Source organism: Gastrolobium bilobum, unplaced genomic scaffold (genome assembly GCF_033153095.1).
Source record: "Gastrolobium bilobum isolate Gb01-03AN ecotype WA unplaced genomic scaffold, APGP_CSIRO_Gbil_v1 utg22804, whole genome shotgun sequence".
Lineage (NCBI taxonomy): Eukaryota > Viridiplantae > Streptophyta > Magnoliopsida > Fabales > Fabaceae > Gastrolobium > Gastrolobium bilobum.
In genome coordinates this window covers 12,880-84,968 of record NW_026895239.1, presented here as the reverse complement: position 1 = coordinate 84,968, position 72,089 = coordinate 12,880, and the positions used below count along the sequence as shown (strand labels likewise).

At 39.3% G+C, this 72,089-nt stretch overlaps 3 protein-coding genes and 1 non-coding gene across 4 annotated transcripts; 2 read left to right on the top strand and 2 right to left on the bottom strand.

Moving 5' to 3' along the window:
• Window positions 1-268: 268 nt before the first annotated feature.
• Window positions 269-886, bottom strand: LOC133301546 (putative F-box protein At3g16210). The gene has a single exon (XM_061501194.1). It carries the CDS (start codon window positions 884-886, stop codon window positions 269-271), a length of 618 nt encoding a protein of 205 aa, XP_061357178.1.
• A 5,164-nt stretch (window positions 887-6,050) lies between these two features.
• LOC133301593 (small nucleolar RNA R71) lies at window positions 6,051-6,156 on the top strand. The gene has a single exon (XR_009750221.1). It is a non-coding gene; the product is annotated as a small nucleolar RNA R71 (small nucleolar RNA).
• A 17,835-nt stretch (window positions 6,157-23,991) lies between these two features.
• Window positions 23,992-47,522, top strand: LOC133301515 (protein neprosin-like). The gene is made up of 8 exons (XM_061501150.1): window positions 23,992-24,088; window positions 38,879-38,973; window positions 39,745-39,831; window positions 40,122-40,400; window positions 45,103-45,264; window positions 46,255-46,308; window positions 46,431-46,577; window positions 47,139-47,522. Exons 1-8 carry the CDS (start codon window positions 23,992-23,994, stop codon window positions 47,520-47,522), a joined length of 1,305 nt encoding a protein of 434 aa, XP_061357134.1.
• Window positions 47,523-49,284: 1,762 nt separating this feature from the next.
• Window positions 49,285-51,654, bottom strand: LOC133301509 (serine/threonine-protein phosphatase 7 long form homolog). Its single transcript, XM_061501143.1, has 3 exons — window positions 51,563-51,654; window positions 49,924-50,119; window positions 49,285-49,851 (listed from the first exon to the last, which is right to left on the bottom strand). The coding sequence occupies exons 1-3, from the start codon at window positions 51,652-51,654 to the stop codon at window positions 49,285-49,287; spliced, it is 855 nt and encodes a 284-aa protein (XP_061357127.1).
• Between the last annotated feature and the right edge of the window lie 20,435 nt (window positions 51,655-72,089).

The following is a 72,089-nucleotide window of genomic DNA, read 5'->3' as shown; positions in this document are numbered from 1 at the left end:
TTTTTTTAATAGAGTTTGAAATCACTCCAATTGACCCAATAAAAACAACCACGTGTCTATTCAAAAATCTATCAGTAGTAGAATTCCAAGCTATTGATGTTGAATGGAACACCTCATTGCTCATATCAAAGGACACAAATACCTCTTATGTTCCTTCATTATGTTCTTTCATGCCCACCCAATGGCTTACTCCATTCAAGTACACCTCAAAGCTACTAATTGTAAAAATTGCCTTATCGAAATCAATTTTTCTCCAATAGTTACTTTTCTAGTTATAAATCTGCCAACAAGATTTTGGAATATTCACTTGATTCTCTTGTTCCATGATAGGTTCAAATACATTGGATTTGCAACCAATTACATATCGAATCAACTTATAATCATCACCCAAGTGATCATAACCAAACCCATTAACTATTGTAATAAAATCTATACCGGGACTATGGATAAGACCAGAAGGAATAACCTTGAATTCCTCAATCGTAGGGTTCCACAATATAATATTTTGTGTGAAGTAATTGCCTTGAAGGAGACAAATTGTACCATTAATACAAGGACCAAAAATTGAAATATAGTTGTTGCCCTCTAAGAATGGCATTGGCCAATCTAATTTAACCTTCTTCTCATACCTCTCACCCGAAAGCATGAACAAATTGTTATCATTTACCAAGAGAACTTGATCATCATCTTTAGATATGAAATTCTGGTAATACATTCTCATGAATTGAGGGTTCTCAAGTAAATTTGACCAAGATTTGTGTACACACCTAAATCGATTCAAAGATTTCATAGGCAATTTCAATAGAATACTCAAAGCAAGATCATCAGGTATGTTGTTACTAACCTTCTCATTCGTGGGCGTAACTCTTTTCCCTAGTTTCTCCATCTGGGTTGGTAGATTGTTTCAATAGCGATTTCAAGATAGAGATGGTAAAGTGTAAACCAACTTAACGTATATTTAAGTCCTCCAATATCTTGACTAATCGTATTATTTAATTCAAGTTTAGAAAAATAAATTAATTAAACTCTTAATTATAAGATTTTATTCTTATAAAAATTTGAAAAGGAAAGAAAAATGGGGCGGCGTGGGAATGGGGAAGAAGGGGGGTTGGGAAATAGGGTTACACGCTGCCCAAAACGCAACGTTTGAGTTTGAAACCAACTGGCGCGGAACCGCGCCACTTTTCTGGATCTTGTACTGCGCAGCCGCGCGGGCTCGCGCGAGAATGGCGCTGAGTCGCACCAATTCTCTGATCCTTATACTGAACCCTTTTTTTTAAAATAAATATAAATGAAAAATACTTTGCATTGGGTTGCCTCCCAATAAGCGCGTGTTTAACATCCCGAGCCTGACGGTTATCTCTTTATGTACCAACAGAATTAAGATATTGAGCCACAGTGTTCTGTGACACAAGCCCTCCATGATAGAATTTCAACCTTGAACTATTCACCTTGAAAGGTCTATCTTCATCAAGTGGTGATATTTCTATTGTACCATAAGGAAAAACCTTTTTCACCACATAAGGACCAGACCATCTTGATTTTAACTTACCTGGAAACAACCTCAGGCGAGAGTTATACAGCAAAACCTATTGGCTAGGCTCAAACTCCTTGTGAATGATCCTGCTATCAAGCCACTTCATTGTTTTTTCCTTGTAGATTCTGGCACTCTCATACGCAGAATTTCTGAACTCATCAAGCTCACTTAATTGAATCTGTCTTTTCTCAAGAGCTTTTGTTGGATCAAAATTCAGAAACTTGATAGCCCAGAAAGCTCTATGCTCTAACTCCACAGGTAATACTAATTGATAAGGTGACATACCTATAGGAGTCTTAAAAGCAGTCTGGTATGCCCACAGTGCATCATCCAACCTCTTAGACCAATCTTTCAAAGAATTTCCAACAGTCTTTTCAAGAATTCTCTTCAGTTCTCTGTTAGAAACCTCTACTTGACCACTGGTTTGAGGATGATAAGGTGTAGCCACCTTATGTTTAACACCATATTTAGCCAGTAAATTGTCTAACTGCTTGTTACAAAAATGAGCACCTCCATCACTTATTATGGCTCTAGGTACACCAAACCTTGTGAAGATATTCTTCCTCAGGAAATTCACAACTACCTTGGCATCATTAGTAGGAAGAGCCATAGCCTCCACCCACTTGGACACATAGTCAACAGCTACAAGAATGTACTGATTGGAATAAGATGAGGGAAATGGTCCCATAAAATCTATTCCCCACAAATCAAAGAGCTCAACCTCCATTATGCTATTTAAAGGCATTTCATCTCTACGGGATATGTTACCCGTCTTTTGACATTTTTCACACACTTCTACAAAGTCTTTTGCATCCTTGAAAAGGGTTGGCCAATAGTACCCACTCTGCAACACTTTATGAGCAGTTCTATTTCCTCCAAAATGGCCACCATAATCTGAAGCAAGACAATGCCATAGAATCTGACTCACTTCATATTCAGGAACACATCTTCGCAGGAGACCATCAGAACATTGAAAATACAGAAATGGGTCATCCCATATGTACCTCATGCATCATGAAGAAACTTCTTCAGTTGCTGCTTAGTGAGTTCATCAGGCAATTTCTTGACCACCTTGAAATTAGCAAAATCAGCAAACTAAGGTTCTATAACAATAGCCATCACCTGTTCATAAGGAAAAGAATCCTTGATTTCTTGCTCATGACCATCTTGTAAATCCTTCTCCTGAATCCTTGACAAATGATCTGCCACTTTGTTCTCCATGCCAGATTTATCTTTAATCTTCATATCAAACTCTTGGAAAAAAAGCATCCATCTCAGCAACCGTGGCTTGGCATCCTGCTTAGTCATCAAAAATTTTATGGCAAAATGGTCAGTATAAACAATAACTTTAGAACCAAGGAGATAAGATCGGAATTTATCAAGTGCATAGACCACTGCTAGCATTTCTTTCTCAGTTGTTGCATAATTAACTTGAGCTTCATTCAACACCTTGCTAGCATAATGAATGACATGTAGCATCTTATCCTTCCTCTGACCAAGAACAGCTCCAATGGCATAGTCACTAGCATCACACATAAGCTCAAATGGAAGACTCCAATCAGGAGCTATAAGAATAGGAGCAGTAGTGAGATTTTCTTTCAACAAGTTAAAAGCCTTGAGAATGCATCATCAAAAATAAACTCATGTTCCTTCACCAAAAGTTGGCTCAATGGCTTGGCAATTTTGGAGAAGTCTTTTATAAACCTTCGATAGAAACCTGCATGACCAAGAAAACTTCTAACTCCAGTAACATTAACTGGAGGAGGAAGTTCTTCAATCAACATCAATTTGGCTTTATCAACTTCTATGCCATTCGTAGAAATTCTGTGGCCTAGAACAATTCCCTCTTGTATCATGAAATAACACTTCTCCCAGTTAAGAATAAGATTAGTTTCTTGGCACCTTCTCAAAACTTTAGACAAGTTGTCTAAACATAAATCAAAACAAAAGCCAAAAACAGAGAATTCATCCATGAACACCTCCAAACATTTCTCTACCATGTCAGAGAAGATAGAGAGCACACACCTCTGAAAAGTAGCAGGTGCATTACATAGACCAAAAGGCATCCTTCGATAGGCAAAAATTCCAAAAGGGCACGTGAAAGCTGTTTTCTCTTGGTCTTCAGGAGCTACTGAAATTTGATTGTAGCCACTATAACCATCCAAGAAAAAATAGTATGCATGACTAGCCAATCTTTCCAGCATTTGATCAACAAAAGGAAGAGAAAAGTGATCCTTTCTTGTTTCCGCATTTAGCCTCCTGTAGTCAACACACATTCTCCAACCAATTATAGTCCTGGTAGGAATAAGCTTATTCTTGTCATTTTTAACTACAGTAACACCCCCTTTTTTGGAACAGTTTGTACAGGGCTCACCCAAGCAGCATTAGAAATTGGATAAATCATACCTGCATCAAGGAGTTTTACCACTTTTTTTCTTACTACCTCTTTCATCGTAGGATTGAGCCTTCTTTGAGGTTGCCTCACAGGTTTTATGTCATTCTCCATGAGAATCTTATGAGTGCAAACAGAAGGACTTATACCTTTAAGATCAGAAATGGACCACCCCAACGCAGTTTTGTGCTCTAAGAGAACCTTTTTTAGCTTTCTTTCATCATCAGAAGACAACCCCTTATTGATAATTACAGGGTAAGTCTCCTCATCACCCAAGAAAATATACTTTAAAGTATCAGGTAACTCTTTCAATTCAACTTTTGGAGCACCAACCTCTTTATCATACTCCTTCTTTTCAAGAACCTTAGAGACATCAACAATCTCATCTTCGAAGTGAACATGATCACGGTTTTTCAAGTCCTCTTCAAGCTCTTGAATAGGAGTTTTCTCTTCATGAACCACCTCATCTAAGACATCCAGTCTGAAAAAATCACCATTTTCAATGGTCTTTTCATACAATCAAAAACATTGACAGTAATTGTTTCTTCATTCATTCTCAACACCAGCTTTCCTTGTTATACATCAATCATTGCACGAGCTGTGGCTAAGAAAGGTCTAACCAAAAGAAGAGGCATTTCATTTTCTGCCTCCATATCAAGCACCACAAAATCAGCATGAAAAGATGAACTTATCCACTTTCACAAGAACATCTTCAATTGTACCGCTGGGCTTCCTTAAAGATCTATCAACAAGTTGAAGAGATACCAAAGTAGGCTTCAACTCAGTGATCCCCAAGGATTTACAAACAGAAAAAAGCATCAAATTAATGCTAGCCCCAAGATCGCATTATGCTCTGCCAATTTTAGTTTTACCAATTTCAATAGGAATATTGAAACTTCCAGGATCACGAAGCTTAGGAGGGAATTTCCTTGTAATAATAGCACTGCACTCCTCAATAAGTGTTACAGGTTGGCACTCTTGCAACTTGTGCTTCCTTAACAAGAGATCCTTCATGAATTTAGCATAATTAGGCATACTAGCCAGAGCTTCAGCAAAGGGAATGTTGATATGCAACTTCTTGAAGATATCAAGAAATCTGCCATACTGTTGCTTCTTAAGTTCTGGCTTGAACCTTCCAAGATAAGGTGCCATTTTCTCAAGATATTCATCACTCAGCTCAAATCTCTTCTTTTCAACCACAATGGGTTGCTCTTTTTCTTCACCTTTCTGATGAGGCTTCACAACCTTAGAAGGAATTTTAGCTTCTTTTTCTGGCTCCTCAACCTCATTAAGCTTTTCGCCATTCTTCACATCTATATTTAGCATTTCTGGAGATGCTACTACCATACCACTTCTAGTTGTGATGGCCATACAATCTTCCTTTGGATTAGTAATTGTGTTACTAGGAAAAGTACCTGGAGTTCTATCAGTAATTTGTTTAGCTAGTTGGCCAATTTGATTCTCCGAATTTCTGATAGATGCATTTGTGTTCTTGATATTAGCTCTAGTCTCCTCCATGAAAGCATTAGAGTGTTGAGCCATTTGTCCTACTAGCTTCTCCAAATCAGAAGGCTCCTTGGGTTGGATTGGTGGAGGCTACAAATAGTTGTTAGACTTGAAATCAAGACCAGTTCCCTGAATCCTCCTTTGATAATTATTACCTCCAGCAGAAAAATTCTGACATCTTTGAACATTTTGCTGTTGAGGTCTTTGGTCATACCAAATTCCATTTACCTGCATTTATTGAGGAGAATCAGAAGACATCAAAGTAGGACATTCATTAGACTCATGATTGTCCTGGCAATATTCACACACAACAGCAAAAGCTTTATCTTGAACACCAGAAAGTTGCATCTTATCAAGCATTGAAGTCAAATTTGCCATTGTTGAGATAATAACTTATTTTCAGCCAACACCACATCATTGCCTTCTAGCTGAAGAATACCTTTCTTAGGCTTAGATGACAACCCTTCATTTTCATTAGCAGCCATTCTCTCAATCAGCTCAAGAGTCTCATTTGCTCTCAAGGATTTAATAGTACCACCTGCTGCACCATTCAACACCATCCGAATGTCAGGTTTGCAACCGTTGAAGAAAATTCTCATTTGATAGCCAACAGTCAAGTTATAATGAGGACACCTCCTCATTAAATCCTTGAATCTGTTCCAAGCTCCACACATAGTTTCACTCTCTAACTGAGTGAAATTGGTAATATTATTCACCATCTGGTTATATCTCTCCGTAGAGAAGAACTCAGCAAAATTTTTTTGAGACAAATCATCCCGTGTAGGAATGCTACGTGCAGGCTGTCTTTCCAACCAACTAAGAGCTTTTCCCTTAACAGCAAAAGGGAACAACTGCAACTGGATTGCATCATTGGAAACCTGAGGATGTTTGGTTGAGTCACAGACCATAAGAAATCTGTCTATGAATCTATGATTCTCCCCTCCTCCAAACTGGGCTCTCTCCACCAATTGAATAGTGGAAGACTTAAGCTCCCAATTATTGTCACCCATTACCGGCTGGACAATGCTTGAGTTAAGCCTATTAAAAGCTGGAGTAAGAATAGTATCCATGAGTGGATTTTCTTCATCATTATTTGCTGCCATGATTGGTGATTCAACTGGTGTCTCCTGTGTCTCTTCAGACAGAGTATCAATTGCTTTGAACTGAAGCTTTTTCCGAGTAAGTTTTCTATTTCTCCTTTCAGTTCTTGCAATCTCAGAATCAAACAGAAATTCTTCAGTTTTACCTCGCATACAACTAAGGAAAAAGACTAGTAACACTTTTCAAATAACACCAAAATAATAATAAAATAAAAATATTCACAAAATCCAATCTTAAAGGTCAAGATTATATGATATACGAAACGCCAATCTCTCGCAACGGCGCCAAAAACTTGATGCGTATTGGCAAGTATACCAATTGAAAAAGTAATACAGTGATAAGAAGAGTATCGTTTCCACAGAGATTGTGATCGAATATCAAATAATTGTTCCCTTTAAGACGGAAAGAAATTCAATAGATGGAAAAATGTTGTGGATTTGAGTAAAAATAAGAACTAAAGGTAAAGACGTATTTTTGGATTTTTATTCTGAAAAATAAAACAGAGATGGATTTAAAAAAATATAAGAAAGCATTGTAGCTAGAGTGCACTCACCATATGATCCCGCTTTTTACTCTGGATTGATTTACAATACTCATCTAATTAAATATTCAGATAATTTATCATCTAAAAATATGAAATAGCTAACCCTCAATTCCTTGCAAGGTTAACCCTTTAACCCCAATTGAAACCCAATTCCTTGCAATGTTTCTCATGGAATTAAGCAATGAGCACGATAAATTAAACATCTGCAATAATATATATGTCTATTCGTAGCACGCATACAAATTGTTATCTTACTCCCTTTCAAGATCAAAAACCCCAATATTCCTATATTGGGTTCTTACCCTCAAACTATCATCAACTATTAGATTGATCAATTCTAACAAAGAAGATAGAAATTACGCACAGAGTAGAGATAAATATAAATATATAAAAGAGTAATTATAAATCAATCCGCTGTAACAAGAGTTCACATAGGGTTTATGACCCTAACTACAATAAAGAGTACTAGCCTACCATGGTCATGGATAACATACAAAAATTCAACATAAACTGGAAATAGAAAATGGAAGAACAAAAGAAGATCAAAATTCTCTCTCAAAAACCCTCTCTCTGAAGTCCTGTCGTCTATGATGGTTCAAATTCTCCCTTCTGTCTTTTCAGAATCCTTTTTATATTATTCCTCGCGCTTCTTCCAAAATAGCCCTTCAAAACACGGTAATGTTTTTCCGTAAACTGGCGCGGGATCGCGCCACTATGGCGCAAGATCGCGCCAAAGTTCTGGACAATGGCCTAGTAAACTGGCTCTGGGTCGCGCCACTATGGAGCAGGATCGCGCCAAAACTCTGGAAAATGGCCCAGGGAGACTGGTGCAGCTCAGCACCACCACTTGCACGGATTCGCGCCAACACACTTTTAAATTTCGTGTTCTTCTTCTTTCTCCCTATATAAACATAACAAATAGGTGAGAAATGTTATTGAATTGGAAAAGTCAATATAATAAGAAAATATGTATATACACTGCTCTTTTATGACTTAATCCTTATCATTTTTAGCTTGGAAAACTACATATGCCAGAGGCACATCACAAACCACCCTCAATTCTGATGTAAGCGCATTGCAGATTCCAATGCAAGACAAAAACCCCTCGAGCCAAGATCCATAAGGGTTGCAGAATAAACCCCCACAAGCAACTGAACCTAAAGATCATCTTGCAGCACCGTTTGTATCAAGCTTAATGAACCCAAACATTGAAAATTCCCAACAGACTAAAATATCATCTGGATAAGGAATATCAGATGTAAAAATACCCATTATGTCCATAAATTGACGCTGAATAAAAGCAATAGAATGTGGTTATGGAGTAGCCACCATGAACAACAAAAGCATGAAATACATAACTCATGCAACCCAAATGTTCATGCACCAAGTCTAGCCTATGCCAAATATGGTCCAAAATGCAAAATAGCAATATAACTTCATGCACTCTATATGCTCAACCTGTGGGCCTCTTGCCCAGTGCTCCAGCCCCGCTACACCTACCTGAAACATAATCCATAACACGAGATGAGATATACGAATATATCTCAGTAATCCAAAGGTTCTGGAGGATCACTCCGACCAATGGCTCATTCAGATGTAAAGTATAATAATGAACTATAACAATATAAGGATATAGCAAGGGATTTAGAGATGTAGGGAGATAACAGAGAGAGAGGGATATAGAAAGGGATTTAGAGAAATAAGGAGGTACAAGATACGATGGAGCTGGAATGGTCTAAGCCAAAGCCATACACCCATCTGGCCTATTGGCCTCATACGGGCTCTAAATCCAAGAATGTGTTATCGGAACATCATTCTAGGCGCCCCCAACCATAACTCCTGAGACATTCCTAGAGTGCTCCTCAACGGATAACATCTCCACGGCCCCAGGCCAACTAGAACTCCCTACGAAGACCTATCCAGTCGAAGTCCCCAACGCCATACGACAACTATCTACTGGTCAGAGATACGATACAACTCTATGTACCCAACATTCTCAAATGCATGAACATGTTATAATTACACTACTGCACAAACAACTTCCAACCACTACCCAAATGGGCATGGTAGAGCACACACGGGGATTAACCCCTGTACCATGAGATTACCTTTTTGAAGGTCCCAAGCTAGGTTGCTTCAATCACAAGTTATCCCGTAACTTTCTTTAACAAAGAAATGTCAATATCCTTTTGGTTAAGGACCAAAGGCAATCCACCAAGCTTCAACCCTCAAGAGTCACTTCCGTGGGAGGCAACCTACAATGATAACAACATAGAATCATTAACCAACTTGTTACACAAGTCAAAATGCAAAACAATTACTCCCCTCACACACAACACCATTCGGCCAACATGGCCAATTTTACACGTTTATGTTGTTAATTTGTTTTTAACATCCCTATGGCTTCCTTAGCCTATCACAACACCATTTCAAGTCCACAAATTTTTGTCTAAAATCTACTAAGTTACAAACTTTTTCACAATAAATTTTATGAGCTCAATCACTTTAATTCATCATTCCAAGCAACATTCTTCTAGTGCACAAATTCAATTTGAGGTCTCCAACTACCCAAACTCACCAACACATATTCAAATTTCATACCCATTTTCAAATCATCAACAAAACTCAATGAGATTGGAATACTTACCACAAATGGACTCACAAGCCTCCAAGGAGTTATATGCAAGTACCAATGCAACTCAAATCACCATCAATGACCCAAAAAATCTTCAAAACCTCTCCACCATGTTAAACTAAGGGTAGCAATGTGTTTTTCTCAAGATTTTACACAAGTTTGGCTTTGGAATCGTTTGATTTCATTAAGTATAACTCAAGATATTGTTGATTGAAGTTTTCAAGTTGAATGTCCATGGAGGAAGATGGAAGCTCAATTTTGGTGAGAGAATGAGGGAGGAAGATGAGTGAAAATCTGATTTCACATGTGCTCAAATGCTCACTTAAGTGGGGTGGGTCCCACATGTGAATTTACCAATTTACCCTCACTTAAACTAGTCATTCAACACACCAATCTCCACTTATCCATGACTCATCCATATTAATTCCTAAACTATTTATAAACTCCAAATTTTAACATTCACCAAAGTCCTTTAGTTTCTCTTGAGCAGATGAATTCGGAGTTTTTCGGTCATTTGATGGAATCACAGTTTTAAGCTGATATGTGCACTGTTGGCATGTTTCTCCAAAAGCCCTAATTTTCATCAAATTTCATCAATAATCATAATTCTTAGTCCTATGTACCTTTTCCAACTTATTTTCAAACCTAGAGTTCAAATTTCACTCTGCACGCTTTTCGGTGCAACTGTACCGTTGTATTTTTATCCAGTAAAAAAAAATTATTCATCAAATTTCTAAAAAATTGTCTAATCACTCAATTCTTTGTTCTGAATCCATTTCCAGGGTTAGTTTTCCCATTTGAGACTTTTTACTAACATTTCACTGTTTAGAGTTACGTGTTTGTCAAATCAGCGTTACTCTTTTTACGTATTTTGACCCATAACTCAGAATTTTTACTAATCCTACCTTTAATCCTTGTTTAAACTATAATTACATATTTTAAAACTATGAGGTGTTATAATAAATATAACTGTTAGATCCACATAATCAATCTAACGGTGAAACAAACTGGTAGTGACATTGGTAGTAACACTAATTGGTTGTAACAATATCCTATCCCTATTATTATAGTTGAAATTGGTATTGGGCATCAGACGGATGTGAAACAATTGATTTAGGAGAAATAATGTTTTATGAGTACAAAGGGAAATGGATTTTTCATTGTAGAGTATAGAATTTAAATGAAATAGTTTCGTTGAAGGAAATAACAAATAATGCAAAATTGTTCAATAGAATGTTGTTTCCAAAAGGCCAGAATTACCTGAATTGAGTGGGTTTCTCAATTGTCATTTCCTACACAACTTAAATTGTGTAGACGGTGTTCGGATGACCTTTAATAAGAAGTCAGTTGTGATGGGTCAAGTAACAATGACTAATAATAACCAGTAACTTAAATTGTATTTGACTAAAGAAAGGTTGATTGCTCGGTAGAATGACTCAAAATACGGTATGTATATACGTGCTTGGTGGGAGGAATATATCCTTTTGAGATACACTATATGGATGAAATTTTAGAAATTGGTTTAAGGATGAAATTAGTTCTATGTGATTGAACGATTATGTTTGGAAATTACTAGTGTGATAGGACTTATATGTGAGAAATATGATATAGTATATTGAGATGGACATCCATGATTAAATGTCGATGATAATGAAATTGTGGTATAAATGAGTAAAACATATGTTGAATTTACAATATTGGCATTGAGTGATAAGTAAAAATGGTTAGTTGGTGAAAATCTTAGGCATGAGGCCTTTGATGCGGAAGTGATTGATGAATTTTGTGTTTAGGCCTTGAAATGAATGACATGAGGTATAAACTATGATGAGGGTTGTTATTCCCTGTATCACTAAGAGAAAATATAGTTGTGATTATCTTAGAAGATGTGGAGACATGTGATGAAGTAAAGTAAAGTATATAAATATGGATTTCACTGTGAGTTGGGGTTATAGAGTACTGTAGGGTACCATTGAAGTTAGAAGGTATATGCTTGTGGAAAAGCTAAGGCATCAGTGAAATTGTAAGATTAGTATTATTAGTGGAAAGGATTGGTATCCTGGTGTGTTATTGAAACAGTATTAGCAGCGAGAGGATGGAAGTACTAAAGAAAGTATGAGTTAAAATGTTCAGGAAAATGACAGATAAATATACTTGGAAATTGTTTGAGGTTATTGTGAACGACATTGGGTTAGAGAAATAGATAAAAAGGAAAAATGAAGTAAAGTTAGCCAGACGAACTTGTAACATTGCTATATTATTGCCTATAAAATAGTGAAAGTGCGGTCGAAGGTATGACGTTGGCCGTATGAGAATTTAAAATGTAGTGAGCTAAAAAGCTCTATCACCTGAATTGATAAATGTTTGTGACAGATTGAGAAACGATGGATACTGCCAGACAAGGTTATGCTGGTGATGAAAGTACAATGGTAAAGATGCACAAAGATTGCGATAGAGAAATCTTAAGAAATCCTAGGAGAGTAGGAGGTTAGGGTGGGATTTTAAGAGATACATCCTATTTACATTTCTCACTAAAAAGTCTCACAAAATTTACACCAATATAAAATCATTAAAATTGTTAGATTTTTGAATACCACAATATTGTTTTTCTATTGTTTAAAATCTTAATTGAATACCAATGGATTTGGACGGACTCTAAAATAATCTTTTAAATCCTAATCGAACACCACGTGACTTTTTTTCAATCCTTTAAAATATTAATTGAATACCAATGAATTTTTTTGTCCAAAAATAATCCAATAAAATCCTTTAAAATTCCAATTCAATATATCCCCCTAAGATTAACAAGTCATACTCTCTATCTCTGTCATAGATTTTCGTTTATCTAATGACTGTAATTAATAAAATTATATTTATTAATTAATTATTAATTTTAAATAAACTATAATTGACATATGAACAAAAATCAACTCATGAGTAAGATTTATTAATGTGATATTGGAGTAAAAAAAAATATGCCTCTTAAAAATTATACGAGTTAGGGAGTTACACTTTTCTTTTTTGAAACTTCATTTCTTATTTTAATAATTTTGAAAATCATGAATATTTACATTTGTTATAGACCCATTAAGTGGTAAGCCCAACAAGAGGCAATCTAAGATACTGATTGATATTAACAAAGGAGAGATATCCATCAAGGATACTAATCCTAATACGACAGCATAGCAAACAGGCCTGGGCCCTCACCAGAGGCACCAAAGGGCATCCACATTACCCACAGGTAACCTCTATAAATACAAGGTAAACCCTAAAGGTACGTTACGTTCTCTCTTACTGTTATGTTGTCACTGTGCGCATACACACATCCCATTGGCTAACGCTGTTATAGTATTCTGTGCACAATGATCTGCTTGACTCAAGGGTATCTCATTCATAGATACCTTGGAGAGGACACTAGATCCAAGATAAACGCACCAGCCTATTGGGCTGGACATCTCTGTCTCAAGGACAAAACATTGGCGCGGTCTGTGGGGAACCGTCTTCATTGAATTGGAAGTCCCCACTAACCTGACAAAGGATGGCAATCCAGACAAGGAGTAGTAGCCAGCAGCCACCTCAGAACCAGAATCAGCCGTTGGATTCGATCCTGGAAGAGGAATATCAGCCTCAGAACTAGATCGGAAACAACGTGGACTATGACCATGTCCAGGTTGAGGATGACGTCTTAGACACTGCGTCTACTCCAGCGCATCGAGATAGGGGGGCTGAAGCGATTATGGCTCCAATAAGGAACAACCCTTCCCAGCACCCAGGAGATCTTGCTGCGCGTATTGCCCAATCAGCCGACCTGGATACTCGGTTGGCTAACAACGCATTTGCTGCGATCATGGAGCGAATTGCAGAATTGGAAACTCGTAATAACCTGCAACGGCAGAAGGACTTTCGGGCGATACGGGAGGAAAGTAATAGGGGAATGTGAGACCTGGAATAGCTCTTAACACAGCTGACTGGACCGGGGGCAACATAAACTGAAGGCCAGCCTGCCAATGGCCGAGAAGGAACTCGAAACCTAATCCTGCCAAACCGGGTTCCTGTAGTGGAAAATCAAGAAAGGCCCAACCCGGCAAACGCAGCAAACCAGAATCCAGGGAACCGGGCTGGCGAGGGCCAAAATGCTCGAAACCATCTGGCACAGGCCAATGGCCAGGAGGACTGGAATATGGCTCATCGTGACCAGAATGCTCAGATCGTCCGAGGACGTGTGGAATCCGGCAGATACAGAAGGAAGTACAGTAGGGGGCAGTACAACAACAGCCCTTTTACTGGTGAAATACTGAACGCTCCCTTCCCGGAGGACTTCGACTCGGCACGTCTGCCAAAGTACGATGGCAGTTGATGAACCCTTAGTTCATCAGGTTTTTAAGCATGAATTAATATCAATTTGTGTGATTAAATGGATGGAAAAGAGGTTAATGTCCTGGAAATCTCTCAAATACAAGTTCTGAAGCTTATGTTGAAAATTTACATTGTTTTTGTAGGGAAATGAAGCTCAAGAAGCAAAAGAGAGAAGGAAGAAGATTCTGAAGAATGGGAAAATTCTAAGTGTTGGGCGCTAAAACGCCCAAAACTGAGCGTTTTAGCGCCCTGTTGCACAAAAGATGCTGGTGCTGAACATTAAAACGCCCAAAACTGAGCGTTTTAGCGCCCTGCTGCACAAAAGATGCTGGTGCTGAACATTAAAACGCCCAAAACTGAGCGTTTTAGCGCCCAAGACAGTTAAAAGCAGTTGGGCATCCGTCAAGGTTGAGCGCTAAAACGTCCAGAAATGAGAGTTTTAGCGCCCATGTCAGTTTTCAGTTGTAATTTGTAAATTATAAAAGGACAAGGGGCCTTCACATTCTGATATATTCCAGATATCAGATCCAATCCATCATATCTCATTCTGACTTTTCTCATCACACTAGGAGAAGGGAGATCAGATCAGGTCTTTCATAGATCTGATCTGACTCTTCATTTTCTCTGAATTTCCAAATTCTTAGGATTAGTTCTCGTAATAGTTAGTATTTCCTATGTAATTGCACTTGGAGATTGAAGACTCAACTATCATGTCAATGGAGTTTGATCTTTCTTCTCTTGTTTGTATTTCAATTATGTCTTAGGAGAGTCCTTTGTAGTCTGATTCAATGGAACTCAAGTTTGAATTTATGAATGGTTAATTAGATGTTTTGTTTATCTATTATGTGATTGTATGAAGTTGTCTTGATTAATTCTTCATGTTGAGGAATAGTGTAGAACAGACATGTTTACATTGTTTCTCTATTTTTGACAACTTCATCATCAGTGTTCTAGTAGTCAAGGGATTGATGCTAGGATTCTGATGTGATCTTAAGACCTTAGTAATTAATGCATGTATTAAGAAAGGAATCACCAAGGGATTGGGGTTTCTGATTAATGTGTCTATCAGGGTAGTAAGGGATTACATCTTGAGATGTTAAGAAAAAGGTTGATCAACATCACATAGTAGATAATTCATAATGGAAATTGGTTCATCTATAAATTCATGTTTGAGGGAAATTGACATTTGACTACTTGTTTACATTATAATTTACATTTTATTTATTTATCAAGTTTTAATTCAATTCAGTGTAGTTTCTGGTGACAAGAAATCTATGCAAACAAATATCTTTTGTTTGATTCAACTCAAGTACATATGGTTAGTCAGTGCTTGACACAAATCCTCGTGGGAACAATCTTTACTCATCATTTTATTACTTGTACGACTAGTACACTTGCTAGATCCGCAATAGGAGTCAAGATCCACATGTCCATATAGACGCTTTCGATACGGACATATATATCCGAGGAATTGACGAACCCCTCATATCCCAGATATTCGCCATAACCCTGACTGGGGCAACACAAGCGTGGTTTTCAACTCTTCCTGCTAATTTCATAGGATCATTCGAGGAATTCGGACAGAAATTCCTCTTAAACTTTGCAACCAGCAAAAAGCATCACAAATCCGAGTTCGCTCTCGGAAAGATACGACAGCAATCCGGAGAAACCCTCCAGAAATATCTTAATCGGTTCAAAGACGCTGCATTGCAGGTCCCCGGGTTACAAGAGAATCTACACGCACACCTCATTGTGGCTGCTTTGGATGGTGCTTCCAGGCTAGCCAAGTCGGTCTACAAGGACCCGGTGAGGACGTTGGAGGAATTTAGAACTCGTTCGAAGAAATATCTCGAACTGGAGCAAATGGAGATTGCAAATCCGCAATCTGAAGAGGGCAAAAGAGTTAGCCCGAGAAGGAGGAGCCCGGCCCCAAAGGGAAAAGAACGGGTGGACAATAAGAAAAAAAACCCACGCGCCAGAGTCCCAAACATAAGGGATCGAGTTGGAAGATATGACAAGTATACACCGTTGAATGCGTCGCGCTCTCAAATCTGGAGGGAAGTAGCAATAACGAAAATGAAGAAGGTGGACAGACCCCATCCTATATTTGACAGAGAAGGTTTGGACAAGTCCTAATACTGTACTTTCCATGATGGGCCAGGCCACACAACTGATCAATGCTGGGATCTCCGAGATGCGGTGGAGAAATTTGTGAGAGATGGATGATTGCGTCAATACGTGATCCAAACCCAAGGGTCCAAAAAGAGAGAGGAAGAAGTCGGGAAACAGAAAGAGAAGTAAAAGTCCAGTTCCTGAAAAGAAGAACAAGGATGAAAGGGACCGCAAAGATAATCCTAACTTCGACGAGTTCCCAGAAGCGGAATTTGATTGCAACGTAATCAGTGGAGCCCTTGGAGGAGGGGGTGACACTATAAGCGTAAGTAGAAAGTACTTGAAGGAGGTCCTTTCAATTCGGGACCGTCCTAAATTCAAGGAATACCCAAGCAAACCAGATCCTCCTTTGCTGTATTTTACAAAGGAGGACATGCATGGCGTGTTGCCGGGGCATGTTGACGGATTAGTCATAGCTGGAACCCTGGTAAACTGCCGAGTTAAGAAGATCTTTGTTGATGCAGGGAGTAGTGCCGACATCATACTATGGGACGCTTTCAAAAAGATGAACCTAGATGAGGAGGACCTCAAACCTTGCAAAACAACCTTGATAGCTTTTAATGGAGAGCATACACCTCCTAAAGGCTATATAGGTCTTCGGTTGACCCTAGGAACTAAAGAAGCGTTCAAATCAGAACAGGTGAGATTTATAATGGCCGACTACCCATCAGAATATAACATAATTCTCAGAAGGCCCACTATACACCAGTGGGACATGTTGGTATCCACGAAGCATCAAAAGATAAAAATGTTAAACAGTAAGGGTGAAATAATTACTGTTTGTGGAGATCAAAAAGAGTCCAGAGGATGCTATTTTGACACCGTCAAAGATAATGAGGATGGACATACAGTTCCACCCCAAATTCATGCAGGGGATAAACAAGGCAAGAACACAACCCAGCACCATTCCAGGAAGCCCGTCAATGTGGTTGAACTCGATATGAGAGAAGAAATAACACCGAGACCCGAACCTGATGGAGAGCTAGAAAACCTCACATTGGGAGAAGAACCCGGTCAGTTTACCCGAATTGGTAAGACCATAGATCCCCAAATGAAGGGGGAATTGGCCGATTTCCTCAAGAGCAACACAGATGTGTTTGCTTGGAATTCGTCCGACATCCCGGGCATCGATCCCGCCTTCTGCTGCCACAAGCTGGCAGTTTATCCGGGATCCTCGCCGGTTTCCCAGAAGAAAAGAAAGCTGGGACCAGAAAGGAAGCAAGTTCTACAAGAACACGTTCAAGAGCTTTTGCATGCCGGGTTCATTCGGAAGATACAGTACACGACATAGCTTGCGAATGTAGTAATGGTGAAAAAATCAAATGGAAAATGGAGGGTCTGTACTGACTACACAGACTTAAACAAGGTTTGCCCAAAGGATTCTTATCCTATGCCTAACATAGATCAGCTGGTAGATAACTCGGCTGGATTCCGTTTGCTGTCCTTCATGGATGCCTATTCGGGATACAACCAGATTCCAATGTACCCAGGGGATCAGGAAAAAACAACCTTTATTGCTGAAAAGGCCAATTATTACTACAATGTGATGCCATTCGGACTCAAAAATTCAGGGGCAACCTATCAGCGAATGATGAATAAAGTCTTTGAAGATCAGCTGGGCAAGAATGTAGAAGTATACATTGATGATATGATTGTAAAGTCATTTGATATGACGAATCATGTTCAGGATCTTGAACAGACATTTGAGAAGCTCAGGAAGTACCGTATTCGCCTCAACCCGGTGAAATGTGCATTTGGAGTACCAGTTGGGAAATTTTTGGGTTTCATGCTAACCCATAGAGGAATTGAAGCGAACCCTGACAAATGCAAGGCAGTACTTGATATGAAAGTACCCCAAAACAAAAAGAAGGTTCATGAGTTAACCGGTCGATTAGCTGCACTAACCCGGTTCGTGCCGTAGTCTGCTGAAAATGCCCTCCATTCTTTAAACTATTAAAGAAGGAAGCAATTGAGGGATGGAACCCGACGTGTCAAGTCGCGTTTGAAAAAGTCAATAAATGCTTAGCAACTCCGCCAGTGCTCTCAAAGCCAAACCTAGGAGACATTCTAATCCTGTATCTAGCTATGGGGGAGGAGGCAATAAGTGTTGTTCTGATCAAAGAAACTAATGAAGGCCAAGAGCCGATTTATTTTGTCAGTAGAGCTTTACAAGGTGCAGAGGTCAGATATCAAAAGCTAGAAAATGTGGCCTTTGCTTTACTGGTCACGGCCAGGAGGTTACAGCCATACTTTCAGGGGCATCAAATAATTGTCAGGATCAATCAACCTATACGACAGGTGTTGCATAAGCCGGACCTGACAGGAAGAATGACCAACTGGGCAATTGAACTCAGTGAATACGTCATAGCATATGAAATTCGAAAAGCTATCAAGTCACAAGCCCTGGCCGACTTCATAATAGAACTGACGCCTATAAACCCAGAAGATGAGGAATCCGGTGATGCATGGAAGGTCTATGTGGATGGATCCTCCAACAATAAAGGAAGTGGGGCTGGAATCATATTAGAAAGCCCAGAAGGAGTAACAATTGAACATTCCTTGAACTTGGGATTCCTAACTTCAAATAATCAAGCCGAATATGAAGCTCTGATAGCCGGGTTGATGCAGGCTAAAGAACATGGAGCTAGAAAGGTTCAAATTTTCAGTGACTCGCAGCTGGTAACTTCACAGATAGAAGGAAAGTACCAGGCTAAAGGTCCTTTGCTAATGAAGTACCTAAGTAGAGTGCAAGAAATGATGACCGACTTTGATGAGGTGCAGGTTACACACATCCCTCGAGGGGAGAATAGCCGAGCTGACATCTTGTCAAAGTTAGCAAGTACCAAAAGTCTGGGTAACCACAAAACTGTGGTTCAACAAAGCGTAACGACACCGAGTTGCGTGATGGTGATAACCTCGGCACATGACTGGAGGAAACCCATAGTTGATTACCTGGAGAAATGAATATTGCCAGAAGATAATCTGGAAGCTAGAAAGTTGGTCTGAGATGCGGCGCAATACACAATTGTGAATGACCAGCTATTTAGAAAGGGTTTGCATAACCCCATGCTAAAATACTTGAGCTCGGATGGAGCAGAATATGTCCTCGCCGAGATCCATGAAGGAATCAACGGCAATCACATGAGAGGAAAAACCTTGGCCAGAAAGGCCCTTAGAGCTGGTTACTGCTGGACGACAATGGGGGCAGACTCTAAAGAACACGTCAAGAAATGTGACAGCTGCCAAAAGCATGCCAAGTTAATCCTCTCACCACCTGAAGAGATGAAAGACATCTCTGCTCCATGGCCCTTCTCTAAATGGGGAATGGATTTATTGGGACCCTTCAAAGCTGCTGAGGGGAAACTCAAGTGGTTGATCGTGGCTGTGGATTATTTCACAAAGTGGATAGAAGCAGAACCAGTCACCACAATCACCTCGGCTAGAGTGCAAAGGTTTTTTGAACGGAACATTGTTTCCAGATTCGAAATCCCAGCCGAGGTGATCACTGATAATGGAACACAGTTTGCTGACAAGAGATTCCAGCAGCTAATGAAAGACCTACAAGTCACACATCGATTCACATTTGTGGAACACCCACAATCGAATGGGCAAGCCGAAGAAGCCAACAAAGTGATTGTGAATGGTCTCAAAAAGCGAATGTTTGATGCTGAAGAAAGCTGGGTTCAACAGCTATACTTTGTCCTTTGGGGTTACAGAACAAGTACCCAAACTGCAACAGGGGAAACCCCTTACAGACTAACGTATGGATGTGAGGCCATGATTCCGGTGGAGGTTGGAGAACCCTCTTGGAGAAGACTGAATAGTCTTGAACAAGGAGAACAACAAATCAGTAAAATGCTTACTGAAGAGTTAGATCTTGTGGACGAAGCTAGGGTTACAGCTCACTGCCGGAATACGATGCCTAAACAACAAACAACGGCAAAGTATAATAAGAAAGTGAGACCAAGAATCTTTGAGAAAAATGACTTGGTACTCAGGAGAGCAGATATTGGCAATAAAAATGCCAGAGATGGAAAGCTCGATGCAAACTGGGAAGGCTCGTATCGGGTTAAGGAGAAGCTCAGAAAAATAGCTCACATCCTAGAAACAATAGAAGGCAAAGGAATCAAGAGAACCTGGAATGCGGATAAGCTGAAGATATATTACAGTTAAATCCGGGATCCACCTTCACCCATTTGCAGTACTATTCAGTTATATTTTCCTCTATTAAGGATTTAATTAAAGCCGAATATGCTAGCAAATTCATGTAATTCATAATTTGATATCAATAAATGAGGAATTTTTCTTTTTAAAAGGTCTATCCTTGTCTATTTTTGATGTATCAATATCCAATCCGAGATACAAATACAATTTGCCATAACGACTCTGATCAGGTCAAAATGTTCCCATTTTGGTCACGACACCAAAAAGGACAGATGACATTATTGTTTTTTACCTTAGATAAAATTGATTTATGAAGTTCAAATTCAATTAAATGGTTAAGTCAACAAAGACGAGATCAATTATTTATACAGGCTTACCAGAATGAGTAAGCCAAACGAACATACGTCATCGAGAATGACATAAAGCAGAATCTGTTCAATGCTTTGACCTTGGCCAGGTCATGAATAAAGAATTCGTATGATGCACGGGTTTAGTAAGCTAAATTGGGTTGCATGCTTAACCCAATAAGCGATGTAAAAAAGTCAAGTAAATTCGTTATAAAACTCGTAAAATGCGCGGGTTAAATACATATACTAAATTCGGAATTGAAACTAGTAAACTCGGAGTTCAACTTGGATATGATTTCCTAAATGGCTCAGGGAAAACCGAGTTCGAAAGGGAAGCTAACCGGGTTATGCGATTCGAGTACTACGCTGCAAGGAAACTTGGACAAGGGTTAACGTATATGCCAAAGAGACTAAGTTATAAACTTAGGCAATGCAATAAGGAACTAGCTTTTTGACAAAAGCACAAGCGGCTCAGCAACGACATACCGAGTTGAGAAGACATAAATACCTTGATAAATGCATCTATGGTGAACTCAGAAATAATAAATGCAAAACGGCAAACCATAAAGCAGGATATGGAACGAAATATAAAATGTTTAAAGAGAAAAACCGGAATAAAACCGGCAATATTTCGGGTAAATCAAAAAGGGCCCCAAAGGCCCCAGCAAGTTACAAAATATGACCGGGATCCCGGACCTTCATGCAGCTGGAGCATCACAATGAGTGTTAACCTCTTCACCCGCCTCGAGCATGGTTTCATCCTGGCATTCTGTCTGCGTCACAGAATCGCAAGGGGGAGACTCGGGGGGAGGACCAACGATTGCACCTTAGCTTACATATGCCTTGGGATGTATCCCGGCGGTAGTAAATAATAATTTTGGGTTCACAACCTTCAGCTGACTTAAAGCGTTGTTGAAGGAGCCCACCACAGATTTTTCGAGTTTAGTTCGGTACTTCTGTGAAGAAGATTTGGCCTCCTTAACTCTGCTTCAGCCTTCTCATAGGTGATCTTGAAATCACTCAACGATTTGTGGTTGAATGCATGTAGGGCTCTCAGTTTATTATGCTCACACTACAGGTTGGTGAAATCCTCTTTCATCTTTGCCAACGTCAAAGCTACTCGGTCTTTTTCCTCCTTTACCAGAGACGGGTCAGCAAGGGCCTTAGCCTTTTCACCCTGACACGCTTTCAGTTCATTGAGAGTCTGAAGATAATCGTTCTTCAAAGAAAGCAACGGCCCAACCATGGTCGACATCTTCATGCAGCCGACCTCCATGTCCTCCAACTCCCTTATCTGTTTAGGGGTAAAAGGAGACGAGTTGAAGAAGATCTCGAGAGGACATATAGCATCCCGAAGACCACCAGTAATGCCGGATTTCAACAAAGCATGCTTGGAAACGCCGGACGGTGGTGGGGGCACACTGGACGTCAGCACAACCTGGGATGAGGCCGGGATACCCGTTTTTGGGTTACCCTTGGCCCTATCACCAGGGGTACCTTGGTTCTTCCCAGTGCCGACCGCAGTAGACTTCTTGACTTTGTCTTCGCGAGCCTTTCTGTTCCTGCCCAAAGAATCGTTGGCCGCCCCCTTTGCGCCCCAGTTTAAAACCGACAACCAGCTGGGTTGGTCATCTTTTTGGCCCTGCTGTTTCTCTTGTCGTTGGTCGGCCATATTGGGAACTGCAAAGCAAATCCGAACCCACAGTCATAAAATGCAATGACACAAAGCTACAAATATAAAGGCAAACATACTTAATTCGGCGTCTAGTTCCTCTTGGGATTTGAAAATCAAAGAGGCAACACTAGCAGGTTGGCGTGATTGCAAAAATGAACCAATGGCAATGGCAGTATTGATGTCAGTAGGGTTTAATTCTGACTCATTGAAGCGATAACTTGAAGGAGGAAATTGAAAATGGTGAGATGACCAACACAAGGGAAATCCTCCCTCCACATCTTTGACATTATAGAGAAACCATACCTCTTTGCCGGGATGGGCAGAAACTTTAAAGAACTGGCCTTTAAAATTCTTAAAAGACTCGGTGTAAACCCGGAAGAGTCTACGACCAGGAATGCTACGTACAGTATCCCAACCTTTTCGTTCGGGTGGTTCACGACCCGTTCGACAAGAAACAACTTGAAAATAGTAAAAGAAGACAAGAATGGAAGGGAGAACAGCAAGATAAGCACAAAAACGTTCAAACGCCTTAACAAAACCCCAGCCGTTGGGCTGAAGTTGAGAGGGTGACAAGTGAAGATGGTTAAGAACATCCACTTGAAACTCGGTCAAAGGAAACCGAATACCCAGCAGACTTATGACATCATGGTAAAAGAAAAAGAAGTAAGGACTCTCTTCTGTCCCCCCAGAACAAACCGGCTCATCCTCTTGAGGAGGAATTATATCATAATTCTCTAACCGACCAACGGGAAGACCTGCCACATCATCCGGACTCATCTCAGAGGTGGTATTTAAGACCTCGTAGGTCATCCAAGGAAACTGGGACACAAGGGAAGCAGGAGGGGACTCGAAACAAGACTCGGTAAAACCTGACTCATCTACCGCTTCTTGAGCAAAAGATGCCATAAAATACCTAAAACAAGGAAAAAGTCAAAATCAGGAAGAAATAGAATACCTAAATCAGAAAACATATCAGCAGAATCACTAGATGATGATGACGATGACAAATCGAATATCGAAATAGGATTATCTACTCCTCCTAATGCAGATACGGACTTATCTCCGTGCCGACAAGTAGCCAAAGTGGACTCGGCCAAAGAGTCGTAACCTTGCTCAACAAGCTTTACACTCAAGTAAACGCAGGAGTGACATGGGCCACTCCCCGGGATAGAAGAAGGCGGTGAAGCTTGCGAGTGAGACAGAGATCTCGGATGTACGATAGATGGGTTGGAAGCCTCAACTCCGGGTTGGGAGAACGGAGGTGAAGTACGCCTATTCTCATTATGACGGCTCCTAACCCTGCGAAATGAACCCCTATCTCGGGGATGCCGCAACCCTCTACTCGACATCCCAGAAACACTCCGAGATTTGCCACCATGGCAACCTTGAAGCATAGCTTCCTGCTCTTCCTCTTCAGTCCTAGGAATCCCCCAAAGCCAAAAACGAGCACCAGGGGGAATCTTATTCAAAAAATCAAGATCCTCCTCCCTCTTCCCTTTAAGACACAGAGCTGAAGAAGGAGGGTCTTTCACCCTCATTTGGTCAAGAAACTGAAAAAGGCTAAAATGTCAAATAGCAAAAGGGAGGATAAAGAGGAGGACATGGTGATAACCACCAAAACAACAAAAGAAAACAATGTTCTGAGAAACACAAGTTATGGAAGTTTTTTCGTGGATTCTGGAAAAATACCAGAAAAATCGACGAAGAAAATATGCAACTTCAAATTTACAAAAGAATAATGGCAAAAAAATGTTCAAATGCAAAATAATGCAACAGAAGCAACAAAAAAGCAAAAATGTGTGACATACCTGCTGGAAGGAAGATGAAGAACTGAAACTGAAATGCTGAAGAAAAGACGAAATGAGGATGATGCACAATACTCAGAAGGCACACAGACGAAAACAAGTAGAATGAGCCTGGTGCGCAATGCTCAGAAGCGAAACGAAAGCACGTAAGGGGCAGCAGAAGCTTATATAGCCATGACAACTGCCCACTGGGTCGTGAATAGAAAAGGTCAAGGCTATTTAGGTCTTTCCGCTCCCCAATTCATAACTGCCACAATAGTGGGTGGAAACCGCAATCATCATGCGCGGAAACCACAGCACGGAGAAAGCCAAAGGGCAAGGGCATTACTGCCAATTCACACCAAAAAGTAATGATTAGACAACTAAAACGATGCTGCAATAAATGCGCACGAAACACAACGACGGCATAAAACTGTTGCAGCACGCTAAAGCAAGCGGGATGTACCACGTGGCAGGATGAAATGAGTGCAATTCCAAACCAACAGATAAGACAAGATATATACGCATACAGCTGTCAACCGGGTTAAGCGCTGATGCTTGGGGCAACTCAATAGTCGACTCACGACTACTAAAGCGCATCTACTACCCGGGTACTCCATGAAAGCCTTGATGGGACCATGCACAACCCGTCGACCAAATAAATAGGCATAAAAAAAATAATTCGAGTTAAGGGATAACGCTTGAGGGCAACCCGCCGGTGGAATTCGAACAACTTAAGCGTATTCCTAACCCGGAGTAGGAACATGGTTGATGCTCAACTAGCAAAGCAATGTAATGAGGGAAAATGGCGGTGAACACGGCATAAACCAAGAACACGAAATAAACATATATGCTTACATCAAGGCACAACACGGCTGTAGGAAACTGACAGCTCAGGATTATACCCGGCTCAGAAGGTGGGATACGCAAAATATCTCACCGGGTTGAGCACATAAAGGGGCAAGGGGCATCCCGCGTGAAAAAAATTTGATCACAAGCGGAGTACACATTCAGGGGCAAAAACCTGAAGAGATGCACACGTAAGTTCACTCTGACTACCCGGACGCCCAGGTAGCCGGGGTGAAGGGGCAACTGTTATGGACCCATATAATGGGCCCGTTAAGTGGTAAGCCCAACAAGAGGCAATCTAAGATACTGATTGATATTAACAAAGGATAGATATCCATCAAAGATAATAATCCTAATACGACAGCATAGCAAACAGGCTTGGACCCTCGCCAGAGGCACCAAAGGCGCATCCACGCTACCCACAAGTAACCTCTATAAATACAAGGTAAACTCTAAAGGTACGTTACGCTCTCTCTCTCTTACTGTTATGTTGTCACTGTGCTCACACACACACCCCATTGGCTAACGCTGTTATAGTATTATGTGCACAGTGATCTGCTTGACTCAAGGGTATCTCATTCATAGATACCTTGGAGAGGGCACTTGATCCAAGATAAACGCACTAGCCTATTGGTTTGGACATCTCTGTCTCAAGGACAGAACACTTAGTAAAAAGTTCAAGATCATTGAATGTAGGAATTGGTACAGTTTATTGATGAAAGGAAGGCAACTAAGGATGGCAGGACTGCTGGTAACATAACTTACTAAATCTAGACAGCTTTAGTATAATGGGTACTATAATTTCCATAGACGTCCTCTTTTTATGAAACTTGTTGTAATTGAAAGATAAGGTCCTCCTCTAGTACGCCTTAAAATCTCATAATTTTCAGAGTAACCTATGAATAACCGTCAACCATTGAAGTTAGGAGGAATTTTAGTTAGTTCATTTTCATTTTTGGTCTTAAGAAGATTACTTCTAAAATTCTTAAGTTGGTCTATGGACCTCCAATTTGAGTGATTCCAAAGCTTCCTGAAAGCTTTGTTCCTCTAGTTACTACCTATAAATTTTCAAAGCAATCGGAGCACACACGAATTCTTACAAAAAACCAGAGTCAAGTGTCTTACTTAACCGCTAGTTTTCCTTTGACAGCATCAAAAACGTGGGTCATATCTAAACTTTATAATCACCCAAATTGGCCTTTTTGTGTCAAGACTCTACAAAAATTAAATGATATTAAGCACAACCTCAGGAATTGTATTAAGATGGTGATAACCAAAAATATCCTCATCTAAGGTGCTTAAAGTTCGGTTAGTATATGACCTACATTGTCAGCTCAATGCCGAGTAATAAAAAAAAAAACTCTAATACGATTAATAGTAAAACTCTTGAATGTATACAAGGATTGTTACATTCAGTTTATTTTTGTTATAGTGATACACAATGTAATCATTTATCGTTTAGGTATTTATTATGAAAATCAATAATTATTGAACATTTCCAATATCATGAATTCAAGATTATAAATTTAAAAAGAATTTATTGTTTGTCATGTCATATGAAATAAGGTCATGTAATGTCACCCCAAAACTACGTCGTTGGAAGTTCGAAGAATTAATGGAGGGTGTTTTGGTATTTTTATTTGTTTATTTTCTTATAAATTTTTTAGCAAAACACTCTTCATTAATTCTCCTAATTCTCAAAACGACATAATTTTGAGGTGACATGACATAAATTTATGTCATTTGACATGAGAAACAATTAACAAAATGAGGTAGAATATTCTTACTACCAAATGTTCCTACTACCAATCTAATATAACTATGTACTCCTGGTAGTACATCAAAGACTACTTTTTTTTTTCTTTTTAGAAACTTTTCAGATATTGTCGGCTAAAATGTGGGATCCAATGACTGAAAAGTGGTAGTAAGAATATTCTACCTCTAAAAGAATATGTGATTGTTAACCATATAATTTTCTGCCCATCAAATTAGACTTTTTTTTTTTGGTAAATAAGTTGGACTTAATTTCTCACATTGCATAATTATTATAAATAATTAAGCATGTGTTGTTTATTTTTGTTATATTGATTAATAATGCAATCATTTATCTTTTAGGAACTTATTGTGAAAATTAATATTATTAAATATTTTCAATACTATGAAGGAAATATTGTCCCAAAAAATTTAAGGTATTTTAGCAAATTTTTTTCAGCGTGACTTATAAATATACAAGTTTAGGAATTTAAAAAATATATGATAGTTGATCTAAGTCGCTGCCAATGACCAACAAAGCCCGACACAATTGGTAGATAGCTGGGTCCATTAAGCATGTTGACAGGAGTTCGATTCCTGGCCGTGTGTATTGTAACACCCCGTATATATCCGGTAATGTTATCATACTATCATATTAAGCATCGCTTAATTAAAAATGCGGAATATCTTTTCCTTTTCAATTATGATGTCATTATCATTACCAACTTGCTTATTAATCAATTAATAAAACATCGCCTGTATGTAATTGCAATAAAACAGCTAACTGAAATACCTCATAACATAGATAATAAAAGTGTGTCTCTAGAAATCACAAAACTACCACAAGTAGGCCGGACCAACTAGCAGGTTATACAACTCCAATCTAAAAGTACTAACATAAAGTGTCGTGGACAATCCTCATGCTCACTCAAATAAGGCAACACGCCCAACATCAGTCCCAACAACAACATAATCATAAATAGCGGAAAACATAAACAGCATCCAAATCCAGTCATGGCAGCAATACAACATAATATCATAATCTGCTAAGCTCTGGCCTCTTGCCGCCAGAGGCATCAGTCACCATACTACCTGAACCTGAAATAAGCATTCCCCAAACGTGGGGTGAGATCTCTAAACAAGAAATCTCAGTAAGACAAGGGGTCCTCAAGGATCTTCCACCCCAAGCTCACTTACATGTGCAATATAAGTTTAAAAGCAGTTCATCAATATCATTTCTAAAACAGTGCAATGCAGCAGATAATCATGCCATGTGTGTCAATTCTATTCTACTGGCCAGAGAAATGCAGGATTTATATACGCCAAATACCCACACAAAGTGCAAGACGCCACTTGCATTCACCCCGGATCACCATATCATATGACACCACATACTCAGGCTTACCGTCAAGATGAAACAACACATGCATATTAAAAGCCATTACACATAAAGCTCAACAGCATTTCAAATATTCAAAGCATGTAACACAGCATGCATATAACCATACCCCCATGGGACATGGTGGAACCACAACATGGCTAAACCGAGGACACGAAAGCTTACCTTGCAAGCTAACACCCAAAGCCAAGAGTCCACAGCTCAAAGTCCAGACACAGCAGATTCACAATCTGTTATGGACCAATACTATATCAATAATAATGCACCACAAGCATAAAACTTAAAGACAACGTCTTTTCTTTACGTTTTACGTCTTAAGGCTCTATACCAAGCCATAAGCCCTTAATCATTTGATTCTGGCTTAGTTCATTAATTACAGAAGTTCAACTTCATCAATCTAGGGTCCACAAACCCCCAATAGCCTACTGTACACACAGCACAAATACTGTTCTACGAAATCCCAGAATATCCGGATATTCCACGGGGCAAATCCGGATATGCAATATCCGGATATCTTACTGACCATAACTGGATATACAATATCCGGATATTCAGATTCCCATATCCGGATATCCAATATCCGGATATCCACATCCCATATCCGGATATCACATATCCAGATATTTCTCGGGCATATATCCGGATATTTCACGACAGAATGCAGAAACTGCATTTCGTGAAGATATCATTCCAAGGTTCCATTTTTAACACTTTCAAACGTTAAAGCATGCATCTTTATACTGTTTAATGTCATACCACTGTTGATTACTTGTTTAACTCTTTAAACATGCAAAGACACCTCTTTTATTCAACAAAACACATGATCAAGGTTGGTACAACTCACCAAAGCTCAAAACAGAGGAAGAAAGGCTCTTGGAGCTCTCAAATCTGCCTCTACAGGTCTGACCTTCCAGGCACACGAAAATGACTTCACAAAGGTTGGTTCTTTTTCTCCAAAGGTCACCACTTGGACCTCAAAGTGCCATAACCAAGGCTCATAACACTCAACTCACAAACTCAGAACCTCTCCACCTCACTCACAGTGACAAGAACTCAGAAAAGCCCTCACACTCCCACACCAAGCAAGCTCTCACAAGCCCCAAGGTATTTGGAGAAGAAACCAAGGAGAAAGGAAGCTCCTTGGCTCACCACAATTGAGGAGAAGGTGGCAAAGGGTGGCTGGAGGTGTTTCAGAACATAGAGGCACGTAGAAAATCTGGTCTAGGGTTTTGTGCCCAATGATTAGAGTATATATAGCCACTTTCAATTAAAACACACAATATTAACTTTAATTGCTACACTTAGCATTTTAATCCTAAACTCTGGATTCTTAACCTACTCAATTTTACAAGAATTATCATATTTTTCTTATAATTTTCGGAGCACCTTTCCGGTACGCGCTTTTCAAAGCCAGTACCGGTTTCTAGCACCAGTTCTCATTATTTTGGCTTCAAACTCGTTTTACAAGTCCTACATATTATTTTAGTAATTATCATGCACTTATTATAATTTTCTGGGATACTTTTTCGATACACATTTATACTGACTAGCAGAATCCGTATCTGCACTTTTCTTCCGAAAAGCGACTTTCAGCATTCTTAATCGCTTACTATAATTATTAAAGCCTCATAATAATTATTAGGGTCAATTATGAAATCATTTCCTATTTCTCATAATTTATTAATTAAATTCCTTAATTAACGGAGCGGGTTCTTACATGCACCCCACCTTTTTAGGATTTTGACCTCAAAATCAGAAACATACCTGGTCGAAACTCGGGGTACTGCCGGAGAAGCTCGTCCTCACGCTCCCAAGTGCACTCCTCAGGAGTTCTTCCTGACCATTGCACTTTGACCATCGGAATGATCTTGCTCCTCAGCTGCTTCTCGCCACGATCGAGAATCTTTAGTGGTCCGACGGGAGTCTTTAGGTTCTCTCGAACCTCCACATCATCAGGTTGAACCACATGCGATGAATCTGCAATGTACTTCCGAAGCTAAGACACGTGAAACATGTCGTGGATGTTAGCCAAGTTTGGAGGCAAGGCAAGCCGGTAGGCAACAGGTCCTACTTTACCAAGTATCTGGTATGGCCCAATAAACCGCGGGCTTAGCTTCCTCACTCCGAGTGCCCGTCCAACACCGGTGACAGGTGAAAGTGTCACAAACACGTGCTCACCCTCACTGAACTCCAGTGGACGATGCTTGACATCGTAGTAGCTCTTCTGGCGATTCTGCGCCTGCTTCAGCTTTTCCCTGATCATCTAGATCTGCAGGGTGGTATCTTGGACAAAGTCCAAGCCAAACAACTCACGATCCCCAACCTCAGACCAGCAGGTAGGTGTACGAAACCTCCTACCGTAGAGCGCCTCGTAGGGTGCCATGCCCAGGCTAGCATGGAAACTTTTGTTATACGAAAACTCCACCAATGGAAGGTACCTATCTTATGCCGAGCCCTGCTCCAACATGCAAGCCCGCAACATGTCGTCCAAGGTCTGGATAGTCCGCTCAGTCTGTCCATCAGTCTGAGGGTGATAGGTTGTACTCAGTCTCAACTACGTACCAAAAGCTTCCTGCAGCGCCTCCTAGAACCGAGATGTGAACTTCGGGTCCCTATCACTAATGATACTCTCGGGCACCCCGTGAAGCCTCACAATCTCGCGAACGTAAAGCTTGGCCAACTGCTCTATAGTGAAGCTCACCTTCACTGGAAGAAAATGGGCAGACTTTGTCAATCTGTCCACAATGACCCATATCGAGTCACAGCCAACCTGAGTCTTCGGCAAATCCACAACGAAGTCCATGGAAATGCTCTCCCATTTCCATTCCGGAATCTCTAGAGGTTGAAGTTTACCAGACGGCTTCTGGTGTTCAATCTTCACCTTCTGGCAGATCAAACACTTGGACACATACACAGTTATGTCCTTCTTCATTCCTGGCCACCAGAAATTTCTCTTCAGGTCTTGGTACATCTTCGTAGCACCAGGATGAACAGTAAACTGTCCCTTATGGGCCTCCGCCATAACCTCTTCGGTCAAGGGACCTCGAGGAATCACAATACGCTTCTGAAACAACAGAAGTCCATCCTCATTCCAAGACACACCGTCTTGGTTTTTCACGTAGTCGAGACACTCTCTCTGCACTTGCGCCTCTTGGATCTTCTCCATAAGCTCATTCCTGACTCTCACAGTCTCCATCTCGAGAAGTGAACCCCCAAACAAGGTGGCCACCTTCAGATCTCGAAACTTCTCTATGAGGTCGAAGTCACCCATCGTCAAACTGGATAGACTCACAGATTTCCAACTCAAAGCATCAGCTACCACATTGGCCTTGCCAGGATGGTACTTCAACTCAAAGTCGTAGTTCTTCAGAAACTCCATCTATCTTCTCTGCCTCATGTTCAGCTTTTTTTGATCAAACAGATACTTCAAGCTCTTGTGATCACTGAACACCGCAAACTGCATGCCAAACAGGTAATGCCTCCAAATCTTGAAAGCAAACACAATCGCAGCCAACTCCAAATCATGAGTCGGGTAGTTCTTCTCATAAGGCTTCAACTGCCTCCAAGCAAAAGCAACAGCTCTACCAGACTGCATCAACAAACAGCCCAACCCCTTTCCAGAAGCATCACAATAAAGCTCAAACTGCTCCTCAGGATCAGGAAGGATCAACACAGGTGAAGAAGTCAATCTCTCCTTCAACTCCTGAAAGCACGCCTCACACTCGTGAGTCCACACAAATGGAGTCTCCTTTCGGGTAAGGTGAGTCAAAGGGAGAACCATCATGGAGAAACCCTTGATGAACCTCCGATAGTAACCTGCCAAACCTAAGAAGCTCCTCACCTCCGTAACTGTCTTGGGCCTTTCCCAATCCAGTACGGCCTCAATCTTGTTAGGATCCACTGCAACTCCATCTGCTGAAATCACATGCCCTAGAAACTTGACTGATTTGAGCCAAAACTCACACTTAGAAGGCTTAGCATAAAGCTTTTTTTCTCCTTCAGCACTTGCAGAACAATCCTCAAATGCTCTGCATGCCCCTCCTCAGTCTAGGAGTAAATCAGAATGTCATCAATGAAGACGATCACAAACTGATCCAGATACGGCTGGAAAATTTTGTTCATGTAATCCATGAACACTGTCGGCGCATTGGTGAGTCCGAACGGGATCACCAAATACTCAAAGTGACCGTATCTCGAACAAAACGCGGTCTTAGGGACATCCTCCATCTTCACCCGAATCTGATGGTATCCGGACCGGAGATCAATCTTGGAATACACACAAGCGCCCCTTAGTTGATCCAACAGATCATCAATCCGAGGAAGGGGATACTTGTTCTTGATCGTCACCTTGTTCAACTGCCTGTAGTCGGTGCACAATCGCATTGTCCCGTCCTTCTTTTTCACAAAGATGACCGGTGCTCACCAAGGAGACACACTCGGCCGGATGAAATCTTTCGCTTAAAGATCCTCAATATGCTTCTTCAGCTCAGCCAACTCCGGTGGTGACATTCGATATGGAGCTAATGAAATCGGCTTCACACCAGGCAACAAGTCAATGGAGAACTCTATCTCCCGCTGTGACGGAAACTCAGGAATCTCCTCAGGAAACACCTCGAGGAACTCCCCCACCATAGGAATGCCAGTGATATCCTCCTGCGTCCCAGTCACCAAACCTCCCAACATGACATAACCAAATGCCCCTGCTCTCAAGGCCTTCCTAGCCTGCAGCAATGAAATATATGGCGAGGAACTAGCTGTGGAATCACACGGAGACATCACCACGCGCTTTGCACAACAATCAATCAGTGCAAAGTTTCTAGACAACCAATTCTTGCCCAGAATAATCTCCAAGTTGGCCGTCGACAATCCTATCAGATCCACCGAGAACTCACGGCCATCCCACTGAAACGCTACATCACGATATACAGTGGTAGAATCACATATTTCTCCGGTGGCGGTAGTCACCCGCAACGGTGGAGAAAGCAGAGACATGGGCAACTCAAGCCCCAAAGAAATCGGGGTAGCAACAAACGAATGCGTAGCCCCGGAGTCAAACAATGCATCAACAGCAATACCACCAATAGACACAGTACCTCTAACAAGGTTCGGAGCGCGGTGCGACTGCTGCCTATCCAAGGTGTACACACGCCCAACAGAAGGTGGCACTGCAGGTGCCGAAGTAGAAGCCATCGGAAACATCTGCAAGGGAACTGCCTGAACAGCTGCAGCTCTCGCCGTCGACGACGGACATTCTCTAGAGAAATGGCCCTCCTTGCCACACTAGAAACAGATCAACTGACCCGAAGCACAACGGCCAACATGCTCCTTTCCGTACCCTGCACATCTCGGAGTGGAAGGAGGCCTAGCAAAACTCCCCTGCTGTGAAGCAGTCCTCTTGAACTGACCAGGCGCCTGCCTAGTCGCCAACTATTTACCCTTGCCCTTCCCAGCAAACTTCCTATCCTTCCAAGAAGTAGAAACAGGAGTGGAACTAACAGTCCCCATGGTCTCGTCGACCTTGGCCCTCTTGGCCTTACTCGCTAAGCAGACATCCTCAATGTCCTTACACTGCTGAACCAGTGTACCAAAGTCCCTCGAAGCAGCACCAGCAATATGCTCAGCAATCACCTCACTAAGTCCTCTGCGGAACTTAGCAGCCAGAAACATCAGAGTAGGAGGAACCATCCGGAAGTGCGCAAACTTCACCATCTCATTGAACTTGGCCACGTACTCATCAACAGTCATCGAGCCCTGAACCAATCCATCAAACTCCCCCTGCTTCCTCTCCTGCGCATCGTAGGGAAAGTATCTTCCCAAAAAGCACTCCTCAAAGAATGGCCACGTCAAAACACGACCCTGTATCTCATAAGCACGAGAGGTGTTCGTCCACCACTCATGGGCATCGCCCTCCAGCATGTAAGTCGAGAACATCAGCTTCTATGGGTCTGTACACTGCCTGACCCGAAATATCTTGTCCAGCGACTCCAGCCATCTCGCCGCAGCAATAGGATCCAAAGACCCTCCAAACACAGGTGGCTTATGCTTCCTGAAAGCATTCAGCCGGCGATCTATCACATCACGATCCTCAGCAGGCTCTACAAGAGTCTCCCTCGTCTCAGCGACATGAGCAGCACTGCCAATGTGACTCAGGCTCTTATCCTGAACACTAGGTGGAGGCGGCGGCGGCGGTGGCGGTGGTGCCTAGCCTACAGCAGGACCAGCCCTCATCTCCTCCAACATGACTCTCATCATCGTCATGTTCGCCATCCTGTTCGCCTCCAGGACATCCTCAGTGGCCCTCCGGTTCGCTTCACGAACCTCTTCTGCGGCTATCCGGTTCGCCTCGCGAACAACATCTATCATTGCCACGTTGGCCAATCTAGTGGCCTCCTGATCGGCTAACCTAGCCGCCTGCATCTCAGCCAATGCAGTCAGGATAAGATCGGGTTGATCCTCAGAAGTCTCTCATGTTCTCCCAGACCTTGCCATGACTCTGCACAAGTTACACAAATTATGAGTTGATCAGGCCCACGCAATGCAACTACATATGCATTATCATAATAAAATTCGAAGGAGTAAACACACAAGACAGACACAACCAAACATCCTAACTATTGCAATACATACAGGCTTTGTCCTCGAACGATTTCTCTGATACCATAAATGTAACACCCTGTATATATCCGGTAATGTTATCATACTATCGTATTAAGCAGCGCTTAATTAAAAATCTGGAATATCTTTTCCTTTTCAATTATGATGTCATTATCATTACCAACTTGCTTATTAATCAATTAATAAAACATCGCCTGTATGTAATTGATATAAAACAGCTAACTGAAATACCTCATAACATAGATAATAAAAGTCTGTCTCTAGAAATCACGGAACTACCACAAGTAGGCCGGACCAACTAGAAGGTTATACAACTCCAATCTAAAAGTACTAACATAAAGTGTCATGGACAATCCCCATGCTCACTCAAATAAGGCAACACGCCCAACATCAGTCTCAACAACAACATAATCATAAATAGCGGAAAACATAAACAGCATCCAAATCCAGTCATGGCAGCAATACAACATAATATCATAATCAGCTAAGCTCTGGCCTCCTGCCGCCAGAGGCATCAGTCACCATACTACCTGAACCTGAAATAAGCATTCCCCAAACGTGGGGTGAGATCTCGAAACAAGAAATCTCAGTAAGACAAGGGGTCCTCAAGGATCTTCCACCCCAAGCTCACTTACATGTGCAATATTAAGTTTAAAAGCAGTTCATCAATATCATTTCTAAAACAGTGCAATGCAGCAGATAATCATGCCATGTGTGTCAATTCTATTCTACTGGCCAGAGAAATGCAGGATTTATATACGCCAAATACCCACACATAGTGCAAGACGCCACTTGTATTCACCCCGGATCACCATATCGTATGACGCCACATACTCAGGCTTATCGTTAAGATGAAACAACACATGCATATTAAAAGCCATTACACATAAAGCTCAACAGCATTTCAAATATTCAAAGCATGCAACACATCTTGCATATAACCACACCCCCATGAGACATGGTGGAACCACAACATGGCTAAACCGAGGACACGAAAGCTTACCTTGCAAGCTAACACCCAAAGCCAAAAGTCCACAGCTCAAAGTCCAAACACAGCAGATTCACAATCTGTTATGGACCAATACTATATCAATAATAATGCACCACAAGCATAAAACTTAAAGACAACGCCTTTCCTTTACATTTTACGTCTTAAGGCTCCATACCAAGCCATAAGCCATTAATCACTTGATTCTGACTTAGTTCATTAATTACAGAAGTTCAACTTCATAAATTTAGGGTCCACAAACCCCCAATAGCCTACTGTACACACAACACAGCTACTGTTCTACGAAATCCCAGAATATCCGGATATTCCACGGGACATATCCGGATATGCAATATCCGGATATCTCACTGACCATATCCGGATATTCAGATTCCCATATCCGGATATCCAAATCCCATATCCGGATATCACATATCCGGATATTTCTCGGGCACATATCCGGATATTTCACGACAAAATGCAGAAACTGCATTTCGTGAAGATATCCTTCCAAGGTTCCATTTTTAACACTTTCAAACGTTAAAGCATGCATCTTTATACTGTTTAAGGGTCATACCACTGTTGGTTACTAGTTTAACTCTTTAAACATGCAAAGACACCTCTTTTATTCAACAAAACACATGATCAAGGTTGGTACAACTCACCAAAGCTCAAAACAGAGGAAGAAAGGCTCTTGGAGCTCTCAAATCTGCCTCTACAGGTCTGACCTTCAAGGCACACGAAAATGACTTCACAAAGGTTGGTTCTTTCTCACCAAAGGTCACCACTTGGACCTCAAAGTGCCATAACCAAGGCTCACAACACTCAACTCACAAACTCAGAACCTCTCTACCTCACTCACAGTGACAAGAACTCAGAAAAGCCCTCACACTCCCACACCAAGCAAGCTCTCACAAGCCCCAAGGTATTTGGAGAAGAAACAAAGGAGAAATGAAGCTCCTTGGCTCACCATAATGGAGGAGAAGGTGGAAAAGGGTGGCTGGAGGTGTTTCAGAACATGGAGGCACGTAAGAAATTTGGTCTAGGGTTTTGTGCCCAATGATTAGAGTATATATAGCCACTTTCAATTAAAACACACAGTATTAACTTTAATTGTTACGCTTAGCGTTTTAATCCCAAACTCTGGATTCTTAACCTACTCAATTTTACAAGAATTATCATAGTTTTCTTATAATTTTTGGAGCACCTTTCCGGTACGCGCTTTTCAAAGCCAGTACCGGTTTCTAGCACCAGTTCTCATTATTTGGACTTGAAACTCGGTTTACAAGTCCTACATATTATTCTAGTAATTATTATGCACTTATTATAATTTTTCGGTACACATTTATACCGACTAGTAGAACCGGTATCTGCACTTTTCTTCCGAAAAGCGACTTTCAACATTCTTAATCACTTACTATAATTATTAAAGTCTCATAATAATTATTAGGGTCAATTATGGAATTATTTCCTATTTCTCATAATTTATTAATTAAATTCCTTAATTAACGGTGCAGGTTCTTACATGTATAGAAAAGACTTTGTTGGGAGAGGCTGTACCCACACTCGCGTGATCTCTCTGCCTCGAGGGGATTAGTTCTTGACTTTCGGCTGAGGGATACCCTTGGAACAATTTCCAAAAAAAAAAGTCGCTGCCAATCAAATTAGGTTTAATTTCTCATTCTTCATAATTAATATAAAAAGTAAGCTTGTGTTTTTAATTTGGTTATATTGATTAACAATGTAATCACTTATCTTTGATATATTTATTGTGAAAATCAATAATTATTAAACACCTTCAAAATTATGGAGTAAATAATATTCCAGGCAAATACAAATATTTTATCAATTTCCTTTTCATCTTAATTTATATATCAAAATCAACAATAGATAAATATTTAATAAAATTTGTGCCAGTAATAATTATATGGATTTCTATAAACTTCGGTTTATGAATTTAAAAAAGGATTCGCTTTCTGCAGTTACTGCAGATAAGTTATTTGCAGTAAGCCCAATATGATGTCGTTTTGGAACGAAAATCATGGTGTTTTCGTAATTTTAATTTATTTCAGGATTATTATAGTCTTTATAATTATAATTTTCTAATCTTTTAATCTCAAAACGACGTCATTTTGAAACTAATTCAGAAATATTTTTCTGTTTAAAAAAATATGTGATTGTTGACCATATAAGCCGCTGCCCATCAAATTAGGCTTTTATCATATTGCTTAATTAATATAGAAAATTAAGCACGTGTTGTTTATTTTTGTTATATTGATTAATAATGTAATCACTTATCTTTTAGGTATTTATTATGAAAATCAATAATTATTAAACATTTTCAATATCGTGAAGTAACTAATCTCCAAGAAAAATGATATATTTTATCAATTTCCACTTCATCTTGACTTGTATACCATAATTCACAATTGATAATTATTTAATAAAATTTACGTCACTAATAATTACATGGATCACTATAATTTCCCATTGATGAATTTTAAAAAATATTCGTTTGTTTTTTCTTGTAAGTCTCTGCCCATGAAATTAGGCTTCCAATGTTTTGAAAATAAAAAAATTATTGATTGCAATGTTTTGAAATTTAAAATATTGTAATTATTTTTGCTAGTGGGGTCAACGAGACCATGTTACCACATGGCAACACCAAGAAAGTATCACTAAGATGGTGAGACTGCCAAAATGTTGTCACATAACACAATCTTGACTATTCCCGAATTTCACTCTATTTTTCATTCTTATCATGTATATTAATTAGTATTTAATAATTAAAATTGAAAATGTTATCATTTTTGAAATTCTCATTTCTCTGAGAAATTAAAATTTTGATATTATTGATATTTGGTGAGTAATATTTTAACGACACCGATTAATTTTGATACGTTTTCTCCACGCAAATGTCTTGTATATATATCGGTCAGTTGTCCACTTTGTTTGTCACCGTTTTATCGAGAGAGAGATCAGGCAAAGATATCAAAGTGAGATGGAGAAAAGTAGTGTCGTAATGTTGTTGTTTTGTGTAATATTTACCTCGTATATCATATTAGACTTGCAAGTTGAAGCAAGAGCATCATCAACTTTGGAAATAGAAATCGAAGCAAAATTGAATCAATTCAACAAGCCTGCCGTTAAAAGCATTAAGGTCTGTAATTCCGTCACACCTATTTTCAATTGCAGTTGTTAATTTTTTATTTACAAATTATATATATTATGTACTTTTCCGGAAATACACTAGGTTACACTATGTACTTTCAGGAATATATAATATAATTTGTAAAAATTTATTAAAAAAATTTGTAAATGAATATTTCCCTTTACTTTTATGTTAGATGTTGTAAAGAACCTTGGGATACATCACCCCAAAAGCTAGCTCAAAGGGTGAGAGTGCCCAAGGCCTTATAAAGGCCACATTAGTTGCACATACAACTAATGTGAGACTATATATCTCAACACGCCCCTCACACGAGAGCCCATTGGGCTTGAAGAGTGGACAATGCAACAGTTCCAGTCTACCTGTGCTAAGAAACGCCACAAGAGAAAGTGGGGGGCGAGGGGCGGCAAGGCTCTGATAAACAACCTTGGGATACACCACCCCAAAAGCTAGCTAAAAGGTGAGAGTGTCCAAAGCCTTATAAAGACCACATTAGTTGCACATACAACTAATGTGAGACTATATATCTCAACAAATGTTTTGGAATTAACTCATCAATCATTCACCAATAAAATGAATTGAGTTTTCGAAATAAAAGCATAAGAACATTTTGATTTTTTTCATTCGTATAAATGGCTCAACGAATGACTTCTTATGATTTTTCAAAGAGTTTAGTTTAAGTTTTTTAATAAGACTTAAAGGATTTACAATCGTTATATTTGACATAAAGTTTACGACTTAATTTTTTTTTTTTTTTTGCAGAGTGGAGATGGGGATATGATTGACTGTGTGGACATCTACAAACAACCTGGTTTTGACCATCCTTCCTTAAAAAACCACAAAATTCAGGTACATTTACTATTATTATTTATTATTTATTATTATTATTACGTATATTTTAGCGTGCCATCCAATAGAGTCGGCCAAGTGGATTTTTGGTGAAAAGTTGAATAATATTTTATAAATTAAATTTATATTCTGAAAGGGTTTGTAAATTTTATTTTATCCCATAACTAAAAAATTAAAATAATCCAGATAAATTATCGATTATAGATTGACCCACCTAATTAATATTATTTTATTTCCTCTAATCCCTTTCAAACTAATACTATTGCATCTTTGGTGAATGAACTACGCAGATGATACCTGACTCTTTGCTAAAACATCAGATTTCAAACACAATTGATGCTTCCCAATCAAACTCTGAAAATGTATTTCAGACATGGCAGAGAAGTGGAACTTGTCCAAAAGGAACCATTCCTATTCGTAGAATTCTAAAGGAGGACTTTCTCAGAGCTGCTTCGTTCGATCGCTTCGGGATGAAACCCCCAGCAATTTTTAAGAATTCAACAAATCCCTACAACCTTTTTTCCCCTAACCTCAAAACCTCCAATGTAATTGTTCCGGAAAATCGTTCGGTAAGTATCACGACTAATATACATTTAAACTCAAATAAACACACATATATATATATATATATATAGTGATGATTTTGATTTTATCTAGTTTATTTATTGCAAAATAAATATATAAGACAAAATTATCTTGTCCATATAAAAAGTGGATGGAATTCACTTTTTTTTTTTCTCTCTCTTTTCCTTAACGAGTGTCACTCGCTCTTTTATGTGTTACATAGTGAAGAGGAGATTATTTACAGTGAGCCGAGACCACCATTTTTTAGGTGGTCCCTTAGTGTAAATAGGAGGGTAAAATCGGAAAAGAGGAAAAATAACGGGGATAAAAAAGGAAAGAAAAAATTAATGATGTGAGAGAGAGTACCAAAAGATTCAGTGGTCCTGGACCATATTAAATATTTCCCTAGTGAAGGAGCTGGCAACAGCAACCACACCTTTCAAGTTTTTGAATAAATCTTTGGTACTACTGCTGTACCAAAGATTCAGTGCATCCTACCAATAAAAATATTACATTTTTTTCTCTCTCTTCTGATGTGTACTGCTATCATTGATGGGATGCACTGAATCTAGGTACAACAGTAGTACCAAAAATTTATTCCAAGTTTTTTTCCTTTATAGTTGACCATTTCAAGTTTTTTGCCTTTATAGTTGACCATTATTTATGATATTTTAGTCATGTAATTAGTGATTATTGTTGGAAATCGACAATCACACAGAATCGAGAAAACAGAAAAAGAGATAAGAGTAGAGAGATTGACACGATGATTTACCCTGATTCACCCAATATAGGCTACGTCCAGCTTGTCTGTACTATATTCACCTCACCGCCACTCGTTACAAGTCTCTCGGTTTACAAGGCAAATATAAATAGGATTACAAAAAACCCTAACAGCAGCTATTCATGGGCCCAAGCCCAAACTGCTAAGAAAATTACAATAGAAACAGAGGCCTAAACATTACCTAGCCTCTACGGGCCTGGGGGCGCTGCCCCCCGGACCCCCGCCCGCTCACCTGGGAGCGAGACCCCAGTTGCCTTTCTGCTGACCCCGACAATTAGGGCCAACATCATCATGTGAAGTATGAGCCATACCCAACATTCTCCCACTTGGTGAATGCTTCACATGTTTCTTCAATCCCAATGCATCTGTACACCATTCAAACTTCTCCGAAGTCACTGCCTTGGTCAGAAAATCAGCATTGTTGACCTTTGTGTCAACCTTCTCCAGCAATACAACCTTGTCTTCAATCTTCTCTCTGATGAAGTGGTACTGTATGCCGATATGCTTGGTCCTCGCATGGAAACCTGGGTTCTTAGCCAAGAAAATGGCGCTCTGACTGTCACACCCAACGATCATCTCTCCTTGTGCAAAGCCAAGCTCTTTGCACAACCTCTGTAACCAAATAGCTTCCTTAACAGCATGTGTCAAAGCCATGTACTCAGCCTCTGTAGAAGATAAAGCAACAGTGCTCTGCCTCTTACTCATCCAACTGATAGCTCCGCCAAATGAAGAAACAACATATCCACTTGTAGATCTTCTACTATCAATGTCACCTCCCCAATCAGCATCCACAAAGCATCTCAGCTCTAACAATGTCTGTCCCCTTGAGCCCTTCACGCCTTCATAGCATAACCCAAGGTCAGACGTACCACGAAGATAGCGGAACACACGCTTCACAGCCGTCCAATGCTCATTTCCTGGCTTGGACATATACCTGCTCAATACTCCCACTGCTTGAGCAATATCAGGTCGAGTACAAATCATGGCATACATCAGACTCCCTACTGCACTAGCATAAGGAACTGACGCCATCTCTTCTTTTTCTTCTTCAGTCTTGGGACACTGGTCAGCCGATAACTTAGAACCAGTAGACATGGGAGTCAACACAGGCTTGCAGTCAGTCATCTTGAATTTCTTCAGAACATCTTCTATGTACTTCTGCTGACTTAACCATAATCTTCGTTTGTCACGCTCCCTCTTAATCTGCATACCCAAGATCACATTTGCAGCGCCTAGATCTTTCATTTCAAACTGCTTTGCTAGCAGTCCTTTAACAGTGCTGATCATTTTCAAACTGTTTCCAACGAGTAACATGTCGTCAACATACAAAGTTAGAATAACAAAGTCACCTTCTAACCTTTTCACATAAACACATTGATCAGCATCACAACGATCAAAGCCAAGCTTCAGCACATAAGTGTCGAACTTCATGTACCACATCCTTGGGGACTGCTTCAGGCCATACAGAGATTTATTCAGCTTGCAGACTAGCTCCTCTTTGCCTCTTGCAATGAACCCCTCTGGTTGCTTCATGAAAATAACCTCCTCCAAATCACCATGAAGAAAAGCTGTCTTCACATCCAGCTGCTCCACCTCTAGGTCATATGCAGCTGCTACAGACAAAACCAGTCTTATGGAATTTAACTTTGCAACAGGTGAAAATACCTCACCATAATCAACCTCTTCTGTCTGTGAATATCCCTTTGCAACCAATCGAGCCTTGTAGCGTTCAATCTCCCCATTGGCACCAACCTTCTTCTTGAACACCCACTTGCAACCAATTGCTTCCCTTGCAGGCAATGCTCGCAAAATCCAAACCTCATAGAGCAGCTCGGAATTTCATCCACCAACTTCTTTGATGTTAGAGTCTCCAGACCTTTTCCTCCAATATGCCCCAGCCTCCTATGCCATAACATAGCAGTGTCCTCCTCCGCCTGTTCTAAAACATAGCTTTCACCACTGAATACTGTGCTACCCAGGAGTTTCCACAATTTACCATGACGCTCTCCTCTTGCAATAACCAAAGCTCCTCGAGTCAGCTTGCAAGAATACTTGTCACTGCTAAAATTAATACCAGCATCTGCCATACTACCAACGGAGATCAGATTTCTGGTAAGCCCCGGAATATGCATCACACCCGGCAGATTATTGAATGTCCCGTCACTCATCTTCAGCTTTACCTTCCCACGCCCCACAATTGCATGAGTCGTGTCATCTCCCATTCTAACTGTACTGCCAGAATACGATTCATAGGTGCAGAACCACTCCCTATGAGGTGTCATATGAAACGATGCTCCAGTGTCAATAATCCAATCATTACAGTCATTATGACTGTCAAACGCCATGTACAGGTCCCATGTACTATCATCATCATCCTTCTTTGTACCCGAAGCAGACGGTTGTGAATCATCCCGCTTCTCAGGACCTACACTTTTACTTCTGCAATTCCTTCTCAGATGTCCAACCTTTTTGCACCTCCAGCACCTCATTTCAGATTTATCAGATTTATCAGATTTATCACGGAACTTTGATCGTCCCCTCGATCTTCCTCTGTGACCAGACTTTGATTTGTCATCACTCATCCCTCTAGCAACCAGAGCCTCATTGTTGGTACCTTCAGAACCTACCTTTCTCATCTCCTCAGACAATAAGGCAGCAACAACCGTCTCAAACGACAGTTTATTAACACTAGTACCAATTGACACAATGATGTGCTCCCAAGAGTTGGGCAGTGAACACAACAAGGTGCAAGCTTTGTCTTCCTCGTCCAGGTTAATGTCTATAGACGAAAGTTGTGCACAAATAGTATTAAATTCATTTAAATGAGCAGAGAAAGAATCACCTTCGCTCATCCGCAGATTATACAGCCTCCTTCGCAGGAACAACTTGTTCACGAGTGACTTGCTCTGATAGAGACTTCCCAGCTTCGTCCAGAGATCCTTCGCGGTCTTCTCAGAAGTTACGTTCACCAGAACGTTATCAGCCAGGCATAACCAGATCAGGCTTCGCGCCTTTCGATCGTCTCTGGTCCACGCCTTCAACTCCTTCGACTCGCCATCACCTGACGTTTCTTCACCGACAGGTTTTGTTGGTACGGACGGCTTATCATCTTCGATCACGTACCACACGTCCCTGTCAACGAGCAGAGCCTCCGTCTTCAGCTTCCATAATTCGAACCCTTTTCCTCCGAACTTTTCAACCTCGACCCGTGATTGGCCAGTCGACATCCTCTCCAGATCAATTTCGCAGTTTTATCTATGCCAAGAAAAAACCCTAAATCGCGAAACCCCAATCTGTCACAGGAACCCTGGTCGCAGAACCAAAGCTCTGATACCAATTGTTGGAAATCGACAATCACACAGAATCGAGAAAACAGAAAAAGAGATAAGAGTAGAGAGATTGACACGATGATTTACCCTGGTTCACCCAATATAGGCTACGTCCAGCTTGTCTGTCCTACGCGTAGAAGAAAAAGGGAGAGACATAAATGGACGTGTAGTAGGAGACTTCTACACAGTTGGTGAGACAGAGACATTTTGTGTTTAGGTATAATTTAGGCTACGTCCAGCTTGTCTGTCCTACGCGTAGAAGAAAAAGGGAGAGACATAAATGGACGTGTAGTAGGAGACTTCTACACAGTTGGTGAGACAGAAACATTTTGTGTTTAGGTATAATTTTATATTTTACATTAGTTGTCTTTCTGCTGACCCCGACAATTAGGGCCAACATCATCATGTGAAGTATGAGTCATACCCAACAGTTATCCTCCTTCAAAATTTATAAAAAAATTTAATGGTGAATAGTATATCTATTTGTTATCATATAAATGATTATAATTTCGAAAAAAAAAATATATTATACATTGCAGTTCCATTCTTCTCATAAAATATTTTGGCTCCGCCGTTGACGGTGATGTGATCATACAGGCAGCATATCTTGTGACAATGGGATACAATTATATTGGTGCAGAAGCAGATATTAACGTTTGGAATCCAAATGTTGACCTGCCAGATGATTTCACCACTGCTCAAATCTGGCTTAAGGCTGGAAGTGATGTTGGATTTGAAAGTGTCGAAGCAGGCTGGATGGTTAGTTTACTTGCCAACACTCGCTGATTTAAATTCCAAATCAAACCTTACACACCTTTCTTCCTAGTTGTTTCTTAATTGTATTAATCAATTAATGTGCGATATCATATATACATGCTATGCTTTAGTAAGGGGTGTTCGCGGTCTGGATTGGATCGGTTTTGGAAGCAAAACTCATCCGATCCAATTCATTCGGTTTGATCATGTAATCATCCATTCGGTTTAGATTTTTTTTCAAATCCGATCTGATCCAATCCAATTTTTTTCGGTTTGGATTGGATCGGTTTTCGGTTTTTTGAATATCCTAAAATTAGTTTCATGATTATTATGTAAATAACATCTTTTGTATATATTGGCTTTATAAAAAAAAAAATTGAAATACAAAAATATCAGTAAACAATACTTTAGTTGATGAGACGTGACTAAGTTTTTTTTTGGTTTAGTTGATGAGTTAATGAGTCTTAAGTTTAGAAAATTTTGGGCTATAATTGGAGAAAGGACAAGTAGGTAGAGGATAATTAATATATTGGATCAGTTTGGATTGGATCGGTTTTCATCAACCCATCCAAAAACCGATCCAATCTAATTAAAATTTGCGGTTTTCTTTCGGTTTTCGCTTTTTCGGTTTTCGGTTTATTCGGTTATCGGTTTTTTGGTTCGGTTTTCGCGGTTTGAATCGGTTTGGATCGGTTGATGAACACCCCTAGCTTTAGTTTATTTCTAAATATGCAAGGGTAAGGGTAGCTAATAGTGGTGGTTTTGTGATTTATGTTATGGGAAAAATGTTTATACTTTTGTTATTGAATTTTTTTTTTGCCATACCACATAACAGTGAGTGAATTCCATTATAACGGTAAAAGAAAGAAAAGATAACGAGACCCAAACATTTTTATATGAATGTGACAGAAAAATTTTCTTCTGTGGTAAAAACAGAAATATTAAACCCTTTATTATATACATATATGACTAATACTCTTTGCTATGGTTTAGGTGAATCCAAAGTTATACGGTGACAAAGCCACCCGGTTGTTTGCCTCTTGGACCGTAAGTAACTAATTATTAGTTGTTTTGTTTGCTGGTATTCTTAAAATCTTATTTGTTTTGTAACCTCAAATTCAAAGGGGAAATCAAACATTGATTTTTGGTTTCTTGATTTTGTGATGCAGAAGGATTCATATGTGTCAACAGGTTGCTTTGATCTTACTTGCCCTGGGTTTATTCAAGTAAACCCCGATGTAGCGCTTGGTGCTGCCTTAGAACCTGTGTCATCCCAATCTGGCGATCAGTATGACATCAACGTTGGAATGTTTTGGGTAATGATCACATGTTTATTTATATTCATTCGCTATTGGATAATCTCAAACACTCATAAAACATTTCGTGACCACAATGTTTCAATGAAAGCAATACAAATTAACTTCTAGCAAGTCACTATATATTTTTAAAGATAATCGATCTATTTCTATCATCCGAACAAAAAATGGAAAAAATATTTCTACAACCATTTTAGATAAGATTATCTACAGCTATCCTAAAAACTACGTCATTTTGATTAATGAAGGGTGTTTTTGTATTTTTAGGTGAATTAATGAAGGATGTTTCAGTAAAATGCATATGATAAAAACATAAACAAAATTACAGAAACACCCTTCATTAATTTACCTAAAATTGTAGAAACACTATTCATTAATCAAAACGATGTATTTTTAGGTAGTTGTAAATAACCTCATCTAAAGTGACTGTAGAAATATTTACTCAAAAAAATACGCTTTTCATAACTGTAATAATCTTATCACAAAGAAAATGACTGCATTGTAATGTTAACTAATGTACTAATTTTTTGTTTTTTTTTTATTGGGTGGGTTTTGGTTTAGGATGCTGATGGGAATTGGTGGCTTTTACTGAAGCATGATATAGTGGTGGGTTATTGGCCCTCCAAAGTGTTGGGTTCTTTAAGACACAGTGCCATATTGGTTGAATGGGGTGGACAAGTTTTCAGTTCAAATTTACTAAAAACAACCCCTCACACGCGAACAGCTATGGGAAGTGGAGAACACGCGTCGAGTCAACTTGGGGTTTCATGCTATATGGGCCGTGTGAGGATTAAGGATTATTCACGTACTCTCAAGTACCCTGAATTTGTATATCCAATTGCTGAAGAACCTTACTGCTACAACGCCTTAAATGACGTTAAATATGGAGTGGAACCTGTCTTCTATTTTGGAGGGCCCGGACAAAGTCCTCCTTATTGCCCTTGAATTTCTATTGTGAACTAGGAGCATATTTTCAAATGGGATTCAAATGTCGATAGAATAAGAGGAAATAGATGAGTCATTTTTTTCCAACTTGAATAAATAATGTATTACATCTTCCGTTTCCTGAAAATATTTTCGTAAACTATTGCATAATAAAAATGTGGATGCTGAAATGTTATTGGCAAATGGCAAATAACAAAAATGCATAAATGTGTTAATTAATCTGGACATTTTGGACCTGTAATTGTTTCCCATCAGTCATTGGACCTAAATGTCCAACCCAGCAAATTATGAATGTTTCTAAATGCATAGATCATGGAGAAATCTTTAGATATTAGAATGCGGTATTACAATCTTTATTGAATTCGAGTGAAAGTGACAATCATTAGGCACAAAAGATCACTTGAATAATTATAGTTTTTTAACCACACAAATGTATTCGTATAAATCAGAGAAAAAGTTGGAAGATTTAATATTTAATAAAATTTGTCATTATTATTTATACTGAATTTTATAATTAATTCCTATTTACAAATTTTAAAAATGTGATTGGTTTCCTTATGTATCTGGGCAAAAAAATTTATTTATTGCAATTTAATAAAATAATTACACATATATGACAGTTTTTGGAATTTTTACGGATCTAATGCACAATGTGACGCCACATTTGGGCGTCACATGTGACGCCACATTTGGGCGTCTCTCATCACCTAGGGTAAGACGCCCAATTGGGGCGTCACATGTGACGCCCAAATGTGGTGTCACATTGTACAGCCTATTTAATCCCCCCACCCCTCCATTCACTCTTCACACCTCTTCTCTCTCTTCACACCTCTTCTTCTCTCACTCTTCATATCTATTCCCTTTGTATTTGAATTTTATTTCTACTATTTAAGAATAAGCTTACGTACTGATTCTGTTCGTGTTGTGTTATATTACAATGGTAAGAAGGTAGAAGGTCGACGAGGTGTCATCTTTGAAGGTGAAAAAAGGCCGACACGTATCGAACGCAATGCAACCATTGGCGAACTGCATCAGAAAATTCGGCAGAAGCTAAGTCTTCAAGGAAACCAATGTATCACTCAGATCACGACAAGATTATGGCAATGTGATAAATACATTAGTTTGCAAGTGGTTGACGATGAAGACCTAGAGATGACAATGGAAGAATTTTTCAACCAGTCAAGGACAGATTTTCTGGAGTTGTATGTCGACATTGCCGCAACCGAGAATGTTCCCTTACCGGTGAGGTCAGTTGATTTAAATTCTGCCTGTTTTCCATCTTTGTCTGCCGCTCATGCGTCTCCAGTTGGTAACTATTCTGAGGGAGATGAAAATGATCGGACTTGGGAAATGCACGACGACGACGACGACGATGATGATGAAAATATCGCAATGGAAGAACGTCTTGTGGCGGAGGATGCTAGTGCTTCCGAAGGAGATGAAGGTGCCGAAATGGGTGCGTCTCAAATCCCAATATTCCATCAACCAGTGGTCGTGCAAATGATGCAGTTGCATGACGTTGTGTCTGCCCCATTAGGGATTCATCATGAAGGTAATTGAAATAATGTGTATATAGTTGAGTACATACCTGATTTAATACCTGAATTAGGAAGTTTGTATTAATAAGTTACAATCCGCAGTTGCAGGTGACGAAGCTGTTAATGTGTATATAGTTGAGTACATACCTAATTTAATACCTGAATTAGGAAGTTTGAATTAGGAAGTTTGTATTAATGTGTATATAGTTGAGTACATACCTGATTTAATACCTGGGTGGGAATCGTATCCATGCCCAGATTTGAAGGAGAATATGACAACCACCCATGTCAGATCGATCGGCATCTGTCAATTCACACAAATTCTTGAAAAGGTGTAACAGAACCGCAGATCCCCAGCTGTATCGGCCAATATCATCAAATCTTCCCCCAAGCAACGGGACTAGCCGACAACCGAAATTGCTGCCTCCAGACTTGTCCGCTAGCAACCAAGAACCAAGCATCCTGGCAATGTGCGCCTTTGTGAAGTAGATCTCGGCAGCACGATCTCTTTCATGATCAGTCCACCTGGTATATAACCGATCTAAGTATGAGATACGCACGTCGCCTGAATGATGGAACTCATTTGGCTGTGGAACCGCGCCAAATACAGCCCCACAAACAGCGGGCCAATCCTCAGAGGTGGATCTCGTGACGACATCCCCGTCAGTAGGCAACCCCAATATGCCTACCATATCTTGCAATGTGATAGTCATCTCACCTTGGGTCATGTGGAAAGTATGTGTCTCTGGTCTCCACCTCTCGACCAGAGCACTAATTAAAGGGGCATCGATCTGTGATAAAATATACAATCAGAGCGTGTTAACAAATAATAACATAAATACAAAACAACGTAAATTGCATACCTGAATATGTCGCATTCGGGCAACATGTATGAATCCGGCCTGTGTCAGGTAGTCTGCGACAACCTCTAGGATAACGCCTATAGGTGGCCCCCTAGATGGCTTCCCACCTCTAGTCTTTATTTTCCTTACATGCTCTGTATTCCATACTCGCTGTGAAATATGAGCTTTCTGCGTCCTCTTACGAAGGACCTCCCATCTGTACAACCCAGGTATGATGTATATGCTGAGATCGGTAGGCTCTACATCTGATGCAGAACCCTATGATGTATATGCTGGGATCGGTAGGCTCTACATCTGATGCAGAACCCTATGAAGATGATGACTCAGCCATTACCCTCAACTATATAATATAAAACAACATTTACATTAATCACATGTAATGCCCCATTTTATTTACAAATTAATTAAGTAATGACATAATTTATTGAGTAAACACCCTTTTTAGTCCCTGACAATATCTACGAAGTCCTTTTCAGTCCCTGGCAATAAAAAAGGACCAAATTGGTCCCTGAAAGTACAAGAAAAGGGCCACTCTACATATTTGGGAGTTGACATAAGGACTAACATGGCCCTTTTGTTGTAATTTCAGGGACCAATTTGGTCCTTTTTTATTGTCAGGGACTAAAAAAGGCTTCGTAGATATTGACAGGGACTAAAAAGGGTGTTTACTCTAATTTATTATCAAAAAATTTAAGCATATGCGTCATTTTCATTACTACAATCAAAATTAATGAAATAATGTTAATACATAGTACAGTATTTTATTTGTAATTAAATAATAAAAATACATTGGACAAAAGTAATATAATACTTACAGAATACTTAACCTTAGGTCTTAATATCCGAAAAAAAATTTGTATGTCTTAATGATATTATATCTATATATATATATATATATATATATATATATATATATATATATATATATTGATAATATAATGAATTATCAAATATATATTATTAATAATATAGTTAATAAGCTTTAGATGTTTATCATGAAAATCAAGAATCAATAAATATAGTAAATAGCAGGACGAAGTGAATATCGTCCCATAAAATACAGAAATTGTAGCAATTATCTTTTCATCTTGACTTATATACTATAATCATTAACCATCATATGTTTAATAAAATTATTGCCATTTGTAACGCCCGGACGCTTCAAGAATCAATGACTATCCCCACTATAACACCTCGTAAATCTAAATATGAAATTATATGCTATAATATGGGTTAAAAGGGGAGGATTAGTGAAAATCCAAAAATTAAGGCCAAACTGTGTGAAAAGGGCAAAATGGTAAATTACCAAACACGCATCCCTAGGCATGAAAAATTGAGTAGAAGACCTCAAATGATAAAAATAATGCCGGAAATGGATTCAGGACGAAAAATCGAGTGGATAGGCAAGTTTCGAAATTTTTTGATGAATAGTGATTTTTCCGGTGTAAAAATACTGCGGTATAATTGTACCGATAAGTGTGAAATTTTTATCTGTATTTTTAAGAAACAAAAATATGGCGCGAACAAGGAAAATATGTAGATTATGAATTTGTGGTTTAAATTAGGTGATTAATTAAAGTTAAATTGCGTGTGGGACCCACTAATGGTTTAAGTGACTTAAAAGTCACAATTACATGACATTCTCTCTCCATTTTTCTTCTCCTCTCCCGTGAGTTTCTCATTTTCCATAGCCATGACCTTGAATCCTTCTTCCTCTTGCAACTTCTTCATTTCTTGACCAATTCAAGTGATTCTTGGCTTGAAATTTGTTGGAAACAACCTTCCAAATCCATTGGTAGTAGTATTAAGCCATGAAAACCACCACATCTTGTGAAAACCCCCATTTTCAGCGGCGATTTTGGATGATTTTGGAGAAATTTTGTGGGTCTTTCGGTTGAATCATTGCTTGGAGATCAATCCCTAGGATCATTGGAAGCTATTGGTGGTAAGGTTTCTCACCCTCACTTTGTTTTAAATGAGATCATATAATGGTTAGGGTTTTGATGATGTAAGTTGGGTTAAGGTAGTAAGGAGCATTAAATGGTATGTCTCCTTTGTAATTAAATACTTAAAATGATAAATGATGATGATTGATGCAATAAAAATTATGGTGAATTGTAAATTTATAACTTAGGCAATTTTGTGATGAGTTTCAAGACTTTATGAAATTGGTATGTGTTGTAATTGAACAATTGAATCATGAACCATTGGTATATGTAAATAATAGGAGTATATGATGAGTATGTGTTACGAAGAGGAGGATTGGAGCACCAAGTTGGGTGAAAGACTTTATTGTTGATATTCATTAGGAACATAGTGTTTAGATATAATACACTTGTATAAGGGTAGTTACAGAAATAGTTTACTGATATAGTCATTGTGTTGTTAATATAGTCATTTGTAAATTGCACACGTGCACATGTGACGTGGCAATCAGTTACTTCATTTCATTAGTTGCTGTCATGGTATAAAAACGACAATTGTTGTAATTGCAACATTCATTCAGAAAATTAAACAGAATTGTTCTTTGTTCCTTCTTTCGTTCGTTCTTCCTCTGATTGTTCTTCTCCATTGATCTTGTTCTTCCTTGAGATTCCTTTGTAGGATCCGCATTCCTAACATTGGTGCTTTCATCTTGTTGAATTCATTTTCGTTCATCAAGATGCAGGATGCATTTAGGGCTTCTCATCCCCATTTTTCAGCTTCACCTTCCATTGCAACGCTTGTGGATAATCTTGCTGTCGCCATTACAAACCTTGCACGATGTAGCACAGAGATGTATGCTGACTTTGCAAGTTTTAGGAACGAGATGTGCGCCGACTTCGCCAAGATTAAAGCTGATTTCGCAAAGGTTAGTACACTAACTTCTACAATGAGTTTTGATGGCAGTGTCCCAGTTTCGAAAGATGCTATTAGTGTTGTTGTTTCCGGTCCGGGAGTCAATCAAGAAATTAGTGTTGCTGTGGCGCATCAGTGCATTGCACAAAGTCCAATTTTCATTGATGTGGAAGCTATGTCCGTTGATTCCTTCTTGGTTGGGTGTGAGGTGCAAACTGGTGCCCCTCATTGGCTTGACGATCTAAGTTTGATGGCTATGTACTGTGTCTCTGATGATATGGTAGTTGCAAGACACATGTTTGATGAAATGTCTGACCTAAGTACAAGGTCTTGGTACATGATGATATCTGACCTTTTTCTTTATTGGGATCCTGGAGGATTTCTTTTCATTCACAATGCAAATAATATCAAGGATATTTTCTCTTTCATATGGTCTTTTGCCTCTCTGTTTCTTCCTTTTCTTTGTGTTGTTGAAGTCCTAGTTACCTTGTATCCAAAATCAGTTTATGGTCCCACAGAATCCAACACCACCGTCATCACCATGGTTGATTCCAAGATCATCACTGGAGTTGCTGGCTATGTCCTTGAAGATGTTCCTCACCTATCTGACTACATTCCCAATCTCCCTACATATCCTAATCCATTGCAAGACAATCCTTCCCATTCAGTTGTTCAGCAGTATTTTGTTAACGTGGATGATATCGTTGCACAACAGATAGTGATACATAAGAATAGCCCAAGAGGGACCCATTTTAGCCGTGCTGGGCCTCGTCAAAAAGTATATTTTGAGTCAGAAGATGTATATGCTTGTATTGTCACATGTGGGGGTCTATGTCTTGGTGTAAATACATTGATCAGAGAACTAGTTTGCTGCTTATACTATATGTATGGGGTGCACAAAGTCCTTGGAATAGAGGGCGGATATAGAGGTTTTTATTTTCGAAATACAATCCCATTAACACCAAAGGTTGCCAGTGACATCCATAAACGTGGTGGAACCATCCTTGGAACATCAAGAAGCGGCTATGACACCTCAAAGATTGTTGATAGCATTCAAGATCGGGAAATTAATCAGGTTTACAAAGTTGGAGGAGATGGAACTCAGAGCAGGGCTTCTGTGATTTTTGAGGAAATTAGAAGACGTGACTTGAAGGTTTCAGTGGTGGGAATTCCAAAAGCTGTTGAGAATGATACCCCAGTTTCAAAGTTTCCAACATGGTCTCTAATTGCTGTAAATTCCATGCATAGCTGGGGATTTTTTAATGTTCTTTCTTGGATGCCCATATACTTCAACTCAGTGTATCATTTGGATCTCAGGCATACAGCATGGTCTGTGATGGCTATCATGAAGTACCTGGCTTGCTTGTGGTCAGATATGATGATACAAACCAATGGACTGCCAATGTCTTCGTTGGATCAAAGATCAATGCAGGTTTCTCTTCAAGATTCAGTCACCAGATTTCAGCCTAGGAGACTCAAAATGCTGCATCCGCTAAGCAAGGTTATGGATATGGAATATGAGCCTCGAGCATTGAGGGCTCAACTTGCAGAGAAGTCTAGACATTATCTTCGACTACAAAAGGAGTTGGCAAGGACAAAGAAAGGAGAGTGGTATCGCGTATCATCTGGAGGTGCCAAAAAGGAACTTATTTCAGGAGCTTCCAGATCAGTTTATGTCCCTGATCCTTTTGATGTTGGACGCCCATTACAAGTTGATATTATTTCAGAATCTCTGCAAATCACAATGTCAACCACTGGTCCAATTGATCCAGCTGCTGGGTTGGGGACCTATGTAGAGGCACTTGTGCGAAAACATGACACTGAATTTAATGTTGTTGTAACTCAGATAAATGGCTCACACCATCCAAACAAATCTATTTATTTCCTTCATGTTGGAAAAATGAGGATGAAGCTCTGTAAAGGAAAGACAACAATTGCCAAAGAATATTATTCAGGTTCAATGCAGCCTTGTGGAGTTCGAGGGGGTGGCAATGCTGCAGCACAGGCACTATTTTGGCAACCAAAGCAAGGGTTTTCTTTTGTATTAGCCTTTGCATCAGAGCGAGCAAGAAATGCAGCCATCTTGCTTGCAAGGAGTTTTCGTTCCAGAAAACAAATCATATCCATGGAAATTTTGTTTGCTCTATTAAGCCATGCAAGGACAGTTTCAGTTGGTCCTCTACGGTTGAATTTTTTTTCATTCCTTGGACCTTGAGGACAAGGTCCATTTTTAAGGGGATGACAATGTTACGAAGAGGAGGACTGGAGCACCAAGTTGGGTGAAAGACTTTATTGTTGATATTCATTAGGAACATAGTGTTTAGATATAATACACTTGTATAAGGGTAGTTACAGAAATAGTTTACTGATATAGTCATTGTGTTGTTAATATAGTCATTTGTAAATTGCACACGTGCACATGTGACGTGGCAATCAGTTACTTCATTTCATTAGTTGCTGTCATGGTATAAAAACGACAATTGTTGTAATTGCAACATTCATTCAGAAAATTAAACAGAATTGTTCTTTGTTCCTTCTTTCGTTCGTTCTTCCTCTGATTGTTCTTCTCCATTGATCTTGTTCTTCCTTGAGATTCCTTTGTAGGATCCGCGTTCCTAACAGTATGAGTGTGGAATCGGATTGAATACCCCTAGGTTGATGGGGATGTGAAATTCGACCTATTGAGGTCATTGGTGGGGTGATGGTGTAAAAATGATATAGTTGATGTTATATGATCATGATTGGTGTTTAAATGAATGGTAGGTTGGTTTGATGTAGTGAAATTGAAAGGAGGAATGTTGGATGTGTATTTTGTGTGAGATTTCAACCATATCGAAGGAAATAAGGAGAATGATGTGAAAATGTGGTATAATCAATGAGTGATGCCTTAGCGCATAAGTGGTGATTTAGTTTAATGACTAAAATGGTTGAAGTAAGTGGATTAAATGTAGTTGGCCATTAGGCCTAAGTTGTTTTGTTGAGAATTATTGTATTTGAAAGTGAATTGGTTGTCTTGAAATTGATAGATGATCATGTTGATTGATCATTATAGGTTTCCTCTCTCGGACTCAATAGAGGAGAATTAAGCTCGGAGCGTACGTTGGGAGCCTTGCGTTTGGGGACATCATTTCAGGTTCTGCTGAGCATGGTGGATCTCCGGGCAAGAGGCCCTCTTAGTGGAAGAGTAGAGCGTGAGGATCATTTGGAGGGCATGACATACTGAAAGATTCCATTTGATGTACATAACATTGTATTTAATATTTGGAGTTAGGTCATGAACTTGTTGCATGTGGATATTGCCATGCTCTTGTATATTTATGACTATATGTTAAGTCCTTTAAAATTGATGTATAGTTATGCCTCTTGTTATTCTTGTATTTTGAGGGAGCATGGGACTTGTCCATGTCCACAAAATAGTATTTTGAAGCATTGGAAGACTTGAGTTGTAAATAGACCATTGGTTGTGTAAAATGGCTATGATATTGCAAATGGTTGTAATGGATGCATTCATAATAAATATGCATGATGGAAGGGCCTAGAGCCTACATCAGGACATGTGTAAAATGTATATGAAGTAGCAATGTGTTACGAGTAAGTTAGACCACTCATTTTGGGTCTTAAAAGCTGTCATCTGTCATTTTTGCTGCATAGTAATCGATTACTTTTCACTGGTAATCGATTACCTGCAACAGGGAACGAAAAATTGAGCTTCTGTCTACAGAGTAATCGATTACCATAGCATTGGTAATCGATTACCTAGTTCAGTAATCGATTACCAATCCTTGGTAATCGATTACCAGAAAACAGGGGAGCCCAAATTGAGGTTCTGACTTCTACAGTAACCTTTGGTAATCGATTACCTCAAGGTGGTAATCGATTACCACAGTGTAAATTTTGAAAATGTGTTTTTCTAAACTCTAAAATAAATGGTATTGCTTAGAGAGATTATATTTGGTATGTTTTATGCTTCCGCGAGCTTGGCATTTACAATTATGGCGTTGTTTTAATTGATTACGGAAATGGTTAATGTTTAAAGCAAAGAATGTAAGAAAGGAAAAAGTTTACCCATAATTTAATTAACTCGATTACTGTGATTGTAAATGCGCTTAATACCACATGCAATGATAACATTACCGGTACGTAACGGGCTGTTACATTTTATGGTATCAGAGCAGTTTCTTAGGGAACTCTGATTGTGGTTGCAGTGTTGATTGCTCCACAGATATAGGTTGTGGTTGCAGTGTTGATTGCTCCACAGATATAGATGTTGTAAGTGAATTTGATGTAATTGAGGACTTAGTTAGAATGATTGGAGGTGCGTCTAATCATTTTGGTAGAATGCTACCATAGTTTAAATTGTGGACTTATGGTTGGTAAGTATGATTGAAATGAGTTGATATTGTGATAATGATGTTAGTGAATCTTTCCTATATGTAGGGAGTGGTTAAAACAATTGGATATACATGGGATTAGTGGTATGACTATAACATGGTGAGTGTCTTGGAATCCAAATGGATTTATGAAAGTTCGAATATAGATGCTTATGTGTAAGCTTAGCCAAATTATGTTGTAAGTCCCTGTGGAGGGCACACACTATGATAAACTAAGATGTTTGAATGTAGAAAGAGTTTGAATATTTTATATTCGATTAGAAGTTATAAGTCCCTGATAGGTGGTGTAGGCTTGAATAAATTGGGGTGGTTAATGTAGAGAAACAAATGGAATATTTGATGTCTAATCCTAAGGGATTTGACCACTTGAAATTATTGTGCTGGTGAATTGTTAATTTGTGAGTACCTTAAGATGACTATGATAATGACGTATTAGGTGTTCAATGTCGAAATATGGGATTTTATTCCATGATGAATTAATGTTGATTGAACATAAGTGAATAGATCATAAGGTTGATAGAGTACAATGTATTAAGTTGAGAGAATTGCCACTGATGGCATTGAACGAAACTTATTGAGGTTGTGATTGTCCAAAATGGAAGAATGGTTTGACTTGACAAATGTGTCAGGAAAAGAGATAATTGTGATATGAGAGAATATGACTAAATGTGTGTACATTGGTGAATAGAACTTGACTTGACGAATGTGTCATAAAGGAAACAAATGTGATATGAGAAAGTATGACTAAATGTTGTGTACTAATGGTATTAGTATGCTTTATAAGGTCGAGTTGTTGTGATTTGTTTATGATGTGATCTGATTGTATGTGTGCATTAATATGTGGGATTTTAATCGGAATGGTTCCTTGATAGAGGTTCAGGTGGTATAATGCATGAGAAAATTGTCCCATAAGAGATGTTTCTTGGAAATTCCAAGGGGTGATTGTTGTATTTTGAAAAGGAATAATTGTTAAAGGATGTTTGTAAGGGGTAGTAAATAATACGTAACAGCCGGATGGCCTGTCTAATTACACTGATGAATAGATGGATGATACTCCTGTGATGGCCTAAGTGCCAGTATATATATATACCCTTTGTGAAGGCCGGAGTGCCTATATATGTATATCTGTGTTGTATTGAATTCTTAGTAAAAGAACTATGATGATAAATGAAATCCCTATGAGGGGAAGTATTTGAAGAGATTGTCTCTTTGGAGTGTCATTGGACGCTCAATTTGTTATGGGATTCATGATGGAGTCCCGGTGTACAAGTTACACAATAGTAAATATGTTGGTAATAATGTGACAATTAAGTTGTCCTGGGTTTCCCTTGTGGATTGAATCCTAAGAGGTGTTGCTCTTGGAAGTCCCAGGCGAGCACCACTCGAAGTTGAGACTTACCTTGCGGTCTTTGATCGCTGACTGCGTGAACTAGTAATTGTTGGCACTCCGTGTGTCGTAGAGAAGTATTGAGAGAAAAGTGATGGTGTTTCAATGAAATAGAAATTCTACAGCCACATAGAGGAATGATTATTAAGAAGGTTTATGGATTACTCTACGGTGTTGAGCATAGTTGCTATGAGTCACGTTAGACAATGGATTAGAACTGTAACCGAGTACGGGTACTGTTAAGAGTTGTGAAATATGTGCCGATGTATGAGAAAGATAATAGAATCGTGTGGTAATGATTATGTTATGGACTAGGACTGATGATTAGCCAAGTGAAATAAATAGGCAAACTGAAGAATCATATTGAATGATGAATGAGTAGGATGATGTGTGGGTAACCTCTTGTGTTTATACAAAACACAGTGTGCCATTAAATACGGATGTGGTATAAATTTTGTTATCTCTGCGCGGCTTATATGCCCGGAGTGTGTGTCTATCTCCGTATGGATTATGTTCCCGGAGACTAGTATTATCTTGTATAAGTAATGTGATAGGAAAAGTAGGCTGTGTCAGTGGGACTGTAGTACCGCTGATAGTGTGTTACCTCTTCTTGCGTGAATTATAAGGACATATTCTCTGATCGGTGGGTAATTGCACCTGGGGCCATGAGGACAGCATGAGCTCGAGAGGTTAAACTCAGGATGTTTTTACCAACAACATTGGAGGATTGCATCGTATGAGGAACGCAAGAGGTGGATTAGGATAATCCTAAGTGTATAATGGTGTGTTAAATGGAATACAATATGTGAGTTTCCATGAGATGGTATTTTGAAGTATGATGTTTGATTACTTGGAGATGTGTAGGTGAGTATACCAAGTGTGGGAATATGAAACTTGAGAAATAAATTGTAGAAGCCTCGCCCTATGTGAAGGGAATAGAGAATTGTGTAATACTGATGGATTGAGTCAAGGTCTTCTGGGAAGGCTTGTGATGAAGAGATGTTAAGTTGGTGGCCTGATGGCCTTTCATAAGAGGTAAACGTGATGGAGTCAAGTATCAATGTGTGACCACCACTGGTCAACAAAATTTGTGTTAAAGGAAATAAAAGTGTGTTGTCTCTGCCTTGGTGGTAGAGTTACTAAAGAAAAGAAAGCAAGGTGGAAATTGTTCCTTCAATTCTCTACACATAGGTCTTGATTCAAGTTTGGCAAAGTATTGATACATCAACTAAGTCTTATGATTCTTAGTTGATGCTCTCAAGTGGGTCAAGCCAACAAGGAAGTTCTTCAACACACACACTCAATACGCCAGAAGCAAGAAGCCAAGAGAAGTTAAGCTAACAAAGAGTCCCAAGGTTGAAGTGTAAACCAAGATTGAAAGGCAACTCTCACGTATACATTACTATTGGAATGCTACTTCAGAACTGCAATTATGCTGCCAAATTTATGCAGACCAATTAATTATTTTCTTCTTTGTTACTTGAGGACGAGCAACATTTTGAGTTTGGAGTGTGATAACTCTCCTAAATGAGAGTTAATTTAGTATTTTTATGATGAATTTGTTGCATAAATTCCATATAAGTTGACCTCTTTGCATGATAATTGAGCTAAATATTGTATATTTATGATTAAGTGCTTTGAGATGACTAAGTATGGAAAATAAGACAATATCCCTTGATTTTGTGTAAAAAGAGATGACTTGTTGAGTGTTTGTCTTTACAGGAAAAATTGACGTAGGAATGCTGTAGCAGAGAAGCTGACGAAGTAATGATATAGCAAGCGCTACAGCATGACAGCGTGGACAAAGGAACAATCAAACTTTTGAAATTCAAAAGTTAGTTAAATCCCCACAAATGAATAAGACACCAGCAAGAACAAGGGACGTTTCTGAAGATTTAATCTTATCCCAAAATCACAAAGATCAAGGACAATATTCAAAGATTGAGTCTTATCCTAAATCCCAAAGAACAAGAACAACAACCTTTTGTTCGGTCAACAACATTGGCACAAGAATTCTAAGAAGATCAAGATCTTATCCAAGCAAGTGCCAACAAAGCCCAAAATCCCAAAGAACAAGGACAACAAACTCACACTCACCTTTGGTCAACAACAACATTGGCAAAAAAAATTCAAGAAGATCAAGATCTTATCCAAGCAAGTGCCAACAGCCCAAGAATCTAGGGACACGATAAAGCTGCAGCAAAAAGATTCATGGATTTTCACTCTTAAACCTAAAGCCCAATTTCCCAACCATTTTTCCTATTTAAAGAAGAGTTCCCCCACGAGTTAAAAAACAGTTTGGAACACAGTTTGGAGGAGAGTTCAGAGAGGTTGAAGGTTCGAGAAGTCAGAAGCAAGTGGGAACATTTTAGAGAGAGAAAGTGAGGTTCTTGGAGAGGGAAGAGCTGCTGGAGTAGTGCTGGAGCAAGGCAGTGACGACGTCTTCCTACAACATTCGTTTTCATCTTCTTTTCTGTTTTCCAATGAGTTCTTTTTTTCTTTTCTCTGTTTTATTTAATTCCGTTATGAGCTAATTTGCTCTATAGGTTAGGTGATAAAGTATCTATGTTGTAACACTGAGATGTATGCCTAAACTTTGTTTATGTTAATGTTTAATTAGTTATTCAATGAGCTTGCTTAATCTTATTCATATGTGCATGTCAAGATATACATGTGTGATATTGAGGAGGATGGGGCCGAGAGGTTTCCTAATCCATACCCTTGTTGAATTGTGTGGATTAATTAGGTTAAAGTTAACGTAATTAAGTTGTGAGTAGAGAGATCATTCACACCAAATAGCCTAGAACTTGATCTTGAACAATTCAGTGATTAGTTTGGCCATAGAGATGTGGGAATTAGTTATTGGGTACATATGTTAGGTTGGCCAAAAGCTCCAGCATACCTTAGTGTTCGATTACTAGTTAAACATTGATATAGCATTGTTAAAGCATCGTTTCAGTATTGCTGTATCAGGGAAATTGAATATGACCTATATCTCATCCATCATCTTAATACCTATTATTTTAGTTTACTGTTTTCTTAATTTTAATTGTCTTTTATTTTACAAATCCAATCATCACAATTAATCATTTTACCTACTTTCTTCACATAAATAATCATCACTTGACACTTATCTCCATGGGAACGATACTTGGACTCACACATCCCTTTATTACTTGTGACATGTGCACTTGCGTATTTGTGTGGAAGATTTAATTGATTACAAATTGCACAATAGTGTTCCACCATGCCCGTTGAGGGTAATGGTTGGAAATGTATGTAAATAATATGGGTTAACGTGTTCATGCATATTGTATGTGTGTTGGTACATAGGATGTACCGTGTCTCTGGTCAGTAGACTATTTGCCTTCGGGCGTTACGGACTTCCACTGGATAGGTCTCCATGAGGGAGTTTCAGTTGACTCGGGGTCGTGGTGTGTGATCCGGATAGGAGCACACTAGGAAGTCTTGGGTGGATATGGAAGGAGGGTGCCTTGGTTTGATGTTCTGGGAACACGCCTTGGTTTGAAACTCGTAGGCTTATATGCCGAGCCAATAGGCTGAACGTTGCGTGGTTTTGGCATTGACCATTCCAGCTTCGTCGTATTTTGTATCCCTATGCTCCCCTATTTCACTAAATCCCTTGTTTTATCCCGTTTTCAGATGTTATGTTGTATTATTTATATGTATCGAAGTGAGCCATTGGACGGAGTATTCTCCGGAACCTTTGGGTTACTGAGATATATTCGTATATCTCACCCCGTCTTGGGAGCTTTATTTCAGGAGGTAGCAGTGGAGTTGGAGCGGCGGGCAAGAAGACCGTATGATATTTTGGACGTAGGACTACCTATTTTGCATTTTGTTGGCCATTGTGCCTAGGCTAGACTTAGGTCATGAACAATGCATATGATTAGGATATGATTATCATTTTGTTCATGATGTATTTTGTCTAAGCTTAGCCTTGATTTATCATGTTTATTTTGGAGTATTTATTATGTCATTTGGAAGATTTGTAAATTGTACATGAAGACTTGGTGTAAGATGGAACTATGTAATATGATGAAAGGGCAATAGGCCTATTCTAGGATTGATTTATGTTTTATGATGTAAAGAATGCATGCAATCGGAGTTTGTGATTGAAATAAGTTAAATTGAGAAAGTAAGCACGAATGATGTATAATGATTAAATTGGATATAAACTGTGTGGGTTGTAAGAGCACTAAGGTATTGCTAGTCCTTGTGTGCCACCCAATGATTATTAGGTACAAATTGAGGTCATAGAACACTTTAGCAAACTTGGGGATTATTGGAAAAAAAAAGGAAACTCTCGCGAATTTCTTAGAAATTGGCAGAATTTAAGCGAAATTCAGGAGAGCATATCTCCCTCCACAGAAGTTCGATAGAGACGTGCCATAAACAGTTTTGAAGCATGAGATGTCCTCTATATTGTGGTAAAAATTTGGATTTTTCTTGGTTGGCCGTCGGCTTGTATAAGGCAGAGAACACAAACTGCTCATGTGGTCCCTGCACATGTGGCAGATCTGGTGCGAGATTGGGAAAATTATTCCCGTTTCGTTTCTTGGTCAAATTAGGTGTATGATATATAAAATTGAATCTTGGGGTGTATAGTTTGTTGTATAAACATTTGAGATCAATTGATTGGGTGGATTTTCCAGAATAATCGATTGAGTGAAGGATGTTTGGAGTTGTTTTGGGGTTAGCTGACAGATTTGCTTGTCCAACTTCAAACGGCGATATCTGGAACAAACGAGAACTTTATGACTCGTGTGATAGCTTTCCAGAAAGGTAATTAAGTCTATAATAAGTTACTAAAATATGGGAGGCTTGTATTATGCGGTTTGTCTGCAGAAATTCAGAGACCGAACCACGTTCGGATGGGTAGAAAACGTAAAAGTGAGATTTATGCTAAGTTGGTTTATGGGAACCCCTTAGTGACTTGAGAGATGTAATATATGATAGAAAAGTAGTTTAAATAATTATTGCACAAAGAGTTTACAGTTATGGTCACAACTTTTATTTATTACGCTTTTTATTATTTTAAATACTCGCGTAATAAACGGAAAAAATTTACTCGCATTTTTATAAATGAATTGCTGTGATTGTAACTGCTCTTAATATCATAATTAATGTTAACAATACGGGTGCACAACAGACTATTACATCTGATGTCGGGCATTACAGATAACATGTTCATGCATATTGTATGTGTGTTGGTACATAGGATGTACCGTGTCTCTGACCAGTAGACTGTTTGCCTTTGGGCGTTACGGACTTCCACTGGATAGGTCTCCATGAGGGAGGGAGTTCCAGTTGACCTGGGGTCGTGGTGCGTGATCTCAATAGGAGCACACTAGGAAGTCTAAGGTGGATACGGACGGAGGGTGCCTTGGTTTGATGTTCTAGGAACACGCCTTCGTTTGACACCCGTAGGCTTAAATGCCGAGCCAATAGGCTGGACGATGCGTGGTTTTGGGATTGACCATTCCAACTTCGTCGTATTTTGTTTCCCTATGCTCCCCTATTTCACTAAATTCCTTACTTTATCCCGTTTTCAGATGTTATGTTGAATTATTTATATGCATCGAAGTGAGCCATTGGACGGAGTATTCTCCAGAACCTCTGGGTTACTGAGATATATTCGTATATCTCACCCCGTCTTGGGAGCTTTATTTCAGGAGGTAGCAGTGGAGTTGGAACGGCGGGCAAGAAGACCGTATGATGATTTGGACGTAGGACTACCTATTTTGCATTTTGTTGGTCTTTGTGCCTAGGCTAGACTTAGGTCATGAATAATGCATATGATTAGGATATGATTATCATTTTGTTCATGATGTATTTTGTCTAAGCTTAGCCTTGATTTATCATGTTTATTTTGGAGTATTTATTATGTCATTTGGAAGATTTGTAAATTGTACATGAAGACTTGGTGTAACATGGAACTATGTAATATGATGAAAGGGCAATAGGCCTATTCTAGTTTTGATTTATGTTTTATGATGTAAAGAATGCATGCAATCGGAGTTTGTGATTGAAATAAGTTAAATTGAGAAAGTAAGCACGAATGATGTATAATGATTAAATTGGATATAAACTGTGTGGGTTGTAAGAGCACTAAGGTATTGCTGGTCCTTGTGTGGCACCCAATGATTATTAGGTGCAAATTGAGGTCATAGAACACTTTAGCAAACTTGGGGATTATTGGAAAAAATAGGAATCTCTGGCGAATTTCTTAGAAATTGGCAGAATTTAATGGAAATTCAGGAGAGCATATCTCCCTCCACAAAACTCCGATAGGGACGTGCCATACACAGTTTTGTAGCTTGAGATGTTCTCTATCTTGTGGTAAATATTTGGATTTTCTGTGTTGGACGTCGGCCTGTAGAAGGCAGAGAACACAGACTGCTCATGTGGTCCCTGCACATGTGGCAGATCTGGCGCGAGATTGGGAAAATTATTCCCGCTGCGGTTCTTGGTCAAATTAGGTGTATGATATATAAAATTGAAGCTTGAGGTGTATAGTTTGTTGTATAAAAATTAAAGATCAATTGATTGAGTGGATTTTCCAGAATAATCGATTGAGTGAAGGATGTTTGGAGCTGTTTTGGGGTTAGCTGACAGATTTGCTTGTCCAACTTCAAACGGCGATATCTGGAACAAACGAGAACTTTATGACTCGTGTGATAGCTTTCTAGAAAGGTAATTAAGTCTATAATAATTTACTAAAATATGGGAGGCTTGTCTTATGCGGTTTGTCCGCAGAAATTCAGAAACCGAACCACGTTCGGATGGGTAGAAAACGTAAAAGTGAGATTTATGCTAAGTTGGTTTATGGGAACCCCTTAGTGACTTGAGAGATGTAATATATGATAGAAAAGTAGTTTAAATAATTATTGCACAAAGAGTTTACAGTTATGGTCACAGCTTTTATTTATTACGCTTTTTATTGTTTTAAATACTCGCGTAATAAACGGAAAAAATTTACTCGCATTTTTATAAATGAATTGCTGTGATTGTAACTGCGCTTAATATCATAATTAATGTTAACAATAACGATGTACAATAGACTATTACATCTGAGGTCGAGCATTACAGATAACATGTTCATGCATATTGTATGTGTGTTGGTACATAGTATGTACCGTGTCTCTGACCAGTAGACTGTTTGCCTTTGGGCGTTACGGACTTCCACTGGGTAAGTCTCTGTGAGGGAGGGAGTTCCAGTTGACCTGGGGTCTTGGTGTGTGATCTAAATAGCAGCACACTAGGAAGTCTCAGGTGGATATGGATGGAGGGTGCCTTGGTTTGATGTTCTAGGAACACGCCTTCGTTTGACACCTGTAGGCTTATATGCCGAGCCAATAGGCTGGACGATGCGTGGTTTTGGCATCGACCATTCCAACTTCGTCGTATTTTGTATCCCTATGCTCCCCTATTTCCCTAAATCCCTTACTTTATCCCGTTTTCAGATGTTATGTTGTATTATTTATATGCATCGAAGTGAGCCATTGGACGGAGTATTCTCCAGAACCTCTGGGTTACTGAGATATATTCGTATATCTCACCCCGTCTTGGGAGCTTTATTTCAGGAGGTAGCAGTGGAGTTGGAACGGCGGGCAAGAAGACCGTATGATGTTTTGGACGTAGGACTACCTATTTTGTATTTTTTTGGCCTTTGTGCCTAGGCTAGACTTAGGTCATGAACAATGCATATGATTAGGATATGATTATCATTTTGTTCATGATGTATTTTGTCTAAGCTTAGCCTTGATTTATCATGTTTATTTTGGAGTATTTATTATGTCATTTGGAAGATTTGTATATTGTACATGAAGACTTGGTGTAATATGGAACTACGTAATATGATGAAAGGGCAATAGACCTATTCTAGGATTGATTTATGTTTTATGATGTAAAGAATACATGCAATCGGAGTTTGTGATTGAAATAAGTTAAATTGAGAAAGTAAGCACGAATGATGTATAATGATTAAATTGGATATAAACTGTGTGGGTTGTAAGAGCACTAAGGTATTGCTGGTCCTTGTGTGCCACCGAATGATTATTAGGTGCAAATTGAGGTCATAGAACACTTTAGAAAACTTGGGGATTATTGGAAAAAAAAAAAGGAAACTCTAGCGAATTTCTTAGAAATTGGCAGAATTTAATGGAAATTCAGGAGAGCATATCTCGTTCCACAGAACTCCGATAGGGACGTGCCATACACAGTTTTGTAGCTTGAGATGTCCTCTATCTTTTGGTAAAAATTTGGATTTTTCTTGGTTGGACGTCGGCCTGTAGAAGGCAGAGAACACGGACTGCTCATGTGGTCCCTGCACATGTGGCAGATCTGGCGCGAGATTGGGAAAATTATTCCCGCTTCGTTTCTTGGAAAAATTAGGTGTATGATATATAAAATTGAAGCTTGAGGTGTATAGTTTGTTATATAAACATTTGAGATCAATTGATTGAGTGGATTTTCCAGAATAATCGATTGAGTGAAGGATGTTTGGAGTTGTTTTGGGGTTAGCTGACAGATTTGCTTGTCCAACTTCAAACGGCGATATCTGGAACAAACGAGAACTTTATGACTCGTGTGATAGCTTTCTAGAAAGGTAATTAAGTCTATAATAAGTTACTAAAATATGGGAGGCTTGTCTTATGCGGTTTGTCCGCAGAAATTCAGAGACCGAACCACGTTCGGATGGGTAGAAAACGTAAAAGTGAGATTTATGCTAAGTTGGTTTATGGGAACCCCTTAGTGACTTGAGAGATGTAATATATGATAGAAAAGTAGTTTAAATAATTATTGCACAAAGAGTTTACAGTTATGGTCACAGCTTTTATTTATTACGCTTTTTATTGTTTTAAATACTCGCGTAATAAACGGAAAAAATTTACTCGCATTTTTATAAATGAATTGCTGTGATTGTAACTGCGCTTAATATCATAATTAATGTTAACAATACCGGTGTACAACAGACTGTTACATCTGAGGTCGGGCATTACAGATAACATGTTCATGCATATTGTATGTGTGTTGGTACATAGGATGTACCGTGTCTCTGACCAGTAGACTGTTTGCCTTTGGGCGTTACGGACTTCCACTGGATAGGTCTCCGTGAGGGAGGGAGTTCCAGTTGACCTGGGGTCGTGGTGTGTGATCTGAATAGGAGCACACTAGGAAGTCTGAGGTGGATATGGATGGAGGGTGCCTTGGTTTGATGTTCTAGGAACACGCCTTCATTTGACACCCGTAGGCTTATATGCCGAGCCAATAGGCTGGACGATGCGTGGTTTTGGCATTGACCATTCCAACTTCGTCGTATTTTGTATCCCTATGCTCCCCTATTTCACTAAATCCCTTGCTTTATCCCGTTTTCAGATGATATGTTGTATTATTTATATGCATCGAAGTGAGCCATTGGACGGAGTATTCTCCAGAACCTCTGGGTTACTGAGATATATTCGTATATCTCACCCCGTCTTGGGAGCTTTATTTCAGGAGGTAGCAGTGGAGTTGGAGCGGCGGGCAAGAAGACCGTATGATGTTTTGGACGTAGGACTACCTATTTTGCATTTTGTTGGCCTTTGTGCCTAGGCTAGACTTAGGTCATGAACAATGCATATGATTAGGATATGATTATCATTTTGTTCATGATGTATTTTGTCTAAGCTTAGCGTTGAGTTATCATGTTTATTTTGGAGTATTTATTATGTCATTTGGAAGATTTATAAATTGTACATGAAGACTTGGTGTAATATGGAACTATGTAATATGATGAAAGGGCAATAGGCCTATTCTAGGATTGATTTCTGTTTTATGATGTAAAGAATGCATGCAATCGGAGTTTGTGATTAAAATAAGTTAAATTGAGAAAGTAAGCACGAATGATGTATAATGATTAAATTGGATATAAACTGTGTGGGTTGTAAGAGCACTAAGGTATTGCTAGTCCTTGTGTGCCACCCAATGATTATTAGGTGCAAATTGAGGTCATAAAACACTTTAGCAAACTTGGGGATTATTGGGAAAAAAAGGAAACTCTGGCGAATTTCTAGGAAATTGGCAGAATTTAAGCAAAATTCAGGAGAGCATATATCCCTCCACAGAAGTCCGATAGGGACGTGCCATACACATTTTTGAAGCTTGAGATGTCCGCTATCTTGTGGTAGAAATTTGGATTTTTCTGGGTTTGACGTCGGCCTGTAGAAGGCATAGAACACGGACTGCTCATGTGGTCCCTGCACATGTGGCAGATCTGGCGCGAGATTGGGAAAATTATTCCCGCTTCGTTGCATGGTCAAATTAGGTGTATGGTATATAAAATTGAAGCTTGAGGTGTATAGTTTGTTGTATAAACATTTGAGATCAATTGGTTGAGTGGATTTTCCAGAATAATCAATTGAGTGAAGGATGTTTGGAGCTGTTTTGGGGTTAGCTGACAGAATTGCTTGTCCAACTTCAAACGACGATATCTAGAACAAACGAGAGCTTTATGACTCGTGTGATAGCTTTCTAGAAAGGTAATTAAGTCTATAATAAGTTACTAAAATATGGGAGGCTTGTCTTATGCGGTTTGTCCGCAGAAATTCAGAGACCGAACTACGTTCGGATGGGTAGAAAACGTAAAAGTGAGATTTATGCTAAGTTGGTTTATGGGAACCCCTTAGTGACTTGAGAGATGTAATATATGATAGAAAAGTAGTTTAAATAATGATTGCACAAAGAGTTTACAGTTATGGTCACAGCTTTTATTTATTACGCTTTTTATTGTTTTAAATACTCGCGTAATAAACGGAAAAAATTTACTCGCATTTTTATAAATGAATTGCTGTGATTGTAACAGCGCTTAATATCATAATTAATGTTAACAATAACGGTGTACAATGGACTGTTACATCTGAGGTCGGGCATTACAGATAACATGTTCATGCATATTGTATGTGTGTTGGTACATAGGATGTACCGTGTCTCTGACCAGTAGACTGATTGCCTTTGGGCGTTACAGACTTCCATTGGATAGGTCTCCGTGAGGGAGGGAGTTCCAGTTGACCTGGGGTCGTGGTGTGTGATCTGAATAGGAGCACACTATGAAGTCTCAGGTGGATATGGATGGAGGGTGTCTTGGTTTGATGTTCTAGGAACACGCCTTGGTTTGACACCCGTAGGCTTATATGTCGAGCCAATAGGCTGGACGATGCGTGGTTTTGGCATTGACCATTCCAACTTCGTCGTATTTTGTATCCGTATGCTCCCCTATTTCACTAAATCCCTTGCTTTATCCCATTTTCAGATGTTATGTTGTATTATTTATATGCATCGATGTGATCCATTGGACGGAGTATTCTCCAGAACCTTTGGGTTACTGAGATATATTCGTATATCTCACCCCGTCTTGGGAGCTTTATTTCAGGAGGTAGCAGTGGAGTTGGAGCGGCGGGCAAGAAGACCGTATGATGTTTTGGACGTAGGACTACCTATTTTTCATTTTGTTGGCCATTGTGCCTAGGCTAGACTTAGGTCATGAACAATGCATATGATTAGGATATGATTATCATTTTGTTCATGATGTATTTTGTCTAAGCTTAGCCTTGATTTATCATGTTCATTTTGGAGTATTTATTATGTCAATTGGAAGATTTGTAAATTGTACATGAAGAATTGGTGTAATATCGAACTATGTAATATGATGAAAGGGCAATAGGCCTATTATAGGATTGATTTATGTTTTATGATGTAAAGAATTCATGCAATCGGACTTTGTGATTGAAATAATTTAAATTGAGAAAGTAAGCACGAATGATGTATAATGATTAAATTGGAAATAAACTATGTGGGTTGTAAGAGCACTAAGGGATTGCTGGTCCTTGTGTGCCACCCAATGATTATTAGGTGCAAATTGAGGTCATAGAACACTTTAGCAAACTTGGGGATTATTGGAAAAAAAAATGAAACTCTGGCGAATTTCTTAGAAATTGACAGAATTTAAGCGAAATTCAGGAGAGCATATCTCTCTCCACAGAAGTCCGATAGGGACGTGCCATACACATTTTTGAAGCTTGAGATGTCCTCTATCTTGTGGTAAAAATTTGGATTTTTCTGGGTTGGACGTCGGCCTGTAGAAGGCAGAGAACACGGACTGCTTATGTGGTCCCTGCACATGTGGCAGATCTGGCTCGAGATTGGGAAAATTATTCCTGCTTCGTTTCTTGGTCAAATTAGGTGTATGATATATCAAATTGAAACTTGAGGTGTATAGTTTGTTGTATAAACATTTGAGATCAATTGGTTGAGTGGATTTTCCAGAATAATCGATTGAGTGAAGGATGTTTGGAGCTGTTTTGGGATTAGCTGATAGATTTGCTTGTCCAACTTCAAACGGCGATATCTGGAACAAACGAGAACTTTATGACTCGTGTGATAGCTTTCTAGAAGCTAATTAAGTCTATAATAAGTTACTAAAATATGGGAGGCTTGTCTTATGCGGTTTGTCCGCAGAAATTCAGAGACCGAACCACGTTCGGATGGGTAGAAAACGTAAAAGTGAGATTTATGCTAAGTTGGTTTATGGGAACCCCTTAGTGACTTGAGAGATGTAATATATGAAAGAAAAGTAGTTTAAATATTTATTGCACAAAGAGTTTACAGTTATGGTCACAACTTTTATTTATTACACTTTTTATTGTTTTAAATACTCGCGTAATAAACGGAAAAAATTTACTCGCATTTTTATAAATGAATTGCTGTGATTGTAACTGCGCTTAATATCATAATTAATGTTAACAATACCGGTGTACAACGGACTGTTACATCTAAGGGCGAGCATTACAGATAACATGTTCATGCATATTATATGTGTGTTGGTACATAGGATGTACCGTGTCTCTGACCAGTAGACTGTTTGCCTTTGGGCGTTACGGACTTCCACTGGATAGGTCTCCGTGAGGGAGGGAGTTCCAGTTGACCTGGGGTCGTGGTGTGTGATCTGAATAGGAGCACACTAGGAAGTCTCAGGTGGATATGGATGGAGGGTGCCTTGGTTTGATGTTCTAGGAACACTCCTTGGTTTGACACTCGTAGGCTTATATGTCGAGCCAACAGGCTGCACGTTGCGTGGTTTTGGCATTGACCATTCCAACTTAAGGGATTAAGGGCTTATGGCTTTGTGAGGAGCCTAAAGACATGAAACGTAAGAGGAAGGCGTTGAGGACTCTTGTTTGGATAGTTAGCTTAAGAGGTAAGCTTTTGTGTCCTCGGTTTAGCCGTTGTTGGTTCCACCATACCCCATGGGGGAATAGTTTTATGGATGATGTGCTTTCATGTTTGATGGTTGAAATGATTATGAACTGTTAAGTGCAAGGGCCTTATAATATGCATGTGTTGTTCCATCTAGACGGTAAACCTGAGTATGTGGCGTCATACAATATGGTGATTCTGTGGGTGGGTGCAAGTGGCATCTTGCACCGATGAGGGTAATAGACTTATATAAATCTTGCATTTCTCTGCCAGTAGAATAGTTAACACACATG

Bases quoted from the DNA above. Each gene is read 5' to 3' on its own strand.
- LOC133301546 (XM_061501194.1), bottom strand. From the start codon at position 886: ATGGAGAAACTAGGGAAAAGAGTTACGCCCACGAATGAGAAGGTTAGT.
- LOC133301515 (XM_061501150.1), top strand. From the start codon at position 23,992: ATGTCAAATAGCAAAAGGGAGGATAAAGAGGAGGACATGGTGATAACC. The intron at 46,309-46,430 runs GTAAGTAACTAA...TTTGTGATGCAG, and splicing joins GGTTGTTTGCCTCTTGGACC to AAGGATTCATATGTGTCAAC. The intron at 46,578-47,138 runs GTAATGATCACA...GTTTTGGTTTAG, and splicing joins TCAACGTTGGAATGTTTTGG to GATGCTGATGGGAATTGGTG.
- LOC133301509 (XM_061501143.1), bottom strand. From the start codon at position 51,654: ATGAAGAAGTTGCAAGAGGAAGAAGGATTCAAGGTCATGGCTATGGAA. The intron at 50,120-51,562 runs GTCATGTAATTG...TGGGTTGTACAG, and splicing joins AAGAAAAATGGAGAGAGAAT to ATGGGAGGTCCTTCGTAAGA. The intron at 49,852-49,923 runs GTATGCAATTTA...ATTTTATCACAG, and splicing joins CCCGAATGCGACATATTCAG to ATCGATGCCCCTTTAATTAG.